The sequence below is a fragment of the Musca domestica genome, unplaced genomic scaffold, assembly GCF_030504385.1.
Source record: "Musca domestica strain aabys unplaced genomic scaffold, Musca_domestica.polishedcontigs.V.1.1 1, whole genome shotgun sequence".
NCBI lineage: Eukaryota > Metazoa > Arthropoda > Insecta > Diptera > Muscidae > Musca > Musca domestica.
Genome location: NW_026712114.1, coordinates 7,612,819 through 7,684,907, shown reverse-complemented (window position 1 = coordinate 7,684,907; position 72,089 = coordinate 7,612,819). Strand labels below are relative to the sequence as shown.

The window sequence follows — 72,089 nt, the reverse complement described above, 5'->3', positions numbered from 1 at the left end:
AAATATATAGTTGTATGGGGTCTATACGAAATCGTGCTCATCTACAGCATAAAAATAAAACAATGTCCTGATTTTTTATTTGAAAATTTGAATGTACAAGAATTTAGCCTTAGAATAGAATTTTTCACATTTAATCAATCTGTCCTGCCTTGTAATTAGCTATGCGATGTGGTCTGCGAATACGAGTGTTATGCAATGGAAAAACATTCAGACCTGCCAGAATGCCGCCCTGAGAACTGCAACATGACTCCTGGATGGTTTACATGAGAAGATGAAGGTTCTTCACTTACGTAAGCATAGGCATATGCTTTTGTTGCAGTGCCTGTTTGAGTGTTACCGTGGAAATCATCCTAACAATTATATGGTGAACAGAACATCCCCAGCCAGGAGTGTCAGGAAGGACCTGCATGATCTAAAGAGAGCTCCAACGATACAAGAGAGAGCATCTAAATCAGGAAGCCTATCAAGCGGATCTAAATCGCATTTATGCTGATGTAGTCGTAGATGCGTAGTCCAACGTCAAGGAAGTTGACGGAAGATAACAGCAACATCAGCCGAAATGGTTCGAAAAGTGGCCGAAAAATGGCTCGTGAGCTGAACATATCGCAATATTCCAAATATTGAAAAATTAGCTCAGGGTAAAGCCATTGAAATTCCAAAAAGTGCAAAAACTTACACCGCAACAAAAGAAAATGGACTCTAAAGAGCTAAAGAGTTGCTTCGCTTGGCCAAAAGTGGTGAACGTCCGAATTTGGGTTTCTCCGATGAGAAAACATTCGTTGTCCAGCAGTTTGTAAACAAACAAAATGATCGTGTTTACTTGACAAAGAGGTCAGCTGAAAATGTGCACCTTCAATTGGCCAGCGCTGACCATGGTGATGGTGTGGGCCGCCATAACAGCCGATGGTCGCTTTTCGCTCGCTATCGCTTAATCGACCGTGGCATCAGAATAAATGCCGAATATTATCGCAAAAATATTCTGGAGGGTGTATTAAAGGCTTGGGCACGCAACAATTTTGGCCGAAGACTTTGAAAACTCCGGATTCAGCACCATCGCACTTAGCACGCGCCACCCAAGAATGGTTACAAAATGGGGTTCCTCGATTCATTTCCAGCGCACAATGTCCATCAAAGTCTCCGGATACCAATACGTTAGACTATTGTGAAAAAATACCAAAGTGTCGATCACCTCAATCAAGCACTTCGCCGAGAATGGGCCAAAATACCGCAGAGCAACATTCGAGCATCGTGTGGGAGTTTGAAGGCCATAAGTCGTGTCAAAGGTGACCAATTCAAACAAATCTCAATTTATTCTCATTCGATTAAATTTAAAAAATAAATGTAACAAGATAAAAAGCAGTAAGTTCGACCGGGCCAAACTTTGAATACCCTCCACCATATGGAACGAATTTGGAAATTTTTGAAGAAAATACAATAAAATATTACAATATTCAAATGCGAAACTTGAAAAAACATTTGTTTATAATGTAGCAAGAATCAGCAAATCAGAGGTACCATGGGGGTTATAAAACGTGGACCTGCACAGATAATTTTCTGGAATAGGCTGCAGTATCCATTACGAACTTCAAATACAAAATGTGAAATAATTTCGGGTAAATAATGTCGCTAAAATCATCAAAATACCGAATATCGGGGATTCCGTTATACGGGGGCTATACAAAGACGTGGACCTGCACAGACAATTTTCTGTCATAGGCTGTAGTATTCATTACGAAATGCAAATACCAAATTTGAAATAGTTCCGGTAAAAAGTGTCGCTAAAATCATGGAAATACCGAATATCGGGAGGTACCGTTATATGTGAGCTATACGAAGACGTGAATCTACATGGCCCATTTTCTGTTTAATACTGTAGTATCTATTACGAACTTCAAATACCAAATTTGAAACAATTCCGGTAAATAGTGTCGGTAAAATCATCAAAATATCGCATATCAGGAGGTACCGTTATATGGGGGCTATACGAAGACGAGGACCTACATGGCCCATTTTCAATACCAAAAGTCCTGCAGACATAATACACATTTGAGTGAAATTTCATCATCCTACTTCATTTCTTTCGGAAGCTAGAGTGACGGATAGACGCACAGACGGACGGACATATCTAAATCGACATAGAACTTTATGTTGATCAAGAATATATATACTTTTTGGGGTCTAAAATGTATATTTCGGGGTGTTACAAACGGAATGACAAACTTAAAATACCCTCCATACTATGGTGGAGGGTATAAAAATCACCAGAAAAAGAGAACCGGTGTATTTCATTTTCACCAGAAAAAAAGGTTGGCTCGTATTCTCTGGGGAGTTAAACTAACTCGCGAGTGGAATTGTTCGAAGAGTGAGAGTTTTATATCGAGTTAACTCTTCTCTCTTTGTTTAATGTGTGAGCGCTCCATCAAGTCATCCTGTTTGAAAAGGTAGAGTGGGAGCCTTATCGATTAAAATAATGTTGCGTAGTACTGCGGGAGAAGGTGATCGTGTACAAAATCAAAGAGGAGAAAACAGTAGAAGCAATAGGCCTGAGGATTTTGTATGAAAAAGGCTTTGTTGGTACAGTTAAGCGACAATATTTTTAAAAGTTTTTGGTTTTGTTTCGTTTGCTGCAGTAGTTTGAGAAAATATACATACGGTATGACTAAAACTAAAAGACTGTTCGGCTAGTGTAGAATCTGCCTTTCTTGATGTTGCTGATCACGTATCTCAAATAAAATGAAAGAAGCAATCGATATAGTTCAAACCTGACACGTCGCAATATTTATATCATATCTACTTACGTCCGATACGAAATGGGCAATATTGGACCATTCCTTCGGAGCCTAATTCATAGAGGGTCAACAATTTGAATAATCATAAGAGAACTCGGCAAATTCGACTGATATGTTTTAACTTGTTTTAATTAATTTTTCTTCGGAAAGTGTTCGTGCTGGCTATAGTCGTGCGGGGCCGACCATGTGATACCCTACAAGACTACAATTGGATCGAAGTCCCCTTATATCCAAATCCATTTTGGAACATTTCGTTTTTGAATTAATGTCAAAGAGCCCCGCCCAGAGGTTACCCTTAGTTTTTTGACCCGAAGAATTTGGCCAATATTTACGCACACCGTAGTGTTGTTAAGTATTCAAAACAATTTCACACGAAAGTTGTGGTATATTTTACAGCTAAATGTAATCCAATGGTCATCCAAAATGCTAGACTTCCTCCCTATCCTTAACTCTCTTCTGATGCGAAATTCCGTGTCGATTAGTTTTCAATTGTGGCCTATAGAGCGACCACAAAATTAGAAAAAATTATTTTTTTTTAGTCCATTTGCACCTTTAAATGTACATCTTAAGAACAATAGGCTTTAATTCTGACCCTAACCCTACCCTCATGCAAAATTTCGTGAGAATCGGACGATAATTGCGTAGTGGTGAGGGTTTAAAAAATTAGAAAATTTACAATCAAAATTGTAAGTCAAATTGAAAAAATCGCAGGCAATAAAAAATATGACAAAATTGAAAAAAATCGACAAACGATATTCACTTTTTTATTGGTATATATTTCCGTGATATTCTTAGATTTTTTCGCTTTCTGGCAAGAGACCATTCCGAATTGACGCGTATAGTGAAAATCGGCCCAGCGGTCCTTGATTTATAAACAGAATAAATAAGATCAATTCTTTTACATATATATTGTACCTATTTGCTATATATCCGATTTCTTGGCTATTAGCATCACTGTAATGGACAGAAGTGATCTTTTAATGTATTTGTGATTTGGTTGGGATTGAAAATATTCGCGGTTTAGTGGATATTTCTTACATAAAATTTAGGGTCTACTTTACCCGCTAATTATCGTCCGTCCGAAACCATCTCCATATCGCAATCCCAGATACCAACAGAGACATCAATATCAAATTTGGGGATTAGTACCATTTAGTATTTTTGAAAAATAATAGTAAACATTTCCAAAACCTCCATAAATTCCGGCTACACCCTAAAACCAAATTTCAGATTTCCGGCACTATCTGCTCAACCAATACCAAATTGTATCAAATCTAGAACTCTTTAGAACTTTTCGTTCAATTGTAGTACACATTTCCAAAACTATATTTTTATCACACCCCTACTACCAACAGGTACAACCATACAAAATTCCAGAATTCCAGCTTATCCGTTTACCCTGAACCAAACTGTTCCAAATTTAGTACAGTTCACACACTTAGTACATGTTTCCAAAACCATCTCCATATATCCAACTTACTTTCCAACCTTGATTCTCATACAAAATTTCAAATGTTTAGCTCTATCCAACCAAATGGTTCCATATTAGAAATTTAGTACAATTTTTACAAATTTCTCGACTTAGCGATGTCTGTTCGTCTGTCTGCCGTCCGTCCGTCTGTGTAAATCACCATAGCTTCCCAACGAATTGAAGTAGGTTGATAAAATTTTACTCAGATGTGTGTTAGGTCTGCAGGACATTTGGTATGGCCATATAACTGTTCCGACAGATTTAAGGTTTTTGCTGCTTTAGCCACAATTTTAACCCAAATTTGCTATAAATTGGCCGCATGTGTTCCTTGCAATGTAGGTCAAAATTTTGATTCAGTTCCCATATAACATTACCTCCAAATATTCGGTATTTTGATGAATTGTGTCACACTTTTCACCGGAAATGTTTCAAATTTACAATTTGATGTTCCTAATGTTCTTCGTATAGCCCCCATATAACTGTACTTCCCGATATTCAGTATTTTGATGATTTTAGCGACATTATTCACCAGAATTATTTCAAATTTGGTATTTGAAGTTCCAAAGGGATACTACACCCTAAGACAGAAAATTGTCTGTGCAGTCCCACGTTTTCGTATAGCCCCCATGTAACTGTACCTTCCTATATTCAGTATTTTGATGATTTTAGTGACATTATTTACCGAAAATATTTCAAATTTGATATTTGAAGTTCCAAAGGGATACCATAGCCTAAGACAGAAAATTGACTGTGTTGGTCCACGTCTTCGTATAGCCCCCATATAACGGTACCTTTCGATATTTGGTATTTTGATGATTTTAGCGACATTATTTACCGGAACCGTTTCAAATTTGGTATTTGAAGTTCGTAACGGATACTACAGCCTATGACAGAAAATTGTCTGTGCAGGTCTTCATATAGCCAACAAATAACAGTACCTCTCGATATTCGGTATTTTGATTATTTTAGCGACATTATTTACCGGAATTGTTTCAAATTTGGTATTTGATGTTCGTAATGGATACCACAGCCTATGACAGAAAATTGTTTTTGCAGTACCACGTTTTCGTATAGCCCCCATTTAACGGTACCTCCCGATATTGTGTATTTGGATGATTTTAGCGACATTATAAACAGATTTTTTTCAAGTTTCGCATTTGAGTATTTTTATGGCTTTTGACAAAAGTGGCCTATGCAGATCCACGTCGTCGTATAGACCCTAAGATTTTAACAGAATTTTTAACGGATTTTATCTTTTTGAAAATTTCCAAATTCGTTATAAATGGTGGAGCGTATTCAAAGTTCAGCCCGGTCGAATTTACAGCTATCTTACTTTTTTGTATTGTAATGGGCTTAGCAACATTTCCGATTCAAATGTGCAACAAATTGAGATTTAGAAGATGGGATTTGTGCACCTCATAATTGAGGGCAGAATAATTTCAGAATGGTCAAATTTATATACCCTTCCATACCCATTACCATATAACCTCAAATTGTGCGTTAGACCCCCCATAAAGTCTATGTTTTTGATTATAGTAAAAATGACGATTAAGCAATGTCCGTCTTTTTGTCGATTATAATCACTATATATCGGTGGGTCTGTTATATTAAGACAATATGACAATATGTACGTATGTTGCAATTTTTCTCTATGATGGTTTTCTACTCCCAAAGTAGCCGCATTTTAGGCTAAATCGATTGGAAAATGTGGTCAGACACTTGAAATAGTTAACATCAGGAGGTTCCTATACGTACTACGACTTATTGACCAACATTGAAATTTTTCTGTGAAGAGATTTGCAACCCAATTGGAGCCAAGATGTCAAATAAGGACCAGATCAATTAAAAAAAGTGGCCATGAACCCGGAAATACCTCAAATCAGGCGACACGTTCATATGAGGATCATACCATATCGTGGTTTGACCTATAATCTTTTTAAAGGATGTTTTATTCTTTCTAAAAAATTTTCTGAAATTTATTTGAACAGTTCGGCCGGGCCGAACTTTGAATACCCTCCACCATTTTAAAGAAATTTGTAAATTTCAAAAAAAAATCTTAAAAAATCATAATAATACCGAATGCCTATACGAAGACGAGGACCTGAAAATGAAATTTCCTTCATAGGACATTACGATATTCAAATACGAAACTTAAAATAATATTGGTGAATAATGTAGCTAAAATTCTCATAATGCGGTAAATAGGGAGGTTACACTATGTGGGCACCATCCGAAGACCTGGGCCTGTATATGCAATTTTCTGTCATAGGCTGTAGTATCCATTACGAACATCAAATACCTAATTTGAAACAATTCCGGTGAGTAAATTTGTTAAAATCATCAAAATACCGAATATCGGGAGGTACCGTTATATGGGGGCTATAAGAAGACGTGGACCTGAACAAACAATATTCTGTCTTAGACTGTAGTATTCATTACGAACTTCAAGACTATATCAAAATGTGGACCTACATGACCCATTTTGAATAACAAAAGTCCTGCAGACATAATACACATTTAAGTAAAATTTTATCAACCTACTTCATTTCTTTTGGAAGCTAGAGTGATTTCCATAGACGGACGGACAGAACTAAATCGACATAGAATTTTCACCCTCCATACTATGGTGGAGGGTATAAAAATTAAGCTTAGTTCTTAAATGAGGCTACTATAAACATTTGCTATATAGATGTGCTAGATGTGCTATATCATTTAAATTTCTAACTCTTTAATTAAAACCTATGGGTAAAAAATGGGATCAGGTTCCTTAAAGTATTAGTCGAGTTATTATTTGAAAAAAAAAAAAATTGCGCCACTTATATTAGCCAGATCTGTAAATTATTATGCTTTAAAAAATATGTCTTAATGACTAAAACTACGGCCCGGTCAGCTAGTAATTCACACAATTTATTATTTTTTATGAATTTAATTTCTGTTCAACAAACAAATTTCAATGTTTTTCCCCGGACACATTTTCATCTTCAATGCACTTGGCTACATTAAACACCTTCGTTTCTTCGGGAGTAACATCCTTATTCTTCTTGACACACTCTTCGACAGCGTTGCGATTATGTAAAAGATCCATTTTCTCTAAGGCATATATCAATCTATTCGCATCGAATCCATTCTGCGTAGTATAGAAATTCATGGACTTGGCAGTGCAAAGGAAGAAAGCAATCAAATCAGGATGTGCATGGATAATACCTTTTTCCAGATCATTTCGACTTTCTTCCGTAAGTGGATTTTCTTCTCGGCATTTTTCATGCACTGCTACAGGATTTTTGGGATACCAATCATGTGGGTCATCGGCAAGGGCCTTTGACAAAGAGAGTTAAAATAATAATTTCTAAATAGATTAAGGCGAAAAGCAAAATAAATACCTGTGAGAGAATTACCTCTAAAATAATAACACCAAATATTTTGTTCATATTGAAAAAAAAATGTCTTGGTCCGAACAGATTTGTGTAGTTACAGATTGAAACTAGTCGTGGTCCAGTCTTTTGTAAGCATTTTATATAGCCTTTTTTACACAAATTGATTGAGATTATATGAAATTGCATTTTTTGTTTAGATTCCAGCAGATAAGAAAAATTAGCATTATAGTGATTAGCAAACAAGTAAAAATCTGCAAGTTCGGCAGGGGCGAACTTGGAATACTCTCCACCACTTGGAACGATTTTGGCAATTCTCAAAAATAATAAAATCTGTTAAAAATTCTGTTAAAATCTTAAAAATACCGAATGTAGCTGTTATATTAGAGTCTATACGACGACATAGACCTGCATAGGTAACTTTTGTCATAAGCCATTACAATATTCAAATTCGAAACTTAAAAAAATCGTACCGAATATGGGGAGGTACCGTTATATGGGGTCTATACGAAGACGTGGACTTGCACAGAAAATTTTCTGTCTTAGGCTGTAGCATTCGTTACGAACATCAAGAACCAAATTTGAAAGAATTCCGGTGAATAATGTCGCTAAAATCAACAAAGTACCGAATATCGGGAGGTACCGTTATATAGGGGGCTATACGAGGACGTGGAGCTGCACAGACAATTTTTTGTCTTAGGCTCTAGTATCCATTACGAACTTCAAATGCCAAATTAGAAACAATTCCATTGAATAATGTCGCTAAAATCATCAAAATATCGAATATCAGGAGGTACTGTTATAGGGGGCTATACGAAGACGTGGAGCTGGACAGACAATTTTCTCTCTTAGGCTGTAGTATCCATTACGAACTTCAAATGCCAAATTTGAAACAATTGCTGTGAATAATGTCGCTTAAATCATCAAAATACCGAATATCGGGAGGTACCATCATATGGGGGCTATACGAAGACATGGACCTGCACAGACAATCTCCTATCATAGGCTGTAGCGTCCATTACGAACATCAAGAACCAAATTTGAAAGAATTCCGGTGAATAATGTCGCTAAAATCAACAAAGTACCGAATATCGGGAGGTACCGTTACATATGGGGTTATACGAAGACGGACCTGCACATATAATTATAAAATCATCAAAATACCGAATATCGGGAGGTACCGTACATGGCCCATTTTAAATACCAAAAATCCTGCAGACATAATATACATTTGAGTAAAATTTTATCAATTCGTTCGGAAGCTAGAGTGATTCCACAGACGGATAAAGAGACGGACATCGCTAAATCAACATAAAATTTTATGCTGATCAATAATTAATGTACTTTGTTCGGTCTAAAATGTATATTTCGAGGTGTTACAAACGGAATGACAATCTTAATACACCCTCCATACTATGGTGGAGGGTTTAACAATATATATATATATAGGTAGTTCCATTCTTCAATATTTTCCATTGTAAAATAATCTCAACATTTCACTATCATCAGTTGTCATTGACGTCCGTTTGGCTAAGCACATTCCGTGTCATGAACAAAATAATCTATATTTTCATAGCTCTTATTTTAACAAAGGTATTTACAATTTTGAAATCTTTCAAAGTTTTCCCAAATAAACCATAACCATTTTGAAGGCCCTTGCCGATGATGACCATGATTGGTATCCCAAAGACCCAGCGGCTGCACAACACAAATGCAATGATGTCCTGAGTGCTGAAACTAAATTTAATTTAATGAAAGGTATAATTCAGAATAGTCCCGAAGTATCTGGTTTCTTTATGTGTACCGCCAAGGCTTTGAACATTTATACGTCCGAAAATGGATTCGATACGGCTAGACTGATATATGCCTTGGAGAAAATGAATCGTTTACACAATCGCAGTGCTGTCGAAGAGTGTGTACGCAGGAATCTAGATGTCAAACCCGAAGGAACTAAAGTCTTCAATGTGGCCAAGTGTGTTGAGGATGAAAATGTTTTGGTGGAGAAAGTGTAAGAAATATGGAGTGGAACGGAAAAATAACTGCAAAATTTGAAAATAAAATATGATTCATGACTGTTTTCAATTTTCTTAAAAATTAATATAAACCATCCTTTGATTTAATGTTTTGGAAATATATTTATTAATAATTAATTTTTCTTGAAAGTTATACCGATCTTTTTTAGAGAGAAGACATTCTGCGTGACCCCTGGACATAAAAGTCCTTCTATAAAATGAACAAATTCTATAGACATCTTCTGATTCCATGTGTTCCATTAAATTCGTCATTCCGTTTGTAACTCATCGAAATAATAATTTTAAACCTAACAAAGTATATATTCAAATCAGCGCAAAATTCTAATACGATTCAGCTCTGTCAGTCCGTCTGTCCATCTGTTGTAATCACGCTAGAGTCAAATAAGATAGAAAGATAAAATTTTGCGCAGACCAGTTTTTTGTGTGCAGGCAGGTCAAGTTCGAAGATGGGCTATATCGGTTCACGATATCGTATGGCCCCTATATAACGGTATCTCCCGATATTCGGTATTTTGATTATTTCAGACACATTTTCAATGGAATTGTCTGAAAATCCACACAAAGAGTTCCTTCTGAGTACTTTACCCTCTGAAAGAAATTTGTCTATATTGGTCCACGATATCGTATGGCCCCAATATAACTGCACCTCCCTCCCCCCTCCCCCGATATTCGGTATTTTGATGATTTTAGCCACATTTTTCAATGGAATTGTCTTAAATTCTACACAAAGAGTTCTTTGTACTTTGGTAATTCTCCGCCTGTAAGAGAATTGTCTATAATTGTCCCTATCGTACCTCCCCAAATTTTGATGATTGTAGCAAAATTTTTCAATGAAATTGTCTGAGAATCAACAACAGGAGTTTGTTTCGAGTACTTTAACCCATCGAAGAGAATTGTCTATATAGGCCCACAATATCGTATTTTCCCCTTATAACGGTACCTCTTGAGTTTAGTATTTTTCGATGGATTTCCTTCAAAATGGTAGAGGGTATTTAAATTTCGATCCGGACGATCTTGGCTGTTTTTTACTTGTAATTTGCAGTATAAAAGTGGTTCAACTTTTTTGAATTGAAAGTATCAACCGGGTTGCAGAAGCCTCAACCTACGACTGTCTAGACATTTAGTATAATACACCAACAGGAAAACAAATTTCCGGATCTGGCAGAGGTACCACAAAGAGTGTCTTATATTCATACCAGCTCTAATATTTCGCTATTTTAGGTGTTACACTTATATGGGTCTATACGAAGTCATGGACTTCTACAGCCAATTATCTGTCAGAGAAGGTGGGGTCTATTACGAACTCCAAACGCGAAGTTTAAGATAGTTCTGTTGAAATTGCAGCTAAAAAGTTAAAATGTATCAGTAGGTTTTGGACAAAGATGTTTACCGTCAGCCTTGCGTTATGATTGTTCAAACTTTTGACACTTTATGGCGAAGGTTCCGAAGGAGTGAGCCAATATTGTACCATTTCGTACAATGTGACAGATTTAAGCGAATAATGAAAATAATGAATATTTGTAGGGAAGTTACCAGCAGAAGTTGGCCCATAAATACCATATTCACATCGGATCTGTGGTTGAGAAGTATATTAAGACATACCAAGTTGATAGAAGATATAAGTATGGAAAATTGTGACCCTTTGTAGGGGAGCTACAAAAGGGGGTGGGCCGACACATATCATACCAGATGTTGTGTCAGTATACAAGGTAATATAAAAAACTGCAATAAAGTCAAACGCCATAATTTTTACATTTTTTTTAATTTTATTGAATAAAAGCAAAATATTTCGGAAATAGCATCAAATTTATGAATAAGTTTAGATTTCACGTTTGGCACGAATTATGGCCTTCAAACGGCCAGTGAAACTATTTCCGGGGAAGCGCTTGCTTGACGTGATCAACACTTTGGTATTTTTTTAATGTCAACCTTGCTTGTCAAAATACTCTAGACACAATAGTCTAACGGATTGGTATGCGAAGATTTTGGTGGTCATTGTGCGCTGGAAATGAAGCGAGGAACCTCATTTTGTAAGCATTCTTGGGTGGCGCGTGCTGAGTCCTGTGGAATGTCCAAGGTCTGCGGCCGAAATATTTGCGTGCCCAAGGCTTTAAAGTTGTTTTAAATTTCATATTTGAAGTTCGTAAGCTCGAGTACTACAACCTATAACGGGGAATTCACGTCTTCATATAGCCTCCATATATATCGCCAGGAGCACGTATAGCTTCCATATAACGATTTTCCTTTGAGTGGTATTTTTCGACGAAATTTCTTTGAAATTTTTCAAGTTCCTTCAAAATGGTGGAGGGTACTTAAATTTCGCCCGATCGAACTTAGTTACATTTTTACTTATTTATTTTTGGTTTTGTATTTTTTTAGGAATAAATAATCATTTTATTTTGCAAGTTCTAGGCAACTTGCAATTACGCTCTATTACGTTTCAGAGTTGATTTCGAAAAAACTCCCACTCTTCAATCAATGCTGTTCGCGAGCGAGTTTCGCTTTCTAGTGGAATATCTGTTATGCGATAAACTAAGATAATCCGAGGAATTTGTCGACGCACATATATATATCCTTTAATGAGAGTTATGGCACATAACAGTAGTTGATTGCATCATACTCCCGACTTCCAGGTAGTAGATGGCCAGTTGGGCTCCTCCATCAGACAAAACAAAATAACAAAAATTAAGTGTGGATAACTTTTACAATACTTGACAACTCTAGTATTTCGAATAGACTTGGTATTTGTTAATGACATCTACTGGGTTTTCCCAAAAAAATGCTTAAGTTGTCAGCTAGTGTCGATTAACTATAAGAACTGATAACAATTTCAGTTCGTGGAATAAACATATGTAAAGATTGCTTGAGATCAAAGGTCTCCCATATAAATATGGCTGTCAATAAAATCACATTATTATTTGCATTTTAGTCTTCCTGTAAAATACAAGCAATGTTTAAACTAATTCTGTTATCAGTTGTATGCATGCATCTTATGCAGGTATGTTCTTTGTAGTTTTTATAAATTTCCCAATAAAAGCTTTACGTTGTTCTTTCTTTTTTTACAAAACGAAAGGTCTATGCTGGTCAAAGCGACTGGTATCCCACAAATGCTTATAGTATCCTACAACAATGCAAGGAAGAACATAAGTTACCGGAAGCCGTAATCGATGACATAGATCATGGTCGCATCGAAGATAGTCCAACATTTCGGCAATTGGTTTTGTGTGCTTCGAAGGGATTTAATGTTTATACAAGTGAAAATGGTTATAATGCAGATCGTTTGGCATATGCTCTATATCGAATCGGTATGAATCGTACATGTCGTCGTCAACTGGTGGGACAATGTGTTACGAAGTATAAAGATATTAAGCCAGAGGATGAAATGGTATTCCATATTATCAAATGTATCCTTGAGAAGGAAGTAAGTCCGGAAGTGGTTGAAAAGGATGGCCCTCCATCCGAATGGAAGGGGTGTGATATAAATGCATAACCAGTTCTTGTGTGAAAAACTAAAATAAATTTATTTGAAAACTTTGCATAGTGTTGGTTAATGGAGTTGTACCAAGTCAAACACTCTACACACATACTCCTCATACAGTTAGGTCCGAGAATTCATCAAAAATCTAAATCTTACCGAAATGTCCGGATTTTAAACAAATTTTAGATTTAGCTGTACTTTGTGCAAGTTTATGCAAAATTCCCCTGCAAACCAATATTTTAGCAAATTTTACAAGGCCAAAGAGAAGAAATCTCAATATTCATTATATTATTGAAAAACTGTTTGCATCGATGTTAGCAATGTAGCCTGCCTAGACAATTTTCTGACATAGGATGAAGGAGCCATTACGAACTTTAAATACGAAATTTCAAAACAATTCCGGTGATTATTGCACCTAAAATCGTTAAAATACCGAATAAAGGGAGGTGTCCATATATGGGGGCTATACGAAGACCTGGACCTTCAGAGACAAGTTTTTGTCATAGACTGTAGTACCCATAACGAACTTTAAATACGACATTTGAGACGATTTCGGTAAAAACAATTCCGGAGGTACCGTTATATGGGGACTATACGAAGCCGTGGGCCTGCACACACAATTTTTTATACCCTCCACCATACTATAGAGGGTATATTAACTTTGTCATTCCGTTTGTAACTCCTCGAAATACTCATGTTAGACCCAACAAAGAATATAAATTCTAGATTCTAAGACCTAAGATAGATTCTAGATTCTAAGTCGACTTAGCGATTTCTGTCTGTCTGTTGTAATCACGATAATCTTTCGAACAAATCGAGATAGAAGGCTAAAATTTAGCACACATGTTTATTTTTCCAGTCGGCAGGTTAAGTTCGTACATGGGCCATGTAGATCCACGTTATCATATAGCTTCCATATAACGGTACCTCCCGATATTCGGTATTTTGATGACTTTAGCGACATTATTCACCGGAATTGTTTCAAATTTGGTATTTGAAATTCGTAACGGATACTACAGCCTATGACAGAAAATTGTCTGTGCAGGTCCAGGTCTTCGTATAGCTCCGATATAACGGTACCTCCCTAAATATTTGATGATTTTAGCTATATTATTCAACGTTTATTTCAAGTTTCGAATTTGAATATGGTAACGGCTTATGACAAACAATGCCTATGTAGGTCCAAGTCGTATAGACCCAATATAACGGCTATATTCGCTATTTTTAAGATTTTATTTTTTGAAAATTTCCAAATTCGTTCCAAATGATGGAGGGTATTTAAAGTTCGGCCCGGCCGAACTTACTGCTTTTTTACTTGTTTTAACTTTGTTTATCACAGCATTTTTTACAACCAGAGATCTTATTTGAATTATGAATTTATCGCCAACTCGGTCCAAAACATGTCACAAATTGGTAGGCATTGTTATTTAATTTATCAAGCTTTTTTTTCCAAACACATAATATTTTTTCAATGAATTAAATGATTTAACTTTACACATTCCACAGATAAATTGAGCAAAATCACTCTGTGTTCGTACATTTTCCGGGAGCTCCTTCGAATATGCATTCCAGCGTTAGATACATAAAATCTTCATGATTACCATTAACACTGTGCTCCTTATGATTCCCTAGGCAATCACGCACCAAATCCAACTCGCATTCTAAATGCAGACTTCTATAGAGACTATATGCCATACGTTCCGGTTCCAGATCCTCATCCGGCGAGTAAACATTTTGTCCATTGGCAATACAAAGCAAAAGGGATTTCATGTTGGGTGTATCGGTGAGCTTAAAATTGCGAATATCAGCTTTGGCTTCAGCACTGATGGGATATTGTTGCATACAATCCTTCTCGATGTCCGTGGGATTTTCTGGATACCAATCGGGCCGATTGGCAAGAACCTAGAATAATAGAATTTATTTGAGCATCAGTTTGAAATCAACTAAAATTGTGGCCATACTAAAACCCCAGAGAAGAATAGAAACACGATTATAATTTTATGCATTGTTGCTTCCAATAGCCGTTGAACTTGAAGTCTGTGTTGGTTTGGAAATTTCACGGTTGTTTTATAGTCGTTGGTGTTTTAAAGATAAATTGATTTAAATGTGTTAATTGTAGGAATTATAATATTTAATTAAATATTTTTTGAAAAAATTAGTGTGGTTTGACATGAGTATGTCTAACTGTTACATAATTATTAATAAGCATCCGAAAAATTTGATATTGTTGCTATGTAATTAAAACTTGTTACGAAATATTTGAATTAATAGTGAAAATAATTCTGCCTAAAGAATGAATTTAATAACAAGTGGGAATCCCAATGCGATAAATTTGGCAAAAAAAAAACTTCTAATGCTATGAATATTATGCTCATGTCTCAGCTATTAAACCTTCTATGAAAACATAACAAGTTAAAAAGCAGTCGGTTGGGCCGGGCCGAACTTTGAATACCCTCCACCATTTACAACGAATTAGGAAATAAAATCCTTAAAAAATTCTGTTAAAATTTTAAAAATTCCGAATATAGCTGTTAAATTGGTTTCTATACGACGTGGACCTACATAGGCATCGTTTGTCATAAGTCATTACTATATTCAAATTTGAAATAAACGGTGAATAATGTAGATAAAATCATCAAAAAATCGTATATAAGGAGGTAGCGTTATATCGGAGCTGTGCGAAGATCTGAACCAGCATAGACAATTTTCTGCCATAGGTTGTAGCATCCATGACGAACTTCAAATACGCGTCTCAAACAATTACGGTGGGTATTGTACCTAAACTCGTCAAAATACAGAATATTGGGAGGTACTGGTATGTGGGGCCCATACGAAGACCTGGACCAGCATAGAAAATTTTCTGTCACAGACTTTAGTTCCTATTACGAGCTCTAAATACGCAATTTGAAACTATTCCGGTGAATAAAAACACTAAAATCATCAAAATACCGAATATACGTAGGTACCGTTATATGGGGGCCATATGAAAACGTGGTCTTAACCTGCCTACTGGAAAAATAAACACATGTGCAAAATTTTAGCCTTCTATCTCAATTCGTTAGAAAGATAGCGTGATTACAACGGACAGACGGACAGACAGACAGACAAACGGACATGGCTAAATCGACTTAGAATTTTACGCTGATCAAGAATATATATACTTTGTGGCCCGACATGAGTATTTCGAGGAGTTACAAACGGAATGACAAAGTTAATATACCCTCCATAGTATGGTGGAGGGTATGAAAATGTTATAAAGTCAGTCGGCTTGTCAAGGGACCGTTTATGTCAATACAACACCAAAAAAAGTAAAATTTCTATTGTATTTTTGTCGGAATTTAGATTAGTCAAATTTACTTATGACAAGTATCTGTTCTAAGAGAGATGGGTGTAAGGGAATATAAATGGCAAAAATGGCGTGTACTGGAAATTTTCTGATATGTTGTAATTTAAATACATACTTATAAATATCAATGGCAGGAAAAGAAATGATTAGAACCAAATTGCTGAAATAAAATATAATTCAAAAATATGAATTCAAGAGGCAAGTTCAAAGGAGAACGATAAAAATCGTAGCAAGAAAACTAGCCAAGTCTAAATCTGGACTTTGTATGAAATTTAAACATTTATTTAAATTTTACCATTCGGAAGGGTTAAACAAAAATACGAATTCGAACATAGTCTACGTTTTATTGGATGTGTTCTAAATCAAAATATTACGACTGCTCAAAATTATGACTCTTTTGGGGCAAAATGCAGGTTTTATTCGAAAACTCAGTTTGCCTTAGATGTGATTTAATATCTCAAATATTGTCAGACGTACTGGGGATCTACAAAGTTTTGTAAAAAATCGGACACTAAATTATGGTTTTTGTGGGAAAGGTGTTTCTTACCTAGTTAGCCGATGTCATGCATTTGATCACCTGACTAAATGGTGATTGAATTATTACTTTTTGCAATATCGGAAAACGTATGAATTGCATAAGTTTATTTTTTTAAATGTAACTTTTTGGTCCAGGATGGCGGAAATATTGACATATGCAAATTTTGAAGGATGTAGGTGTTTTATTTTCATTTTATGATTTATGATGATTTAAATTTTGACCCTGTGTGAGGAAGTGTACCTATCTAAGCCCGACATAGATATTACAAGACCCCAAGTTTTACCTTTGAAAAGGGCTCTTATACAGGGTACGCCTTATAACGTTTTCTTTTTAAACTGTGGCAACACTACGTTCATGTGTGATTTCGCAGTGACCGAAAAATGGTTCGTGCGCTGAAAATATCGCAATATTCCATACGGTAAATTTTAAAAATTAACTCGGGGTAAAGCCATTGAAATTCCAAAAAGTGCAAAAATTTACACCGCAACAAAAGGAAAATAGACTCAAAAGAGCTAAAGAGTTGCTTCGCTTGGCCGAAAGAGGTGAACTTCCGAATTTTGTTTTCTCGGATGAGAAAAAATTCGTTTTCTAGCAGTTTGTAAACAAACAAACTGTTCGTGTTTACTTGCCAAAGAGGTGAGCTAAAAATGTGCACCTTCGGTTGGCCACAAGAACTCAAGCCAGGGTGATGGTGTGGGCCGCCATAACAGCCGATGGTCGCTCTCCGCTCGTGTTAATCGACCGTGGCATCAGACTAAAAAAATTTAATAAAAATATTCTGGAGGGAATATTAAAACCTTGGGCAAGCAAACATTTTGGCCGCAGACCTTGGATATTCCAACAGGACTCAGCACCATCACCCTCAGCAAATGAGGTTCCTCGCATCATTTCCAGCGCACAATGGCCACCAAAATCTCCGGACACCATTCCGTTGGACTATTGTGTCTGAAATATTTTCGAAAGCAAGGTTGGCACTAAAGTGTCGATCAACTCAGAGCAACATTCGGGCAGCGTGTGACGGTTTCATTGGCCTTAATTCGTGCCTTATTTTAAAATTTGATGCTATTTCCGACATTTTTCGCGTTTATTCAATAAAATGTAAAAAAAAATAAAATTATGGCGTTTTTTTATTTAACCCTGTATTGCTGTGAGTACTTTAAGTTCCTCCAAAATCAAAAATATTGTAACTCCATGTAAAAATATTGTTGGAATAATAAAAATTGATATTCTAGGATAATATTTACAATTCTAATGCTAAAATTTCTTGTATCCAGGTTTTCGATTTTTTCATGGTTTGGGTCGAATAAATGAACTGTGAAAAATTTCATCTAAATACGACAATAAATGCGACCTGTATCTTGTATACAAAATTACATGGACAGGGGGACGGACATTTTTAAATCGATTCACAATGGGATTTAGTGGAGATCATCAAAAGGAATTATGGGATAATCTTGGTTCCTGCTGCATGTTACAACAAGTAAAAAAGGTGTAAGTTCGGCCGGGCCGAACTTTTAATAACCTCCACCATTTGGTACAAATTTGACAAATTTCCAAAAATAAAATAAAATAAAATCCGTTAAAAATTCTGTTAAAATCTTAAAATACCGAATGCCTATACGACGACGTGGACCTGCATAGGCTACTTTTGTCATAAGTTATTACAATATTTTAATTCGAAACTTGAAGAAAAATCCCTTTATAATGTAGCTAAAATCATCAAAACACCGAATATAGGGGGTACCGTTATATGGGGGCTATACGAAGACGTGGACCTGCACAGACAATTTTCTGGCATGAGCTAAAGTATCCATTACGAACTTCACATGCGAAATTTTAAACAATCTCGGTAAATAATGTCGCTAAAATCATCAAAATACCGAATATCGGGGGGTACCGTATATGGGGGCTATACGAAGACGTGGACCTCCATGGCCCATTTTCTGTTTTATACTACAGCATCTATTACGAACTTCAAATGCCAACTTTGAAACGATTCCGGTAAATTATGTCGGTAAAATCATCAAAATACCGAATATAGGGGGGTATGGTATATGGGGGCTATATGATAACTTAGACCTACATGGCCCATTTACGAACTTAACCTGCCTACTGGCAAAGTATGCATGTGTGCAAAATTTTAGCCTTCTATCTCAAGGATATATAAAAATCCTCCCAAAATTGACTATCATATAATGGCAGCACTCCAATTATGAGTATTGTGAAGCTCCTCTTTTGACCAAAATATTTCAATATTCCCATATGGCATATATCGCCAATGTAGGAAAAACATTGTGTGCTAAGGTCAAAAGTTCAGTTTTAATAAAATGCATAACAAATGATTATGAATTTGATTAATAGAAGATAAGGACTACGCGGCTCAATTTTATTTCAGTTACACCAGAACAGACACAAATGATAAGAGCTGGCTATAAATGAAAATGTAACGCATAAGAAACGTTAGTTTCCTTGCAATCTTGTCGATCGTTACAATAACAACGCGGAAAATATAATTAAAATGAATAAATTAAGTTTTTTTCTAATCATTTGCTGTTTCGCAATGGTAAGAAATCAAGGAAACAACACTGCAAATAATAAAAAACAATTCCCTTGCAGACTTTTGCCGAGCGCCCCGATTGGTATCCCAAAGATGAACTAGCAGTGGAAGCCAAATGTCGAGAGGAAAACTCCATTAGCCCAGAACTCATGACAAAAATATGGTCCAGTAAAATTGAAGATACTCCACAAGTTCGAAAATATGTAATGTGCCTAGGCCACAATAAGAATTTTTACAATTCCGAAATAGGCTTTAAAGCTGACCGTTTATTGGTGATAATGAAAGAAAGAGCAAATATGGATTGTAAGCCAGGATTTGTTGAAGGATGCGCAGAGGAGGGCAAAGATATAGAACCTGAAGATGCCATGCTCTTCAAAATAATAAGATGTGTTATTGTTGGTGGAGAAGAAAATTGTAAGAAGGCTGAATAATAACAATAAAAATATAATTAAATTGAAAATGGATTTTGTAGCTAAGAAAACAAAAATTCCTTCGACCATTATGGTCGAAGCCGCTACCGAAAATTAAATGGAATATTCAGCGAATTAAGTTTAATATGATTGCTTCGTCAGATCAGACACCCGAATAAACTGTTTAGAAAATAAAGAGCTTCCCACATGATTATACTCTACATCACACTGGAAACAGGATTACGTTATTGTACATTCAGAGTCGATTTATCGATGTCCGTCCGTCTGTCTGTCCATATATTTTTGTAAACAAAGTACAGGTTGCATTTATTGTCCGATCGAATTGAAAATTTTCAAAAACCATTTTTTTGGCCTAAGGTTTGCTTTTGAAATGACTTCAATCGGTCTATAATTTAGATATAACTCTCATATAAATGGATTTTGGGACATACACGGAATTCAGCATAGAAGAAGTGCATTAAATTTGATGAAAATCGTTACAGGTGTAACTATAGATTTCAAATAAAAGTTTCGAGCGATTTCGTGTTTATGCTCTCACATCCGTAATATGTACTTCACAATAATTATATTTGGTACCAGATATCAGATACAGCTTAGAAATCTCTTTGCTAAATGTGTTAAAGATCGGTTTGGATTTGGATATTGCGGGTGAGATAAAAAAAACTGCAACCAACTTCAAACTGATGTCATTCTTAAGCCACTCGTCTGACAACTATTAAAATTATTCCAGTGACAGCTTATTATATTGTTTACAAGCTTTCAAAAGCATTTTGGTGAGAATTTTCCAGAAAAAAAGGTATTCGTGTTAGAATTCAAGCGTGATAGTATGATTTCTTTATATTTGACTGGAAAACCACAAGTGGCTATCGTTAGAGCACGCGAGCATTTAAATGTGAATAATTTTTTTTTTTTTGTCTCGTACCATCGCCCGTTACCGTGAAACTGCTGGCATATCCCGACGGCAAGGAAGTGGACTGAAGAAAACAGCAACATCAGCAGAAATGGTTCGAAAAGTAAAGAAGCGACTTGATCGAAACCCGCATCACAGTGGCCGAAAAATGGCTCGTGAGCTGAACATATCGCAATTTTTCATTCGCCAAATATTGAAAAATGAGCTCGGGGTAAAGCCATTAAAATTCCAAAAAGTGCCAGAACTTACACCGCAACAGAAAGAAAATAAATCCAAAAGAGCTAAAGAGTAAGAGTAAGAGAAAACATTCGTTGTCCAGCAGTTTGTAAACAAACAGAGTGATCGTGTTTACTTGCACAAGAGGTCAGCTGAAAATGTGCACCTTCGTTTGGCCACCAGAACTCAAGCTTTGGCCATGGTGATGGTGTGGGTCGCCATAACAGCCGATGGTCGCTCTCCCTTCGCTATCGCTTAATCGTCTGTTGCACCAGAATAAATGCCGAATATTATTGAGAAAAATACTGAAGGGTGTATTAAAGCCTTGGGCACGCAAACATTTTGGCCGCAGACATTGATCATTCCAATAGGACTCAGCACCATTGCACTCAGCACGCGCCACCCAAGAATTGTCACAAAATTAGGTTTCTCGCTTTATTTCCAGCGCACAATGGCCACCAAAATCTCCGGATACCAATCTATTGGAATATTGTGTCTGAAGTATTTTGAAAAGCAAGATTGGCACTAGAAAATACAAAAGTGTCGATCACCTCAAGCAAGCGCTTCGCCGGGAATGGGCCAAAATACCGCAGAGCAACATTCGGCCAGCGTGTAACGGTTTCATTGGCCGTTTGAAGGCCATAATTCGTGCCAAAGGTTACCAATTCGAACTAATGTTAACTTATTCTAAAATTTGATGCTATTTCCGATATTTTTTGCTTTCAATCAATAAAATTTAAACAAGTAAAAAAGCAGTAAGTTCGACCGGGCCGAACTTTGAATACCCTCCACCATTTGGGACGAATTAGGAACAAGTAAAAAAGCAGTAAGTTCGGACGGGCCGTACTTTGAATACCCTCCGCCATTTGGGACGAATTAGGAAATTAAAAAAAATAAAATCCATTAAACATTCTCTTAAAATCTTAAAAATATCTAATATCGGAAGTTGTCGATATATGAGGGATATACAATATTGTGGACCTATATAGACTTTTCTTTTTCGGGGGGTAAAAATTCAAAATGTGGCTAAAATTAAAAAATTCACTGTCAGGTGGTAAAGTACTCATAAATTACCCCTTGTGTACAATTTCAGGCAATTCCATTGAAAAATGTGGCTAAAATCATCAAAATACCGAATATCGGGGGGTACAGTTATATGGGGTACAGCCCCCATATCGTGGACCGACATATCCCATTTTCGAACTTGACCTGCCTGCAGACAAAAGACATATCTGTGCAAAATTTTAGCTTCCTATCTTAATTCGTTTTGACTGTAGCGTGATTTCAACTGACGGACAGACGGATAGGGCTAAATTGGGTCTAAAATTATTATTTCTATGAGTTACAAACGGAGTGACGAACTTAATATACCCTCCATACTATGTATGGTGGAGGGTATAATAAAATGTAAAAATTATGGCGTTTGACATTGTTGCAGTTTTTATCTCACCCTGTAGTTCCTCACGCATACTTCTTCATGAAAGAAGAAATGGAATGGGAAGAAATGAGTCGATATAGGCCAAATCTGGTACGTTGTAATATTTATATCAGGTCAGATACGAAATGAACAATATTGGCACACTTCTTCGGCACTTCCACCAATAAAGTGTCAACAGTTGTTTTTGTACTAAAATAACTCTCAATAACTTCGTGGCATATGTTGTTTTATTTTGACGAAATACTGAGAGAGGTGGACGTGTGGTCCGTCCGCAGTCTTGGTTAATTATATCCTTTAGTCATTCTGAATTCATCTATGCCCCCGGCTATCGGAATACATCCAAGCCGATAGAAAAGCAAGAATTTCCTCCGAATAATTATTAGCCGACTTTACCCAAGCCAGGGTTTTATCATAGTTTATTTGCGTTACATTTTTTCTCGGGAAATTATTCAATTTTCTTACAATTTTCCTCAATGCCTGGGGCAACACATTATGAACTGATATATATATATATATATATATATATATATATATATATATATATATATATATATATATATATATATATATATATATATATATATATATATATATATATATATATATATATATATATATATATATATGTATATATATATATATATATATATATATATATATATATATATATATATATATATATATATATATATATATATATATATATATATATATATCAGTTCATAATGTGTTGCCCCAGGCATTGAGGAAAATTGTAAGAAAATTGAATAATTTCCCGAGAAAAAATATATATATATATCAGTTCATAATGTGTTGCCCCAGGCATTGTGGAAAATTGTAAGAAAATTGAATAATTTCCCGAGAAAACATATATATATATATATATATATATATATATATATATATATATATATATATATATATATATATATATATATATATATATGTATATATATATATTTATATATATATATATATATATATATTTATATTTATATATATATATATATATATATATATATATATATATATATATATATATATATATATATATATATATATATATATATATATATATATATATATATTCCTTCGACAATTTCGCTTGTCATAAATCCTTTTTGAGAAGTTTCTTACGACATTATGGGATTTTCTTTGCGTTTTTTAAGTACTGCCCAAAAAAAAATAAAAATGGCTGGAAGCAAATACAGTACCTGAATAAAACAGCAAATTATAAGTGACTATCAAAACAATATATCACAGAAAATGATTTCCGAGAAATATTTCATAAATATTTAAGTGATTTCATAATTATTTCTGTATACTAAGTCGGTTTTTTTAAACAGGATCAGTAGTAACAGTCTATAACGGATGTAGGCCATGAAAAACTTCAGCCCGTACTGATCCACAAATTGTGAGAGAAATAAAAAACAACCATTTAAGAGTTCAACTGGATTGGTGAGAGAGCAATCATTGGATATAAGCTCGAGATCAGTGCGTAGACGAGTAGTGGCAGCTGGTCTGCATGCCCGCAAGACATCAAAAAACATTTATATCTGAAAAAATCAAATAGGCTTTCGGAAACAATAATATTAAGTGGAATCAAGCTCAATGGAAAAAACATTATTTTTGGGATGAGTCTACGTCTAATATTAAAGGCTCAGATGTGAAAAATTTTATGGCGAGAAGACCAAAAATTGAAGGACTCAAGCCGCAGTGTTGCAAAGGTACAGTGAAGCATGAGGGTGGGTCAAAAATGGCGTGGCGCTGTTTTTCTTTCTATGGATTTGGGCCTATCCATAAAATAAATGAAGTTGTGGATCGGTTTGTTTACAAAGATGTGTTGGACATCACGTTGTTCCCTTACGCTGAGTAAAATATTCGGCTGATTTGGGTGTTTCAGCATGACAATGATCTCAAACTTGTATCAAAACTTGTCAAATATTGGTTGCGGGAGTCAAAAATTGATGTGTTGTTATGGCCGGCACAATCACCTGACCTAAACTCCATAGAAAACCTTTGGAGTATCGTAGATAAGAAGATCAAACGAGATTCGGAAATAAATAAGCACAACTTTTTCTAAAGAATTCGGGGTGCCTGGGAAAGCACACCCAAGGATCAAATTGAGCGTGTTATAGATTCAATGCCTCGTAGGTATGCAACTGCTATCAAAAATAATGGTTATGCTATCGACTACTAGCCAAAATTGAATTATTTTAAAATAAAAAATCAAAAGTTGCTTTAGTTTTGACCAAGCAAAAATTGGGTCACTTTAGTTTTCCACATATTATTTTTCGTTTAAAATTATTTATGTATATTTATTTTTAGTTTCTTAAAAGTGAATTAAACCACTCATTTAAAACTGGAAAAATAATTACGATTTGTTTATTTTTGTAAAAGTTAAAGGACATTTATTGTCTTTGCGATTTAAGTTGCTAATAGTTTTCTTTCGATACTGAAACGACAAGAACAATGAATAACTTAAGTTGTGTCCTGCTGATTTGCGGTTTTGCAATGGTATGAACTGAAAAAAAATTAACAAAAAAAAAAAAAAAAAAAAAAAAAAATATATATATATATATATATATATATATATATATATATATATATATATATATATATATATATATATATATATATATATATATATATATATATAAATATATATATATTTTTTTTTTTTGTTAATTTTTTTTTATATTTTTTTTTTTTGTTTTGTTTTTTTTTATTCTTTTTTTCAGTTCATACCATTGCAAAACCACAAATCAGCAGGACACAACTTAAGTTATTCATTGTTCTTGTCGTTTCAGTATCGAAAGAAAACTATTACTTCTTGCAAATTACATTTCCCTATTTATAGGCAACTCTTATCAGGATTAATTACAAGAAATGAGTTCTGAAACAGGGCAACCCCAGGTTAATTAAGGCACTTAGTCCATTGTCTTGTGCTAAATTTGGGACAGATTGGATTTGGGTGAACCAATAGAGCTTGTATCCTGAAATTTGGAAACATGATTAATGTCGGAGTGTAGAATTGGGATATGAAGATAGTTTTGCCAATTTGTACTTATATGTACTATTCTACTATATGTACTATTCTATGTACTATGTACAATTCGAATTTGGAGGACGGAATTTTCAAAGTCCTGAGATTTGAAATTAACATTACTGGTAGAGAGTACGATTGGGATATGGAGGAAGTTATCGAAATTTATACTTACTTACGTACACGAAAAGTACTACATGGAGCTAAATTTGGTACAATTTCGATTTAAGTGAACCGTTAGAGCTGGAATGCTGAAATTTAGTAATAAGATTACTATTACATTGGACTGAGGTAGGTAGGTTTGGAAATTCGTACTTATGTGTACTAAATGGTACTACATTTTGTTCAGTTTAGATTTAGTTGAACCAATTGAGCTGGTACCATGAAATATGAAAATAGAATTGGGATTCGGAGGTCTTTTTGGTTATTTGTACTAAATTTGGGGCAATTCGAATTTGGAGGAATGGATGGAGCTATAATCCTAAAATTTGAAACTAACATTACCATTAGAGTGTATGATTAGGATATGGAGGATTTCGAAATTTGTGCTTACATGCACGAAAAGTTCTAAATGGTACTAAATTTGGCACAATTCCGATTTGGGTGAACCGATACAGCTGGAATGCTAAAATTTGGAAAAAAGATTATTATTGCATTATATGACTGAGGTTTGTAGGTAGGTTTGTACTTATGTGTACCAAACGGTACTAAATTTGTTACACTTTAAATTTTAGGAGATCCAGTGTAGTTGGAATCCTGAAATTTGGAAATAAAATTTCTTTTGGATTTTATGAAGTAGGTAGCTATGGTAATTTGTATTCATGTGTACTACATTTGGTACAGTTAGGTTTTGAGTGAACCAATAGAGTTGGCATCCTGAAATTTGGAAATAAGATTAATGTCAGGGTATAAAATTTGGAAATTTTTTACTTGTATGTACTAAATTTGGATTTGGGTGGATCGATGGGACTGGAATCCCAAAATGTGTGATTGTGGTATGTAGGAAATTTTTGAAATTCGTACTTATGAGTTCTAAAATTGGTATACTTGGGATGTGTGTGAACCGATAGAGCTGGAATTCCAAAATTTGCCACTGTTGCTGTCTGTGGTTAAGATATGGAGATGATTTTGGAAATGCGTCCTATATTTGTACGAAAACTACTATAGGACTGAAATCTTCAATTATTCTTATATTTGCTCGTTACCGTGATACTGGTAGCCTAGTCCGACATCAAGGAAGTGAACGCAAGAAAACAGCAACATCAGCAGAAATGTTTCGAAAAGAAACGACCAGCGTCTCAGTGGCCGAAAAATCGCTCGTGAGCTGAACATGTCGCAATATTTCATTCGGCAAATATTGAAAAATGACCTCGGGGTAAAGCCATTGAAATTCCAAAAAGTGCAAGAGCTTACACCGCAACAGAAAGAAAATAGCCTCAAAAGAGCTAGAGAGTTGCTTCGCTTGGCCGAAAGTGGTTAACTGCCGAATTTGGTTTTCTCCGATGAGAAAACATTCTTTGTCCAGCAGTTTATAAACAAACAAAATGATCGTGTTTACTTGCCAAAGAGGTCAGCTGAAAATGTGCACTTTCGGTTAGCCTACAGAACGCAAGCGCCGGCCATGGTAATGGTGTGGGCTGCCTTAACAGCCGATGGTTGTTCTCCGCTCGTATTAATCGACCGTGCCATCAGAATAAATGCCGAACATTATCGCGAAAATATACTGGAGGGTGTATTAAAGCCTTGGGCACGCAAACATTTTGGCCGCAGTCCTTGGACATTCCAATAGGACCCAGCACCATCGCACTCAGCACGCGCCCCCCAAGAATGATTACAAAATGAGGTTCCTCTCTTCATTTCCAGCGCACAATGGCCACCAAAATCTCCGGATACCAATCCGTTAAACTATTATGTCTGGATAGTACTCCAGAAAGCAAGTTTGGCGCTAAAAAATACCGAATTGTCGATCACCTCAAGCAAGCGCTTCGCCGGGAATGGGCCAAAATACCGCAGAGCAACATTTAGGCAGATCTACACTTATTCTTAATTTTGATGCTATTTCTGACATTTTTTGCTTTCATTCAATAAAATTTAAAATTGTTTTTGACTTTGTTACAGTTTTTTATATCACCCTTTATTGTCGGGTTCTTTAGCCAAACTTTTAAATGACTTTATATAGCCTTGGCCATACACAAAGATACTCCAACATTTTCAGAAATGTTTTGCAACATTTAGCTTTTGACTATTTAAAGCATCATTAAAGAAATGGACCATGGTATGATCCCCAAGGAGAGACCCTATAGTGCAAGGATTGCAAGGACTCTTATTCTGATGATTTCAAAAAATTTAGAAAAGCTAGAATTTGCCCTCTCTTTTTAGTTACTTTGCTATGTAAACTTTCATAATGTCGATACACATGTCTTTCACTTTTGGCTCTAGTTTCTACTGATTTTCTGTAACTATTAAAAAGAAAGAAAATTTGTTCCACAAATAGTTCCTCGATACTAATGTCAATATCAGAAGCATTGAAAACAAGTATGCAAAGGCTATAGTAGTGCAGGGCCGACCATGTGATACCCTACAACATTACATTATGGTAGAAGTCCCCTTATGTCCAAATCCATTTTGGAAGATTTCGCTTTTGAAATTATGCCAAGGAGCACTGCCCAGATATTGCCCTTAGTATTTTGACCAGGAACATTTGCCCAATGTTTACGCACTCCGTCGTGTTGTTAGTTGCAGCTAAATATAATCCAATGGTCATCCAAAATGCTAGACTTCTTCCCTGGTCTTAACTTCCTTCTCATGCAAAATTCCGTGTCGATTGAATTCAATTGTGTGATCCGGAAAATGTTTCAGTTTTTGGTTCCTTTGATCCCCTAAATATTTTGCAATCATCCCCAAATGCAAAAGGCCACTACAAAAATAGTGGTCCATAAAGTGGTCCTAAACTCTAACTTCATGCCAGATTTCAGGTCATTTGTTTCCCATTTGTGACCTTTATAACAGCTGCAAAACCTGGGATATTTTTTTAAATAAATTGCGGACATTTTTACTATAGGCTAGCCCTTCTGGCCCTACCCTTGTGAAAATTTTCGTAAGGATCGAACGATAATTGAAATCTGTATATGCCTTATTATATAATTATTATGTATCATATAACCTGTGTTGTAAGGTGAAAAATATTACAAAATGTATACTTCAATATTATAAGCCAAATTGAAAAAAAAAAATGAAAAATTAAAAAAATGTCATTATTGCCATCTTTGTATGCGATTTTTTGACCTTATTATTTTACGCCAAGAGGGCATTCTGATTTGAAAAAAAGTCAAAATCGGTCCAGCCATTAATGAGATATAAGCATTCTAGCTAGCATCCCTTTCCTTTGTATATACACATTGTATATATTTCGCTATTTATATCCGATATTTTTACTATCGGCATCTAACTATCGGCGTAACTATCTATCGGCGTAACTGTTAGAATTGACCTGTTCTTCTATTTGTGATTTCGCTGGGACTAAAAATATTCGCGGTTTAATAGAAAATTTGACTTTTATTTAACACAAATGCTATGTTCTATTTCACACACTAAATATTACCCGATGACCATCAAAATTGTAAGTCTTCTGCCCAGCCCTAAGCTCTAGCCACATGCTAACTTCCACTTCGATTGGTCTATAATTGCGAGTTGTAGAGCAACTGCAAATTCAGGTAATTTTTAGTTTTTGGTCCATTGAAACGCCTAAATATTATGCGATCATCTTAAAAAGCAAAAGGCCTCTATTCTGGCCCTAGACCCACCTCCATTCTAAATTTCGTAAAGATCGGACCATAATTGCTACCTGTAGAGTGATTACAAATTAATATGGAAGGACGGACATACAGAGCTAGATCGACTCAGCTCGGGGAGGTAGGAAGATCCATATATACTCTCCTATGTGGGAACGAATATTTGAATATAAAATACTAAATAAAATAATAATAATAAATACTGGAAACCTGAATAAAATACTGGAAACCTGAATGTACCGTTATATTAAGGCTGTACATAAACATGAACTGACATTGGCTATACCAAATATTTGACCCACATCAAAGACTGAACAAAATTTCAAATATTACTTTCAATAGCGCGAGCTCTCGCTTTGGGTTCTCTATTCACTTAAACACAATGAAACCCAATACATTTCATATGAATACCACATTAAATTTTATTTGTATTACCATTTTCTTGGACATTATTCAATTTTCTTACAATTTTCTTTTATGCCACCAACAATACATTTCATGATGTTAAATATCATGGCATCGTCGGGTTTCATGTCTTTGGCTCCCATTTCACATTCTTCAATAAATTCCAGCTTACAATCCATCTTGGCTCTTTCTTTCATGATAATCTGTAAACGATCGGCTTTAAAGCCCATATCGGAATTAAAAACATTCTTATTTTCGGCTAGGCATAGTAAAAATTTGCGTATTTCTGGAGTATCGTCAATTTGATGGGACCATATTTTTGTCATGGTGTCCGAACTAATGGAGTTTTCATCACGGCATTTGGCTTCGATTGCTGGTTCATCCTGAGGATACCAATCGGGAAGTTCAGCGGAGACCTTAATGCGTAGTACATGAATTGATAGGTGCATTTTTTTGGATTATTTTCATTTTCTCCCCGTTCTTACCATTGCCAAACAGCAAATCAGCACCACACAACAAAATTTAGTCATTGTTCTTGTTGTTTTTCCCTCGTTACTAATGTAAATATTAGCAGGATCGAAAGAAAACTAATATTTCTTGTAAAATACATTTTCCCTATTTATAGGCAATTTTTATCAGCATTCATTTCAAGACATCAACTGACATCTGTTCTAACGTAACCCAACGTTAACTGAGCCATTTAGTCTTTTGTCTTGCAATCATAAATTTTGCTATCAGTTGTTCTGCATTTATTGAAATTAGCACTGCTAAACTTTTGACCTCTTTTCTATTACACTGTGCAACATTAAAATATTATTTAAAAACAAGTAAGCAAAGGCTATAGTCGTGCGGGGCCGACCATGTGATACCCTACAACACAACAATATATTAGAAGCCCCTTTAAGTCCAAATCCATTTTGAAAGATTTCGCTTTTTTTGTCCTGAAGCAATGCCCAAATATTACCATTAGCATTTTGAACAGGGACATTTACCCAATATTTACGCACTCCGTCGTGCTGTTAGTTGTTGTTGTCCATTTTATAGCTAAATATAATCCAGTGGTCATCCAAAATGCTACAATTCTTCCCTGTCCTTAACTCTCTTCTTAAGCGTGTCGATTGGCTTCAATTGTTTGATCAGGAAATTTTTTCTGTTTTTGTCCATTTAAACACCCAAATATATTGCGGACATCTTTAAAAACAATAGGCCTAGCCCTTCTGAGCATAATCCTACACTTGTGAAAATTTTCGTGAGGAACGATAATTGTAGTCTGTATATAATACCCCCAAACTGTGTTGTAAGGTGAGAAAATGTTACAAAATATACATTTCAATATTATAGGTCAAACTGAAAAAATCGCATGCGATAAAAAATATGAAAAAATAAAAAAATCTACATTAACATCATTATTGGAATCTTTTTAGACTTTATCCTTTTATGCCAACAGGGCATTCTGAATTGACAAAATTTGTCAAAATCGGTCTAGCCATTCTTGAGATATAAGCATTCTAGGGGATGTTAGCCTTCCTTTGTACATACACATTGTATATATTTCGCTATAAATATCCGATATATTTACTATCGGCATCTACGTTACGGTCAGAATTGACCTTTCCATCTATTGGCGATTTCGCCGGGACTAAAAATGTTCGCGGTCAATGGAATATTTGACTTTTATTTAACAGAAATTATATGGTCTATTTCACCCACTAAATATTACCCGATGACCATCAAAATTGGAAGACTTCTGACCAGCCCTTACCTCTAGCACCCTACTAAATTCGATTGGAATATAATTGAGACCTGTAAAGCAACTGCACAATCAAAAAATTTTTCAGTTTTTGGTCCATTTCAACCCCTTAATATTATGCGATCATCTCCAAAAACAATAGGGTTCTATTCTGGCCCTAACCCCACCTCTATTTTCAATTTCGTGAGGATTGGGCCATAGTTGCGACCTGTAGAGTGATTACAAATTAACATGGACAGACGGACGGACGGACATACATAGCTAGATCGACTCAGCTCGGCGAGATAGGAAGATCTATATATACTTTCCTATGTGGGAAATCGATATTTCGAGGTGTTACATCATTTTTGGCCCAAACAAACTTATAATACCCCAAAACATAGTGTTGTAGGGTATAATAATTTTATAGAGCGGACCGAATTTTTTATACCCTCCACCACTATGTTTATCGAAGCAAATTGAATTAAATGAAAAGATAAAAGAAGAATCTATTCTAATTAAAATATAAAATAATCCAAACCAAAATTGGGTTGGAAATTGTAGCAGAACCCTCAAAAATGACCATAATTGGAAGGTCCCTTTGTATGGGGGCTACACCAATTAGTGGAAGCTAATCGAACCATTTTCGCAAGAAGAAAACATTTCAGTAACCCCAAGTGTCAAGCTTCAACTGATTTGGTTGGGAATTGTAGCAGAAACCTTCAAAATACCAAAAACAGGGAGGTACCGTTATATGGGGGCAAGTAGTGGACCTGTAGCGAGCGAATATTTTTACAGGGAGAGAACAGACCTACCAAGACCTCAAAATGTAAAGTCTCAGTTGATTTGGTTGGAAATTGTGGAAGAAACCTTCAAAATACCGAAAATCTGGAATTACCATTATATGGGGGCTATATATCTAAATGTGGACAGATAGACAGACAGACGAACATCGGCAAACCCGCTTATTCTGATCAGGAATATATATATATATATTTTTGGGTCTCCGACGAATATTTTGATAAATCCTTTATTGTATTGCAGAGGGTATAAAAACATAGATGAGTAGTACTTCGCTAGTTCCAATTTTCAATGCCATTTCCTTAAGTCATTACAAGCTCAACTTGAAATAGAAAATTATCAAAAATCCAGCAACAAATGACCTTTGCCTTAGCAGAGCAAATATTTCAAATTCAGAAAAACTTAGTCGATTATGAAAATGGAGCTAAAAATGTATGACCCGTGTACTGGCGTTTTGAAAGTTTTCTTAACAATCTAACCTAAGTAAGAGGGGGGAGGATTAAGATCACTTTGGATCCTTCTTCACCAATATTAGTGTTAACAATACGAGGATTATTTTGCTCGAAAATATTAGCACTAGTCACATTAGGACTTTAGATCTATTTCGGAATATAGTTATAAACTATGTTTGTCATCCTTGCATATTAGGTACACATTTTCTTCTAGTATAACTAGTTCATAGTGGTAAGGGTCTATATGTCTTCCTGCATTTGTTTGTAACATGGAGAAGGAAGCGAGATAGACTTATAGTTACTTATGAAGATCTTCATAGAATAACTTTATGAATCGATTTGTGCATGTCAATCCGTCTGTCCGTCCGTCAATTCTAGTGAACAAAATGCAGGTCGCATTTATTGGTGATAATCGGATCGGATATTGAAATTGGTGATAATCGGATCAAATTTAGATATAGCTCCCATATATCTTCAACTGATTTCGGTTAATTGTGCACCAAATGGCCAATATCAGTCCAAAAGTCCTGAATTTTGGTACATCCGACCTAATTCAGTCTAGAAGCAAGTACATCGAATTCGGAAAAAATCGGTTAAGATATAGATATAGCTCCCATATATATGTTTTTCTACGATTTGATGTTTAAGTCCCCCATAGAATGACGTTTGGTATCAGATACAGCCCAGAAATACCTCTGAAAAATTGCATCAAGATCGCTTCAGACTTGGATATAGATCCCATATATATCCTTAATCCGATTTCACGTTTATTGTGCAAATAATGGCTAATATCAGCCCAAATGGAGTGAACTTCGGGACGTACGTTTCCATTTGGTGGAACTCGGATCCGATACATTATTTTTTTAATATTATCCTTCTCAAAGTGATATCCTGCTATAGAGTGCAATGTAATTTGGTATAAAGGATTAAAATGTCTCCGTCAAATTTAGTGAAAATCGATTAAGAATTGGAGATGCCTCCCCCATATTAGTTCCCTCTGAAACCAAACTATAACTGCTCTAAACCCAAATGTTGATAGGTTGTATGGTCTACTTCAAACAAATTATTTTGTTATGGGAGCTCTACTAAATATGCATATTGGTGTAGGGTATCGTATAAATATGTGAAATTTGGATACAATCGGACTCTTATTTCACCTTTTATCAGATTTAAAATTATTCCAAATTTTGAACCTTTGTGAGGAAGGTGCCAGAAGGAGTGGGTTCGTGTCTAACATGTACACAGCAGACCTTATGCTAATAGAAGTATTGAGATGTGCTGAGGTTGAAAGGAATCGAATGTTCATTTCGCGTTTTACGAGCTTTTTGGCTATTTAAAATGATGACCTGTTATGGGGGAGGTACCAGAAAGAGTGGACCGACCTTCACACCAGATCTTGTGCTGATATAAATATTGAGATGTGCGAAATTTGGAGACAACCGAACTCTAATTTCACATTTTATAAGAGATATAATTATTCCAAAGGTTGACCCTTGGTGGGGGAGATACTAGATGGAGTGGGCCGATATTGTTCATTTTCGCACTATGGTTAGCACTGATTAAAATGTTAGAATTGGCTAAGTATGCACAAAATTGGATGATCCCTTCTTCTTCTATAAGCCAATTTTTTTCTTTCAAAGGAAGGGACCGATTGCACATCTACGAACTCGATCTAATTTTGACAATAATATTGCGATGTGTCAATTTCGGGTCAAATCGGATACACCCTTCTAGAGTTATCGTGCGCACCAGCCGGACGGACGGACATCCCCCGATCGACTCCAAGTGTCCTGAAACGGATTTTTTCCAAAAAAGACCCAGGGTATAAAATCGTTACTGCGATGAGGCACGTTTTGGTCGTATCAAATGATATATACCCTCTGTAACCATATGGCTGAGAGTATAAAAAATTGTTGACTTTATATATATATATATATATATATATATATATATATATATATATATATATATATATATATATATATATATATATATATATATATATATATATATATATATATATATATATATATAAAGTCAACAATTTTTTATACTCTCAGCCATATGGTTACAGAGGGTATATATCATTTGATACGACCAAAACGTGCCTCATCGCAGTAACGATTTTATACCCTGGGTCTTTTTTGGAAAAAATCCGTTTCAGGACACTTGGAGTCGATCGGGGGATGTCCGTCCGTCCGGCTGGTGCGCACGATAACTCTAGAAGGGTGTATCCGATTTGACCCGAAATTGACACATCGCAATATTATTGTCAAAATTAGATCGAGTTCGTAGATGTGCAATCGGTCCCTTCCTTTGAAAGAAAAAAATTGGCTTATAGAAGAAGAAGGGATCATCCAATTTTGTGCATACTTAGCCAATTCTAACATTTTAATCAGTGCTAACCATAGTGCGAAAATGAACAATATCGGCCCACTCCATCTAGTATCTCCCCCACCAAGGGTCAACCTTTGGAATAATTATAACTCTTATAAAATGTGAAATTAGAGTTCGGTTGTCTCCAAATTTCGCACATCTCAATATTTATATCAGCACAAGATCTGGTGTGAAGGTCGGTCCACTCTTTCTGGTACCTCCCCCATAACAGGTCATCATTTTAAATAGCCAAAAAGCTCGTAAAACGCGAAATGAACATTCGATTCCTTTCAACCTCAGCACATCTCAATACTTCTATTAGCATAAGGTCTGCTGTGTACATGTTAGACACGAACCCACTCCTTCTGGCACCTTCCTCACAAAGGTTCAAAATTTGGAATAATTTTAAATCTGATAAAAGGTGAAATAAGAGTCCGATTGTATCCAAATTTCACATATTTATACGATACCCTACACCAATATGCATATTTAGTAGAGCTCCCATAACAAAATAATTTGTTTGAAGTAGACCATACAACCTATCAACATTTGGGTTTAGAGCAGTTATAGTTTGGTTTCAGTGGGAACTAATATGGGGGAGGCATCTCCAATTCTTAATCGATTTTCACTAAATTTGACGGAGACATTTTAATCCTTTATACCAAATTACATTGCACTCTATAGCAGGATATCACTTTGAGAAGGATAATATTAAAAAATAATGTATCGGATCCGAGTTCCACCAAATGGAAACGTACGTCCCGAAGTTCACTCCATTTGGGCTGATATTAGCCATTATTTGCACAATAAACGTGAAATCGGATTAAGGATATATATGGGATCTATATCCAAGTCTGAAGCGATCTTGATGCAATTTTTCAGAGGTATTTCTGGGCTGTATCTGATACCAAACGTCATTCTATGGGGGACTTAAACATCAAATCGTAGAAAAACATATATATGGGAGCTATATCTATATCTTAACCGATTTTTTCCGAATTCGATGTACTTGCTTCTAGACTGAATTAGGTCGGATGTACCAAAATTCAGGACTTTTGGACTGATATTGGCCATTTGGTGCACAATTAACCGAAATCAGTTGAAGATATATGGGAGCTATATCTAAATTTGATCCGATTATCACCAATTTCAATATCCGATCCGATTATCACCAATAAATGCGACCTGCATTTTGTTCACTAGAATTGACGGACGGACAGACGGATTGACATGCACAAATCGATTCATAAAGTTATTCTATGAAGATCTTCATAAGTAACTATAAGTCTATCTCGCTTCCTTCTCCATGTTACAAACAAATGCAGGAAGACATATAGACCCTTACCACTATGAACTAGTTATACTAGAAGAAAATGTGTACCTAATATGCAAGGATGACAAACATAGTTTATAACTATATTCCGAAATAGATCTAAAGTCCTAATGTGACTAGTGCTAATATTTTCGAGCAAAATAATCCTCGTATTGTTAACACTAATATTGGTGAAGAAGGATCCAAAGTGATCTTAATCCTCCCCCCTCTTACTTAGGTTAGATTGTTAAGAAAACTTTCAAAACGCCAGTACACGGGTCATACATTTTTAGCTCCATTTTCATAATCGACTAAGTTTTTCTGAATTTGAAATATTTGCTCTGCTAAGGCAAAGGTCATTTGTTGCTGGATTTTTGATAATTTTCTATTTCAAGTTGAGCTTGTAATGACTTAAGGAAATGGCATTGAAAATTGGAACTAGCGAAGTACTACTCATCTATGTTTTTATACCCTCTGCAATACAATAAAGGATTTATCAAAATATTCGTCGGAGACCCAAAAATATATATATATATATTCCTGATCAGAATAAGCGGGTTTGCCGATGTTCGTCTGTCTGTCTATCTGTCCACATTTAGATATATAGCCCCCATATAATGGTAATTCCAGATTTTCGGTATTTTGAAGGTTTCTTCCACAATTTCCAACCAAATCAACTGAGACTTTACATTTTGAGGTCTTGGTAGGTCTGTTCTCTCCCTGTAAAAAATATTCGCTCGCTACAGGTCCACTACTTGCCCCCATATAACGGTACCTCCCTGTTTTTGGTATTTTGAAGGTTTCTGCTACAATTCCCAACCAAATCAGTTGAAGCTTGACACTTGGGGTTACTGAAATGTTTTCTTCTTGCGAAAATGGTTCGATTAGCTTCCACTAATTGGTGTAGCCCCCATACAAAGGGACCTTCCAATTATGGTCATTTTTGAGGGTTCTGCTACAATTTCCAACCCAATTTTGGTTTGGATTATTTTATATTTTAATTAGAATGGATTCTTCTTTTATCTTTTCATTTAATTCAATTTGCTTCGATAAACATAGTGGTGGAGGGTATAAAAAATTCGGTCCGCTCTATAAAATTATTATACCCTACAACACTATGTTTTGGGGTATTATAAGTTTGTTTGGGCCAAAAATGATGTAACACCTCGAAATATCGATTTCCCACATAGGAAAGTATATATAGATCTTCCTATCTCGCCGAGCTGAGTCGATCTAGCTATGTATGTCCGTCCGTCCGTCTGTCCATGTTAATTTGTAATCACTCTACAGGTCGCAACTATGGCCCAATCCTCACGAAATTGAAAATAGAGGTGGGGTTAGGGCCAGAATAGAACCCTATTGTTTTTGGAGATGATCGCATAATATTAAGGGGTTGAAATGGACCAAAAACTGAAAAATTTTTTGATTGTGCAGTTGCTTTACAGGTCTCAATTATATTCCAATCGAATTTAGTAGGGTGCTAGAGGTAAGGGCTGGTCAGAAGTCTTCCAATTTTGATGGTCATCGGGTAATATTTAGTGGGTGAAATAGACCATATCATTTCTGTTAAATAAAAGTCAAATATTCCATTGACCGCGAACATTTTTAGTCCCGGCGAAATCGCCAATAGATGGAAAGGTCAATTCTGACCGTAACGTAGATGCCGATAGTAAATATATCGGATATTTATAGCGAAATATATACAATGTGTATGTACAAAGGAAGGCTAACATCCCCTAGAATGCTTATATCTCAAGAATGGCTAGACCGATTTTGACAAATTTTGTCAATTCAGAATGCCCTGTTGGCATAAAAGGATAAAGTCTAAAAAGATTCCAATAATGATGTTAATGTAGATTTTTTTATTTTTTCATATTTTTTATCGCATGCGATTTTTTCAGTTTGACCTATAATATTGAAATGTATATTTTGTAACATTTTCTCACCTTACAACACAGTTTGGGGGTATTATATACAGACTACAATTATCGTTCCTCACGAAAATTTTCACAAGTGTAGGATTATGCTCAGAAGGGCTAGGCCTATTGTTTTTAAAGATGTCCGCAATATATTTGGGTGTTTAAATGGACAAAAACAGAAAAAATTTCCTGATCAAACAATTGAAGCCAATCGACACGCTTAAGAAGAGAGTTAAGGACAGGGAAGAATTGTAGCATTTTGGATGACCACTGGATTATATTTAGCTATAAAATGGACAACAACAACTAACAGCACGACGGAGTGCGTAAATATTGGGTAAATGTCCCTGTTCAAAATGCTAATGGTAATATTTGGGCATTGCTTCAGGACAAAGAAAGCGAAATCTTTCAAAATGGATTTGGACTTAAAGGGGCTTCTAATATATTGTTGTGTTGTAGGGTATCACATGGTCGGCCCCGCACGACTATAGCCTTTGCTTACTTGTTTTTAAATAATATTTTAATGTTGCACAGTGTAATAGAAAAGAGGTCAAAAGTGTAGCAGTGCTAATTTCAATAAATGCAGAACAACTGATAGCAAAATTTATGATTGCAAGACAAAAGACTAAATGGCTCAGTTAACGTTGGGTTACGTTAGAACAGATGTCAGTTGATGTCTGAGAGTATAAAAAATTGTTGACTTTATATATATATATATATATATATATATATACACATATATATATATATATATATATATATATATATATATATATATATATATATATATATATATATATATATATATATATATATATATATATATATATATGGGCGGGGTAACACACATTTCTGCCACTTTAGGTAGAGCCGGATTTTAAAATTTCAAATACCGAATTTTAAGCAATTACGCTAGGAACTAATGCTAAAAATCATCAAAATATCGATTATGGAGAAGAACACATATATGGGTGTTATACGAAAACGTTGATCGAAATGGCTCATCACCGAACTTGAACTGCCTGCAGATAAAGGAAAGCTCTATGGAAAACATTAGCTTTCTTTGAACTCTAGCGTGACTACAACAGACCGATGTACATGGTTACATCGACTTAGAATTTTACGCTGATCAAAAAATAATTTATTTTTGGGGCTTAAAATGAATATTTCGAGGAGTTTCAAACGGAAATTCCTATTTGGAAAATTAAAGTTTTCTTGAAAAGATTCGTTTTAAATCATATTCACATCCTCTGTAAGAACAAGTAATATATATATATATATATATATATATATATATATATATATATATATATATATATATATATATATATATATATATATATATATATATATATATATATATTACTTGTTCTTACAGAGGATGTGAATATGATTTAAATATAATTTATTTTTGGGGCTTAAAATGAATATTTCGAGGAGTTTCAAACGGAAATTCCTATTTGGAAAATTAAAGTTTTCTTGAAAAGATTCGTTTTAAATCATATTCACATCCTCTGTAAGAACAAGTAATATATATATATATATATATATATATATATATATATATATATATATATATATATATATATATATATATATATATATATATATATATATATATATATTACTTGTTCTTACAGAGGATGTGAATATGATTTAAAACGAATCTTTTCAAGAAAACTTTAATTTTCCAAATAGGAATTTCCGTTTGAAACTCCTCGAAATATTCATTTTAAGCCCCAAAAATAAATTATATTTTTGATCAGCGTAAAATTCTAAGTCGATGTAACCATGTACATCGGTCTGTTGTAGTCACGCTAGAGTTCAAAGAAAGCTAATGTTTTGCATAGAGCTTTCCTTTATCTGCAGGCAGTTCAAGTTCGGTGATGAGCCATTTCGATCAACGTTTTCGTATAACACCCAAATATGTGTTCTTCTCCATAATCGATATTTTGATGATTTTTAGCATTAGTTCCTAGCGTAATTGCTTAAAATTCGGTATTTGAAATTTTAAAATCCGGCTCTACCTAAAGTGGCAGAAATGTGTGTTACCCCGCCCACAATAAATGAGTATGGCAAAACTTACCCCAAATAACCTGAAGCGGATTTCATTCTAACAAATATGAAAGGTCTAAAATCTTATTTTCAATTCGGCACATTTTCAATTCACTCAAATAACTAAAGTATCAAATGATAATTTGGCGATTTGAGGGATCAAATGAACAAACATTAGGGGTGACAAAAAAACATTTAACAAAAATTCAATGATAAGGTGTTCTATAAAAACCCGATGACACATTCTCCTGAGCGCAGTAATTGGTATTTGGAGTATAATTCAAGATGTTTAAAATAATAATTACAATTTGTTTGCTTTCTTTGGTAAGTTATTGGAAAACGACAAATTAAATATGGACCTAATTTTAAATTCTTTAAAACCAGGTCTTTGCCGAACGTCCCGATTGGTATCCGGAAAATCCCCAAGAAATTGAAGCGGAATGTATGAAAAAGTATAACGTTGATGCCGAAACGATTGCCAAAATTCGCGCCTTCCAACTTGAGGATACACCCACAGTTCGGTCCGTGTTGTTTTGCAGTGCTGTTGGTAAAAATGTCTATCGGCCCGAAAAAGGTTTTGAACCAGAACGTTTTGCTGTTGGTCTAAAGTATGGGCTGAATGTTGATTGTAATGTCGATTTCATTCGTAACTGTGCCAACAAGTACAACAATATTGAGTCTCAGGAGGGAAAATATTTCCATTTCTTTAAATGTGTTTTTGATGATATCAAGGAAAATTGTAAGAAAATTGAATGAAATTTTGGAAATTGTTAACTTTTTATTTTTGAAAGCAATAAAAATAATGAAATAAATTTAAAAATTCAAATAAAAAAAAATTGGAAATTGTCAAATTTTTTAGAGCCAAAAAAATATTCAAATAAATATTAAAACATATAAAATATAAACATCATCAAACCCAAAGCTTTGATACCGAATTTATTCAGGTATGTTTGGCCCTGGAGACTTCTATATAATTCGTGAAAGAAATAGTCTGGATTTTTATCACCTTCTTTGACTCATCGAATAAATTTGCTGATAACAAGTTAGCTGTGGTTGTTCCAAATAATAATGCCTCAGACACACCTAGTCTGCAGTTTAATGTGAAAAAGCACAGATTTCTGCCAGCCATGTTTAAAATTCTCAGCATCGCCTTGCTTAGTGTGACAGCGGTAAGCCCGAATCAGACCATCAATTTAAAAATCCTATGAAATCCTTAACAATTACAGATATTTGTTCAAGATTTACAGTGGTATCCAACGAATTCCAATGAAATCGAGGCAAAATGTCGTGAACAATATCCCCTCGCTGATGAAATGATTGCCAATGAAAACGGTCATTTGAAGGTGAAACATAATCCCACATTTCGCTCATACCTATTCTGCACTGCCATGGGTAAAAATCTTTACAGCCCAGAGGTGGGGTTTATCGCCGAACGTCTGGCTTATGAAATACAAAATACCTATAAATATAATTGTCCTCTGAACCTGATTCAAGATTGCATTGATAATAGCTATGAAGATTCATATTCGGAGGACATTATATATTTTAATATAATGAAATGTATATTGGAAAATGCCTTTGAAGAGTGTGAGAGTGTTTGAAGAAGAAAATAAAAATAAATAAATAAAATATTTCATAATGGTTTTATTTTCTTGGGGGTCTCATCAATGCCCAGCCAAAACGCCTAAAGCGACTTTAATTTGAAATCGGATGTAATTATTGGTATACTGGCAAAATCAAGCGGATTATGACAAAAAAGCTAAAATAGACATGCGTATCGTAACAACAAAAATATCTGCAATTTTTTATTGTATATCTTAAGTATACAAATTTATTTTATTCGGAGACCCACAATGAAATTTGATTTAGAACAATTCTTACTTTGATACTTCATCCAAAATATGAAGTATGAAGGAAGAATTTGCCACGGAAGCAAACATAAAATTTTCACTTTCAGTACATAAATTTTGAATATAATTTTCAAAAAAAAACTATTGTACCTAGGTTTATTCTGAGATCAATAATGAAATTTCGTGTAGAATATTTTTTCCTTTGACAATTTTCGCCCAAAACTAATTTTTTTGTTACTTTCAGGCGTCAACTCGAAAAGTCAGAGAAAAAATTGATTAAAAAATTTAAGAATATTATCGAGTTTCTTGGGACATTGATGCAAATACAAAACTGCAAACAACTTCAGACGGCTGTCATTTCTAAGCCAGTCGTTCGACAGCTGTTAAAATTATTCCAATTACAGTTCATTATATTGTTTACAAGCGTACAAAAACATTTTGGTGGGAATTTTCCAGAAAAACAGTTATTCGTGATGGAATTCAAGCGTGATAGTGTGATTTCTTTATATTTGGCTGGAAAACCACAAGTGGCTATCGTTAGAGCACTTCTGGATTTAAATGTGAATAAATCTTTTGTGTCTCGTAACATCGCTCGTTACCGTTATACTGGTAGCGTAGCCCGACGTCAAGGAAGTGGACGGAAGAAAACAGCAACATCAGCAGAAATGGTTCGAAAAGTAAAGAAGCGACTTGATCGAAACCCGCGTCGCTGTGGCCGAAAAATGGCTCGTGAGCTCAACATATCGCAATATTCCATTCGACAAATATTGAAAAATGAGCTCGGTGTAAAACCAATGAAATTCCAAAAAGTGCAAGAACTTACACCGCAACAGAAAGAAAATAGACTCAAAAGAGCTAAAGAGTTGCTTCGCTTCTCCGAAAGTGGTGAACTGCCGAATTTGGTTTTCTCCGATTAGAAAACATTCGTTGTCCAGCAGTTTATAAACAAACAAAATGATCGTTTTTACTTGCCAAAGAGGTCAGCTGAAAATGTGCACCCACCTTCGTTTGGCCACCAGAACTCAAGCGCCGGCCATGGTGATGGTGTGGGCCGCTACGCTAGTATTAATCGACCCAGGCATCAGAATAAATGCCGAAAATATTCTGAAGGGTGCATTAAAGCCTTTGGCACGCAAATGTTTTGGCACGCAAATGTTCATCCAATTTGGTGTTCGAGTCCCTCACATTCGTAATATGCAACCCACAAGAATGATGTTTGGTATAAGATATCAGATACGGCCCAGAAATACCTATTCCAAATTGTATCAAGATCGGTTCAGATTTGGATATAGCTCCCATATACATCTTCAACCGATTTCGGGTTAATTGTGCACCAAATGGCCAATATCATTTCAAATAACCTGAATTTTGGCTTATCCGACCGAATTTGGTCTAGAAGTAAGTCCATCAAATTTGAAAAAAACCGGTTCTGATATAGCTATAGCTCCCATATATAGGTTTCATCCGAATTTGTAATTAAGTCCCGAACATTCGTAATATGCATTCGACAGCAATGATATTTGGTACCCGATATCTTATAGAGCTCGGAAATACATTTGCCAAATTTTATCTAGAACGGCTAAGATTTGGATATAGCTCCCATATATATCCTTACTCCGATTTCAGGTTAAGTGAATTTCGGGACGTACGCTTCCATTTTGTGGAACTCGGCTCAGATATATATTTTGTAATATAATCCTTCTCGAAGTGATATAATGCACTCTATAGCAATGTTAAATTGGTATAAAAGGTTGATATGTCTCCGTCAAATTTAGTGAAAATCGATTCAGAATTTGAAATGCTTCCGCTATTAGTTCCATCTGAAACAAAATTACAACTGCTCTAAAGCCAAATGGTATGATCTACTTCAAATAAATTATTTTGTTACCAGAGCTCTACTAAATAAGCATAGTGGTGTATGGTATCATATAGTCGGCCCCGCCCGACTTTTGACTTTTCCTTACTGGTTTTAATATATACGAGTTCCTGATTTAGACTTTTGAAGTCTTCTAGGACATATAGTAGAATCTCAAGACAAATAGTTTCGCGAACATATTTAAAAAAGGACCAACACGGCCCCTTTGTTGACTCGCTTGAGGGTTAAAATCGTAGACCAAAATATTCCTCGTATTTTTATGTGAAATATTGCACGGAATCTTAGTACGAAAATGTGTAAAAGTATGGAAGAGGAGGAATTTGCCCCCACTCCTTAGGAGACACCAAAAGTATGTATATTCCCGATCAGAATAAAATTCAATTCAATTCCCGATCTAAAATATGTAGAGTCCACATTTTCCAACGGAATTGTCTGAAAATCCACACAAGGAGTTGTTTCTGAGTACTTGACCCCATAGAAGAGATTTGTTTATATAGGTCCACTATATCGTATGGCCCTCATATAATGGTACCTCCCTATATTCGGTATTTTGATGATTTTAGCCAACAGAATTGTCTGAAAATCCACACAAGGAATTTTTTCTGTGTAATTTACCCCCAAGAAGATTATCTCCCATTTTACGGTAGCTCCCGATATTCGGTATTTTGGTGATTTTAGCTACATTTTCCAAGTTCTTTCCAAGCACTTTATTCTACGATATCGTATAACCCACATACAACGGTACCCCCCGATATTCGTTATTTTGGCGACTTTAAGGACATTATTCACCGGAGTATTTAGAATTTGTAATGGGTACTACAGCCTATGACAAAAAATTGTGTATGCAGGCCCACGTCTTCTCATAACCTCCATATGACGGTACCTCCCAATATTCGGTATTTTGATGATTTTTTGATTCCGTATTTAGAGTTCGTAATGGGAACTGCAGCCTCTGACTAAAAATTGTCTATGCAGATCCAGGTCTTCATATAGGCCCCATATATCAGTACCTCCCTATATTTAGTATTTTGATGATTTTAGCTACATTATTTAACGGATTTTTTTTATTTTTTTAATTTTCGTATTTGAATATTGTAATGGCTTATGACAAAAGTGGCCTATGCAGGTCCACTTTTTCGTGTAGTCCCCAATATAATGGCTATATTCAGTATTTTTAAGATTTTAACAGAATTTTTAATGGATGTTATCTTTTTGAAATTTTCCAAACTCGCACCAAATAATATTCAAAGTTTCGCCCAGCCGAACTTACTGCTGTTTTACTTGTAACTTGTTTAGTTAGCCGTTTATGTTCTCTTTCTTTCTCACATTAAAATTTGGACTAGATGTTGCTGAGATATTTTTTTTCATGAAACAAGCTCAGCTTATTTGCGATCAGCAAACTAATTGCATGAATCAAAGAAGGTGATAAAAATCCGGACTATTTCCTTCACGAATTACATAGAAAACTCTATGGCAAAAATCTATATTTATTTTAAAATTTATTTGCACATTTTTATTGCCCCAATAAAATTTGACACCTTCCAAAAATTTATTGAACTTTTTCGCAATTTCCCTCAATACCACCAAAAACACATTTAAAGAAATCAAAAAATTTCCCTTCTTGAGACTCTACATCATTGTGGCTGTGAGCACAGTTACTGAGGAAATCCACATTGCAGTCAAGATTCAAACCATACTTAAGACCAAGTGCCAAACGTTCTGGATCGTATCCACTTTCAGGCCGATAGACATTTTTCCCCACAGCAATGCAGAACACCAGCGAACGCACTATGGGTGTATCCTCAAGTTGAAAGGAGCGATTTTTGGCAATCGTTTCGGCATTAACGTTATACTTTTTCATACATTCAGCTTCAATTTCTAGGGGATTTTCCGGATACCAATCGGGACGTTTGGCAAAAACCTGGATTTTAATAACTTGGTATTATGAGCAAAATATTTAATTTATCGTTTTCAAGCTTACCAATGAAATGAAGAAAATTGAAATAATTATTTTAAACATTTTGAACAATACTTCCAATGTCAATCACTGCACTCAAGAGAATATCTCATTGTGTTTTTATAGAAATTCTTATCATTTTTATTTTCATTTTCTTATTTTGTTTTGTCATCCAACATTTTTGTCTACTTGACCCCTCGAATCGCCACACTATAAATATTTATTTATTTTTAGTGGATCAAAAATTAAAATAAGGTTCTTAGACGTCCCATATATGGTACGATGAAATCAGTTTCAGGTAAATTGGAGTCTATGTAACCATGACCATCTATAAAACACGTGTCTCTGATTTAGATTAAATTATGCACCTCATAATATTCTACCAAAAATTAAAATGCCTACCAATAGTCCTTATTCGGCAATTTTTTACTCCTGCAATTTTAATTCTTTTCCACTTTTAATACCCAAGACTCAAACACGACTCTATTACACACATCATCGAAAGAGAGAGAAAGAGAGTATTACCTTAAAATTCGTCAGGTTTCTGTGAGAAATTGATTGCATTTCCATACGTGGCCGATCTCTGACTATAATGCACTCCACCTGAAAAATAACAAGTAAAAAAGCAGTAAGTTCGGCCGGGCTGAACTTTGAATACCCTCCACCATTTGGAACGAATTAGAAATTTTTCAAAAAAATTAAATTCAATAAAAATTCTTTTAAAATCTTTAAAATAGCTTATATAGGAAGGTGCCGATATATGGGGGGATATACGATATTGTGGACCTATAAAGACAAATCTATGTCTGCGTGTAAAGTACTCACAAGGAACTCCTTGTATGGATTTTCAGATAATTCCATTGGAAAAAGTGGCTAAAATCATAAAAATACCGAATATAGGGGAGTACCGTTATATGGGGTCTATACGATATTGTGGAGCTATATAGATGATTCTCTGCCGAGGTATAAAGTACCCACAAGGAACTCCTTGTGTGGATTGTTAGACAATTCCGTTGAAAAATACCGAATATCGGGGGGTACCGTTATATGGGGAATATACGATATCGTGGACCTATATAGACAATTCTTTTTGAGGAGGTAAACTGCCCACAAGGGACTCCTTTTGTGGAATTTCAGACAATTCCATTGAAAAATGTGGCAAAAATCATCAAAATACCGAATGCCGTGGGGGTACCGTTACATGGGGGCTATACGATATCGTGGACCTGTATGGACAATTCTCTGCCGAGGTATAAAGTACCCACAAGGAACTCCTTGTGTGGATTTTCAGACAATTCCGTTGAAAAATGTGGGTAAAATCATCAAAATACCGAATATCGGGGGTACCGTTACATGGGGGCTATACGATATTGTGGACCTATATAGATAATTCTCTGCCTAGGTATAAAGTACCCACAAGGAACTCCTTGTGTGGATTTTCAGACAATTCCGTTGAAAAATGTGGGTAAAATCATCAAAATACAGAATATCGGGGGGTACCGTTATATGGGGGCTATACGATATTGTGAACCTATAAAAATAATTCTCTGCCGAGGTATAAAGTACCCACAAGGAACTACTTATGTGGATTTTCAGACAATTCCGTTGAAAAATGTGGGTAAAATCATCAAAATACCGAATATCGGGGGGTACCGTTATATGGGGGCTGTACGATATTGTGGACCTATATAGATAATTCTCTGCCTAGGTATAAAATACCCACAAGGTACTCCTTGTGTGGATTTTCAGACAATTCCGTGTGGATTTTTAGACAAAATGTGGGTAAAATCATCAAAATACCGAATATCGGTATTTCTCTCTCAGGGGGTAAATTACTCGCAAGGAACTACTTGTGTGGATTTTAAGACAATTCCATTAAAAAATATGGCTAAAATCATCAAAATGCCGAATACCGGGGGGTACCGTTATATGGAGGCTATACGATATTGTGGACCTATATAGATAATTCTCTGCCGAGGTATAAAGTACCCACAAGAAACTACTTGTGTGGATTTTCAGACAATTCCATTGAAAAATGTGGCTAACATCATCAAAATACCGAATATCGGGGGTACCGTTATATGGGGGCTATACGATATCGTGGACCGATATAGCCCATCTTCGAACTTGACCTGCCTGCAGACAAAAGAGAGATCTGTGCAAAGTTTTAGCTTCCTATCTTAATTCGTTTAGACTGTAGCGTGATTACAACAGACGGACAGACGGACGGACAGGGCTAAATCGTCTTAGAATTTTGCGCTGATCAAGAATATATATACTTTGTTGGGTCTAAAATGATTATTTCGATGAGTTACAAACGGAATGACGAACTTAATATACCCTCCATACCTTTTTTGGTGGAGGGTATAAAAATGCCTACCAAAAGTCCTAATTCTGCAATTTTTTATTCGTACAATTTTAATTATTTTCCACTTTTAATATCCAAGGCTCAAATACGACTCTTTTACACACATCATCGAAAGAGAGAGTATTACGCTAAAGTTTGTCAGGTTTCTGTGAGAAATTAATTGCATTTCCATGCGCTGCCGATCCCAGACTACCATGCACTTCATATGATGCTTCGACATATAAATGAAAGTTAATTAAACTTACGCCTAAAAGTATGCTTTAAATATTCAAATAAAACTTAATTATAAAACTACCACTAATAAATAAATTCGACCTCCAATATGTTCAGTATCTGTCCATTTCTTTGCATAACAAACCAGTTTGGCTATAACATTAGGCTTCGTATGGTGGGAGGCTTAAAATAATTTAACTTGGCCTGACTTATTATTTTTTATATATCAACATAGCAAATAAGTCTAGCAGTGCTATTGTGTATATTGTCATAGAAAGATTGGGAACCCCTGGCTGTTTTATGAAACCCGCAGTAGTAGTTGAATTTCAAGTTTTGCCTTAGAGTTTTTTTCTTTTTTTTTTTCTTTCGAAAACAAAACAATAGCTGCAGACATGTGAATGGCTTAAAATACCATAACTGTTTCGCCTTGTCTTTAGTCTACATTTGTATGCCGCAGAGATCAAACTTCAAAGCTCGTTCAAAATGAAAAACTGTGCTGTTCTATTAGTATTCTGTTTTGGTATGATCGCAATATGCCAGGTGTATGCAGAAATTTTAGATTTGGGTAAAACGCCCAAATGGTACCCCCGCGATGGCCCCGAAATTGAGGCCGAGTGCATGGAAGATCATTCAACAAGTGCAGCTACCATTGCTGAAATTAAAAAGTTCGAAATAAAAAATACTCCCGAAGTGCGTGCATATCTTTTGTGTTTCCTTACGGAGACCAATGTCTATCGCCCAGCCAAGGGACCAGAAATCAAACGCATTGCATGGTCCCTGAAGGAAAGTTTCAATTTGAATAAATGTGATTTGGATATGATACGCGACTGTGTGGAAGAACACCAGTCGGATGAGCTAAAAGATTATGCCTATTTCAAGATCATCAAGTGTGCCTATGAGAAGGCCCCCGCAAGATGTTTGCAGAAAATTGAAAAATAGTTAGGTTGTTAAGATAATTACGATTTATATATTTTTGTACATACATATATTTATATATGATGGCTGCATCAGCCATGCTAAAAAATTGAATAAATATTTAGAGATAGGAATATGTTCATCATCTCATAATACAATTTTTATTGCATTTCATTTATTTTCAAAGGTCGAGAACGTCGTTTGTAAGAAACGAAATATTAAAAGTTGGTCAGGTAACATCCACCACCGCTCTGAATATTTGGCGCAGGTATTTCCGGTACCAAATTTATGTAACGATACTAAGTGTCAGAAATGTGTTGTATACCAAGGCCGCACTATGTATACTCTCCGCACTGGAATAAAGAAAATCTTTTAAAATAAAAATATAGGAATTTTAAATACTAGTGAGATGCATTCTTGCATGTGCAATCCGTTGATGACGCAGATAAAGTCTTTCAAAATTCCATAAATTTCGCAGAACCGTTATATAGGGTCTTAACTCAATACCCAAGGAGGTATTCAAAATTCGAGCTGATACCAGTTTAAAGTAATTTAATTTGAAATGGTAATGGCGTTAAATAGGGATTATACCTATACTTCTAGGATATTGCCAATATAGTAAGAATCTGAAGCGTTAAATTACAGACATTTCGGCCATAGATTTGGTTGAAACATTTAACACACAAAAACGTGGATGCGAATTTGAAAACCAAAGTCGAATTTTAGACTTTTCATTTTTTGATTTTAAAACAAATCAAAGACATTATATTTAGCCGGGCCGAACTTTAAATACCCTCCACTATTGGGTAAAGAAAACATTTTTATATAAAAGTATTTAAATTTAAACGCGTCCCACTTTAAACTACAAATACCAATAAGACCGATAATGCCGTTGAACTTTTCAAAAAAAAAAAAAAAACAAAGTGGGTGAGGGCATACCAAAACCGAAACCTCCAAAGACAATTTAATACTTCAATGATCATTATCTACCAAATCTTCTTAAATACCAAATTTAAAACAATTTTGTGGGTAAATGTGACTAGGATTACTTAATATCGATGGATGCTGTTATATGTGCCCTACGGGAAAACGTGGACCTAGATATTCAATGTTCTGCCACCATTATGAACTACAAATACGAATTTTTTAGACAAATCCGTGGAAAATGTGGCGAAAATCATCAAAATACGAAATATCGCGAGGTACCGTAATATAGGGGATATACGAAAACGTGGACCAATTATTTTCAATACCAACCATCCTAGACACAAAATCGTGATTTCAAAAAACGGGCAGACATCTTTAAATCGACTTAGAATTTTGTACTGATTATGGGTATATGTTACGGGGCCTACGACGAATATTTAGGGTTGTTACAAACGAAATGACAAAGTTAGTATACCCTTCTTTTCAAAGTGGAGATTATAAAAATGACCAACTATTTGTGGGAAAATATAAACAATAAAAAAACAGCTAAGTTCGGCCGGGACGAACTTGTTATACCTTCCACCAATCGGAAGGAACTTTAAATATTTCAAAAAATAAAAAATTCGCTGAAAAATACAGCTCATACGTTTATATGCAAGCTATGCAAAAACGTGCTGCATAAGTAATTTTTTGTGATAGGCTGTATTATTTTTTCCAAACTTTACGTAATTTGAAAAAGTTCCGGTGAATAATTTCGCTTATATCATCAAAATACCGAATATGGGGAGATTTAGAAAGACGTGGACCTGCACAGACCATTTTCTCTCTTAGGCTGTAGTATCCATTACGCACTTCAAATAGCAAATTTAAAACAATTCTGGTGAATAAAATAAATTCGCTAAAATCATCAAAATACGGAATATCGGGAGGTGTCGTTATTTGGAGGCTATGCGAAGACGTGGATATGCACTGACAATTTTATGTCACAGGCTTTTAGTATTCATTACGAACTTCAAATACCAAATTTAAAACATTTCCGGTGAATAATGTTGCTTAAACGACCAAATCACGAAAACAGGGAGGTATCATTATATGGGGGCTATACCAAAACGTGGACCAACATGACCCATTTTAAGTACCAAAATTCCTGCCTATGAACCTACTTCATTTCGTGCGGAAGCTAGGTTGATTTCCACAGACGGGCGGACATCGTTAAATCGACATAGAATTTTAAGCTGATCAAGAATATATACAGCTGCGGTCAAAATAATAGTAGTAGGTATTGCAACAATGTTAAATAAGTAAAAAGGGCTTCAAATATTTATGAATGTTTTGAAATTTTATTTTTTTAACATCGTTAGTTTTATAACTTAAAGTTAAAATACAAGAAAAACATAAATTTAATTCAAGTTCACTATATAAACTTAAAAATATTTAATTTAATTCAAATATAGTCGGTCAAAATAATAGTAGTGTTATTGATTTAATGGATATTAATAACTAAAATATATAATAGGTGGGCTATTTCATTTCAAAAGTTAGGCAATTAAGTCAGTATTTAGTGGCAAACCCTTTATTCGCAATTACAGCGGCACAGCGTCGAGGCATAGAGTTCACCAAATTTTGGCACCTTTCAACAGGAATTGACTCCCATGCATCCTTAACAACATCCCACAATGTGCTGTTACTTGTAGGTTTTCTTTGCGCAACCACGGCCTTTACATCACACCATAAATTCTCAATGGGATTGAGCTCGGGAGACTGTGCTGGCCATTCCATTACCCTTATGTTGTTTTCTGCAAACCACTGTTTTGCAAGAAGGCTGGTGTGCTTTGGATCCTTGTCCTGTTGGAATGTCCAAATCAAAGGCATTTCATCCTCAGCATATGGAAGCATTACTTCCTGTAATATTTTGACGTACAGGTGGCGATCCATGATATCATTTATCCAGTATATTGGTCCAACTCCGTAGAAAGAAAAACATCCCCATATCATTATACTGGATCCTCCATGTTTTACAGTTTTTAACGTAAATTTTGGATTATATTCTGAATTAGGAGGCCGTCTTACGTAAGCTCGTGAGCCTTTCCCGCCATATAGAACAATTTTTGACTCATCAGTCCACAAATGGGCCAATCCAAATGCTCCTTAGCAAATTTTAGTCGCTTATCTACATGCATTTTCTTCAACAACGGCACTTTTCGTGGGCTTCGCGCCGCCAAATTTGCATCTCGAAGACGTCTGCGAATAGTTTCAACGCTAGCTTCCACAGCAAGTTTGTCTTTTATTTCGGTAGCAGCAGCAAAGGGGTTTTGTTTTGAATACCTTACTATTCGTGCAACACCTTTTTTTGATAATACTGGAGGACGGCCACGTGTTTCACTAGTGGGAGTGTATTTTATAGCATTGCGTACCATTGTCGGTGAGCAACCTATAATATTTTGCACTTCTTTATACGATTTACCCTCCGAAATCAGCTTTCTTATCAACAATCGTTTTTCTACAGTACAATGCACGCCACGCACCATTTAAAAAAAAAAAATCTAAATAAAATATTTTTGAAAAATATACCTATTGTAATTAAAATAAATTATTTTTACCTGTAAACACTGAAAACTAGTAAAAAATTGTGTATGATAGAAAAAATCTGTGACTTCTGACAGCACTACTATTATATTGACTGCCAAAATCGTTGTTCTTTTTCATATTTTCATTATAACAACAACAATGGTATGCAAAAATAACGGTACATTTTATGTTGTTGTTACACGAGGCTATGAAGTGGAAAAAAGAAAAGAGGATCAGAGAAGCAAACACAGAATCTACAAAACAAAATAATATTCTTATAAAGCCACTACTATTATTTTGACCGCAACTGTATACTTTGTGGGGTCTTAAATGTGTATGTCGAAGTATTAAACAATTAAAAAAGCTGTAAGTTCGGCCGGGCCGAACTTTTAATACCCTCCACCATTTGGTACAAATTTGGCAATTTCCAAAAAAAATAAAATAAATAAATTAATTAAATTAAAAAAAATCCTTTAAAAATTCTGTTAAAATCTTAAAAATACCGAATGTCTATACGACGACGTATAGATGCATAGGCAACTTTTGTCATAAATTATTACAACATTTAAATGCGAAACATGAAGAAAAATTTGTTTATAAAGTAGCTAAAATCATCAAAATACCGAATATAGGGGGTACCGTTATATGGGGGCTATACTAAGACGTGGACCTGCACAGACAATTTTCTGGCATGGGCTGAAATATCCATTACGAACTTCAAATGCGAAATTTAAAACAATCCCGGTAAATAATGTCGCTAAAATCATCAAAATACCGAATATCGGGGGGTACGGTATATGGGGCCAATACGAAGACGTGGACCTACATGGTCCATTTTCTGTTTTCTGCTGCAGTATCTATTACGAACTTCAAATACCAAATTTGAAACGGTTCCGTTAAATAATGTCGCTAAAATCATCAAAATACCGAATATCGGGGGGTACGGTATATGGGGGCTATACGAAGACGTGGACCTACATGGCCCATTTTCTGTTTTCAAAATACCGAATATCGGGGGGTACGGTATATGGGGCCAATACGAAGACGTGGACCTACATGGTCCATTTTCTGTTTTCTGCTGCAGTATCTATTACGAACTTCAAATACCAAATTTGGAACGGTTCCGTTAAATAATGTCGCTAAAATCATCAAAATACCGAATATCGGGGGGTACCGTTATATGGGGGCTATACGAAGACGTGGACCTGCACAGATAATTTTCTGTCTTAGGCTGTAGTATCCATTACGAACTTCAAGTGCCAAATTTGAAACAATTCCGGTGAATAATGTCGCTAAAATCATCAAAATACCGAATATCGAGAGGTACCGTTATATGGGGGCTATATGAAAACTTGGACCTACATGACCCATTTACGAACTTAACCTGCCTACTGGAAAAATATACATGTGTGCAAAATTTTAGCCTTCTATCTCAATTTGTTCGAAAGATAGCGTGATTACAACAGACAGACAGACAGACAGACAGACAGACAGACGGACATGGCTAAATCGTCTTAGAATTTTACGCTGATCAAGAATATATATACTTTGTTGGGTCTGACGTAAGTATTTCGAGGAGTTACAAACGGAATGACAAAATTAATATACCCTCCATAGTATGGTGGAGGGTATAAAAAGGTATGACAAGCCTTATATACCCACTATACTATGGTGGAGTGTATACAAATACAAGGGTGGTGAGATTCTTTAATATGATGCAGTGCCATCTTTATGTAGAATATTTAAATTCTGGTTGTGGCGTTATTTTGTTGCCATGTCAAAAATAACAGCTTGTTAGCTTACGGTTTGTGTATAAGATGGCATAGAAATAGTGTATGGTTCGCATTGCCAATCAAATTAATACTACAGTATTATTCTACAAATTATGGAAAGGTTACAAAAAAATTCTCAAAATTAAAACATCGAACTAAAACAATGTTATGGGATTGGTCAGTTATGTATTATTTAATATTTGCAATAAAATATATGTTATATTAAATAATCGAAAATTCTGAGAGTTAAATTCATTTCGATGAGGACCACGCAGTACAATCTTCCTGGCTCAACCCTACACAAATGGTTATTTTTACAAACCATTTAACATACAAAAAAAATGGTTACAGTTATAAACCATACCCTATTAATAAGCCATGGAGGGTAAGTGAAATCATTGCATTTCTATCTGAATTTTTACACCTAAATGTGTATCTGGATCAGCATAAAATTTAATTTAGGCCATAATTTTTCAACGGAATTGTTTCAAATTTTTATATTTGAATTTTTGTAATGGGTACCACCTCCGATGATAGAAAACGACGTACCTAGAGGATGCTCGGGGACCGCGGCCTCCTCCCATAAACAATATTTAGATATTTTCTGAACGGTTTACTTAAGAAACCTCATTTTTTGAATGGATCACAACCACTTTTTTCGATGGAATTATTTCAAGTTTAGTAATTGAAACTCACATTTAGTATAGCACCCATATTACGGTACCGCCTCCTTTATGGTGTCTTCAAGACTTTAAATTCATTCTCCAACAGATTTCACTGGCCTTTGCTGCTAAAATGACACCTGTTTTTATACCCTCCACCATATATAGCATGGATGGTATATTAAGTTCGTCATTTTATTGTAACTTATCGAAATAATAACTTCAGACATAACAAAGTATATATGTTCTTGATCAGCGTAAAATTCTAAGACGATTTAGCCCCGTCCGTCCGATGTAATCACGCTAGAATGAATGAATGAATTAAGATAGGCAGCTAAAATTTTGCACAAATTAGTCTTTTGTGTGCAGGCAGGTCAAGTTCGAAAATGGTCTACGTCTGTCCTCAATAACGTATATCCCTCAAATAACGGTGCTCCCAGTATTCGATATTTTTATGATTATAGCCACATTTTTCAATGGAATTGTCTGAAATTCTACACAAGGAGTTCCTTCTGAGTAGTTTGTCCACGACATCGTATATCCCCCATACAACAGTACCTCTATATATTCCGTGTATTGACGATTATAGAAAATTTTTTCAATAGAATTGTCTGAAAAATTACACCAGGAGTTTCTGCAGAGCACTTGACTCCCTGTAATATAATTATCTGTATGGTCCACGATATTGTATATTCCCCGCATAACAGTACCTCCCGATATTTGGTATTTTGAAGATTGTAGCAAAATTTTTCAATAGAATTTTCTGAAAAATCACACAATATAGTTCTATAGTCTATACAGGTCCACCATATCGTACGTCCCCCATATAACGGTACCCCTTGATATTCTGTATTTTGGCGATTTTAGCAACATTTTTTAACGGAATTTTTTCAAACTTCGTATGAAAATTTTGAAGCTCGTAATGAGTACTACAACCTATGACGGAAAATTGTCTATGCAGGTCCACGTCATTATATAGCCCACATATAACGCGGTTCCTCCCTTTATTGGGTATTTTGATGGTATTAGCGACATTATTCCACCGGATTGTTTCAAATTTCGCATTTGAAGTTGGGAAACAGCCTTCGTCTTCGTATAGACCCATATAACGGTTTTCATTTAATTAGAATTTTCGACGGATTTTTTTTTTAATTTTTCAAAATCCTTCAAGATGATGGAAAGTATAAAAAGTTCGGCCTGGCTGAACTTAGCTGCATTTTTAATTATCGTTTATAAATCTCTTGTTTTCATCATGCTGGAGGACAATAAAATGTCAGCCCGGCTGAATTATATATATGTACCCTCAGCCATATGACTACAGAGGGTGTATATCTAAATGAGGCCATAATGTACCTCCTGTAAATAATTGTTTTCGACCATAGATCTCTTTGGACGAAATCCATTTCACAATATTTGAAGTCGATTTTTTGCAGTGTCCATCCGTCCATTTGTGCGGCTGAAACGTTCTCAATATGTTCTATGTCTCTTCATTAAAGACAAAATCCTTGAAAAATAAAACAACGGGCCAGTGATATGGACTAGGTCAGCGATCCCAGGTCCCATTTACATATTCTTAAATAGATGACAATTTTTTTAAAATTTTGTCGATCCTCTAAAGAGATTTTGTGCCAATGATAAATGTAGCTTCACATTCAACACTCTTCGTATGCTACTCTGAATATAGACTTTATTTTAAGCGATTTTACTATAAATTATTAAATTATAGGTTTTTCGCCAAAACAAAAAAACGTTGACGGGAATAAAGACTAAAATGGGACTTTATTAAAGAGGCCTTTACTTTCTTTGTCAATTTTACTGATATTGTTTTAAAGCACTTGCTAAGGGGCTGTTTTTGATTTATTAGGGGATTATCTCAACTTTCATTTCACTTTTTCTTTGTCGTCCTACACATTCAAATACCTTTACTGAAATCAGATACTCAAATAAAGTATTGAGAATAACATTCCTCTTTAATCTAAATCTAAGTAGATCGATTAGTAACACCTGTAAATTAATAAAATCTGGAGAAAACAGTATCGATTATTGATATCCGTATCAATAGGAATAAAAGTGCGTAAAAAAGGAAGGCACTAAAGAAACCTACTACCCCCCGAATGAAAAGGAAATTCCAATGACAAACTCATATTACAAAGGACATGTGCCCTTTTTATCCTTACAACGAAATATAACTTTTTGTCATATAAATGTTGTCATTTAAATCTCCGAAAATATGCTAAGGTATTTCATAACATACGAATAAGTAGGGCAATATCTTCCTCTTGACAGAAATATGAAACTCAACAAATGGCCAAATATGAATAGAAAAAAAAATTGAAATCTGTAACAAAAGTATAATAACAATACAAAGTATAATAACATAACAAGGGTAATTAAGAGGCACTGCAATGTGAGCGAGTAATAATAATCTTAACACTCTTTAAAAAAGAAATCGAAATAAAAACAAAAACAACATCGTGACGAATTATGTCACTTCATCAGTTCAAACGAAAAAAAAGCAACAAAACAACCTTTTCTGTCTAGAGGGTGGTTTGCTACAAAATTTCCTGCCATCCAGCCAACGAGAAATTTGACTACAAAATTGCCAAATAACAGTTTCCGATTACCGGCAACGCCAATTGCTAAACGTCCACAACTCCTGTTGCAATTGAGATGCTAATCAGTGACGAACAGCCATTGTTCGGCCGAAGTGTAAACATTGTTTCCGATACCATCGGCCGGCAAGCAAGGCAAACGGATACATGGCTGAAGTATCGCTTTGGTAAAAACAATGTAAACATTTCGGTCATGAACCCTCGACATTTCACACCAATATATTGACACAATGAAGTTTCCTTTTTTTCTGGTTTGTTTGTTTGTGAGTGTGTTACGATAAATATGAGTAAAGGGAAAAAAACGAGAAACCTGGAGAAGGGTTCTCCATTATGGTTATTGTTATGAAATATAATTAAATTATTAATAATGGGGTACAATTACAACAATTATCAATTAGGGCAGAACAACTGACAGAAAAGAGGCAAGTTGCCGGAAAGGTGGCATATGTAACACAGTGTTTCAATTCGATTAGTTAAAATTTGGAATTTTGTCAATTTGTTATATTGCACGTAGATATCGGGATGAGATGAAAAAACTGCAACCAACTTCAGAATGCTGTCACTCCGAATTTGGTTTTCTCCGATGAGAAAACATTCGTTGTCCAGCAGTTTGAAACAAACAAAATTATCGAGTTTACTTGCCAAAGAGGTTAGCTGAAAATGTGCACCTTCGGTTGGCCACCAGAATTGAAACGCCAGCCATGGTGATGGTGTGGGCTGCCATAACAGCCGATGGTCGCTCTCCGCTCGTATCAATCGACCGTAGCATCAAAATAAATACCGAATATTATCGTGAAAATATTCTGGAGGGTGTATTAAAGCCTTGGGCACGCAAACATTTTGGCCGCAGACCTTGCAAATTCCAACAGGACTCAGCACAATCGCACTCAGCACGCGCCACCCAAGAATAATTACAAAATGAGATTCCTCGCTTCACTTCCAGCGTCAAAGGCCACCAGAATCTCCGGATACCAACCCATTGGACTATTGTATCTGGAGTATTTTGGAAAGCAAAGTGGGCACTAAAAAATACCAAAGAGTCGATCACCTCAAGCAAGCGCTTCGCCGATAATGGGACAAAATACAGCAGAACAACATTTGGGCAGTGTGTGATGGTTTTATTGGCCGTTTGAAGGCCACAATTCGTGCCAAAGGTGGCCAACAAACTTAAACTTATTCTAAAATGTGATGCTATTTCCGACATTTTTTTTCTTTCATTCAATAATATTTAAAAAAGATGTGGAAATTATTATAAATTATTGACTTTGTTGTAGTTTTTTATCTCACCCTGTATATATTCAACCGATTTCGGGTTAATTGTGCACCAAATGCCACATCCGATCGAATTCAGTTTAGAAGTAAGCACATCAAATTTTGGGGAAAATCGGTTCAGATATAGCTCCAATAAATAGGTTTTATCCGATTTGGTAAGCCCCTCACATTCGTAATATGCACCCACATAGAATGATATTTGGTACCGGATATCAGACATAGCCCAGAAATACCGCGACCAAATTGTATCAAGATCGGTACAGATTTGGATATACATAGCTCCCATATATATCTTCAACCGATTTCGGGTTAACTTTGCACAAAATGGCCAATGTAAGTCCAAATTACCTGAATTTTGGTACATCCGACCAAATTCGGTCTAAAAGAAAATACATCGAATTTGGAGAAAATCAGTTCAGATACAGCTATAGCTCCCGAATATATACGTTTTATCCGATTTGGTATTTAAGTCCCTCATATTCGTAATATGCACCCAAAATGAATAATATTTAGTACCGGATATCAGATACAGCAAAGAAATACCGCAACCAAATTGTATCAAGATCGGTTCAGATTTGGATATAGCACCCTTCAACCGATTTCGGATTAAGTGGGCAATATCTGTCCAAATGTCCTGAATTTTGGCACATCCGAGCGAATTCAGTCAAATTTAGCTGTAGCTCCTATATACATATATGTTTCATCCGATTTAGTCTTTATGTCCCACGAATTCGTAATATACGTTTGAAAATGATATTTAATACCAAATATCTTATAGAGCTCATAAATACCTTTGCCAAATTTTATCGAGATCGGCAAAGACTTGGATATAGATCCCATATATACCCTTAACCATCAAACCCTTACCCTTAATCCGATTTAATATTTATTGTACAAATAATGGCAAATATCAGCCCAAATGGAGAAAATTTCTGGACGTACGTTTCCATTTGGTGGAACTCGGCTTCGATACATATTTTTTTTTAAATTTAATCCTTCTTGAAGTGATATCATGCACTCTACAGCCATTTGGCTGGCAGTTATTTGGTAAGAAATATAAAAATATCTCCGTCAAATTTAGTGAAAATCGATTAAGAATTGGATAACCTTCCCATATATATTAGTTCGCTCTGAAGCGAAATTTTAACTACTCTAAAGCCAAATGTTGATAGGTGGTATGATCTACTTCAAATTAAGTATTTTGCTACAGAAGCTCTAGTAAATGTTCAAAGTGGTGTAGGTATCATATTGTCGGCCCCGCCCGACTTTTGACTTTTTCTTTTTTTTTTTTTCAAGTAGTGTTTTGTTTTTCGTAATATTGCAGAATGTGTGCCAAAATTGAGCAAAATGGTCGCATTTGGGGTACAAAACCGATGCACCCAAACCGAAAATGAGCAAGGAGTGACCGTTACGTCATCAGACCCTGTTGCACAGCTCAGGCGAACTAAGCTCGAATTTCTAAACAAAAACAGAATATTATTTGGTGGAACCTTCAGATTATCTCTTTCTTTAGATCAAACACTGAAGCCAGTGCAATTCTCAACACAATGTCGTATTATGCGAATCTTTTTTTTTTTTTTTTTTTTTTTTTAAATTCACGACTCCAAATTCTTCGTAATCTCTTTCAAACATAATCCCACCATACTTGACTGTTCCGTAGTATTAGAATTATAATATTATATACCATGAATCTCTTTTATGCGCTTATTGTATACCAGTACTTAATAAGCAGTTATCACCCGTTATTACTTCCATATGTCAAAAGTGGCATTCAACGTAGAATCATTTACGTACTCATATTTCATACTTGCGTACACATGTATAATTTGCTGTCACCGTAATGACACAAACCTGACCTTTAAATGCCTAGAGGGATATACTCATGAAATGGCAACAACAACAAATGACAACAACTGTTGTAATTATATTAGCGAAAAGCAACAAACAAAAAAGGAGGAATCCTTTGGAAACCATTTTACAGCTGTGAATTTTATTTGATTTTTATTAGATTCTCTGTTGCAAATCTAAGGGTTGCCATTACCAACGGTGGTTGAAGCGGTGGGAAGGGGGGTTGGTTTGGTTTGTTACAATGATGAGTGTTTAGAAAATGAATATTAAAAATAAAAATTTCATAAAATCTTTTTTTAATTAAATGAAGCCTTGGCACTTTTTTGTTTTGTGGGAATTATTCTATTTCGGTGATAAAGGAATCGAAAATTAATAACTTTTCGTAAAATAATTTTTTTTGAGTTGAAAATGAAAAATTCTCCAGAAAATGTGACCGCCTCTATAAAACGGAAGGACATTATAAATTGCTCATTCCGTTTGCAAAATCTCACAATACAGGGTGAGATGAAAAAACTGCAACCAACTTCAGACTGCTGTCATTTTTAATCCACTCGTCCGACAGCTGTTAAAATTATTCCAGTGACAGCTCATTATATTGTTTTCAAGTGTACAAAAGCATTTTGGTGAGAATTTTCCAGGTAAAAAAGTTATTCGTGATGGAATTCAAGCGTGATAGTGTGATTTCTTTATATTTGGCTGGAAAACCACAAGTGGCTATCGCTACAACACTCCAGCATTTAAATGTGAATAAATCTTTTGTGTCTCGTACCATCGCTCGTTACCGTGCTACTAGTAGCGTAGCACGACATCGAGGAAGTGAACGGAAGAAAACAGCAACATCAGCAGAAAAGCTTCGAAAAGTAAAGAAGCGACTTGATCGAAACCCGCGTCACAGTGGCCGAAAAATTACTCGCAAGCTGAACATATCGCAATAATCCATTCGGCAAATATTGAAAAATGAGCTCGGGGTAAAGCCATTGAAATTTCAAAAAGTGCAAGAACTTACACTTCAACAAAAAGAAAATAGACTCAAAAGAGTTAGAGTTGCTTCGCTAGGCCGAAAGTGGTGAACTGCCGAATTTGGTTTTCTCCGATGAGAAAACCTTGGTTGTGAAGCAGTTTGTAAACAAACAAAATGATCGTGTTTACTTGCCAAAGAGGTCAGCTGAAAATGTGCACCTTCGGTTGGCCACCAGTACTCAAGCGCCGGCCATGGTGATGGTGTGGGCCGCCATAACAGCCGATAGTCGCTCTCCGCTCGTATTAATCGTAGCATCACAATAAATGCCGAATATTATCGCGACCTTCGACATTCTGAGCGCCATAGCACTCAGCACTCGCCACCCAGGAATGGCGAGGTTTCTCGCATCATTTCCAGCGCAAAATGACCACCAAAATCAGTGGATACCAATCCGTGGGACTACTGTGTCTGAAGTATTTTGGAAAGCAAGGTTGGCACTAAAAAATACCAAAGTGTCGATCACCTCAAGCAAGCGCTTCGCCGGGTATGGGCCAAAAAACCGCAGAGCAACATTCGACCAGCGTGTGACGGTTTCATTGGCCATTTGAAGGCCATAATTCTTTCCAAAGGTGACCAATTCGAAAAAATCTAAACTTATTCTAAAATTTGATACTATTTCCGACATTTTTTGTTTTCATTCAATAAAATTCAAAAAAAAAAAAATTAAAAATTATGGCGCTTGACTTTGTTGCAGTTTTTTATCTCACCCTGTAATTGTTATTATGTATTTATAAGATCCACAGAAGATATTCTATTGATAGTATCCCTTCACTGATTTTCAATCTAGATAAGACATGAAGATTTGATCTTTTATTTTTGATGGGTTGGGGTTGTAAGTTATGTGTTTGTTTCCAACTTATAAGCAGATGTGTATATTAGGGCCTCCAGTAGAATAATCCATAAAAAATTATACAATATTTTCAAAAAAAAATAAAAAGCTGCGAAGTTCGGTTGAGCCCCCACCATTTGGAAGGAACTCGTAAAATGTTAAGAAAATATTGTCGAAAATGCTGTTTAAATTAGCGTTATTTGGAGGCTATACAAAGTCGAGGAACTGCATATGCACACATAGGCTGCAGTACCCATTAGGACCTTTAAATACGAAATTAAAACAATTCCTTTGAATAATGTCGCTAGTATGACAAAAATGACGAAAAAAAGGAGATGCTCTCATATGTGAGATATACGAATACGTGGACCTGCATATACAATATTCTGTCATTGAAATTTAAAACAGTTCCCATAAAATCATCAAAATCCCGAATATCGGGAGGTATCGTTATACGGCGAAGGTATGGAGTTTGATACGCAAATTTTCGTCATAGTCTGTAGTATACATTACCAACTTTAAATACGAAATTTCAGTAAATTGAATCCAATATCATGAAAATACCGGCTATTGGAAGGTACCGTTATATAGGGGCTTTACGAACTGAACCTGCCTACAGACAAAAAATGATAATTTTAGCGACATTATTCACCGGAATTGTTTCAAATTTGGTATTTGAAGTTCGAAATGGATACTCCAGCCTAAGACAAGAAATTGTCTTTGCAGGTCCACGTCCACGTCTTCGTATAGGCCCCTATAACGGTACCTCCCAATGTTCGGTATTTTGATGATTTTAGCGACATTATTTACCGGAACTATTTCAAATTTCAATGACAGTAAATTGTATATGCAGGTTCACGTATTCGTATACCTCACATATGAGAGCATTCGTATAGCCCCCATATAACGGTACCTCCCGATATGCGGTATTTTGATGATTTTAGAGGCATTATTTACCGGAATTGTTTCAAAATTGGTATTTGAAGTTCGTAACGGATACTACAGCCTATGCCAGAAAATCGTCTGTGCAGGCTTATGACAAAAGCTGCAGATCCACGTCGTTGTATAGGCCCTAATATACGGCTACATTCGGTATTTTTAAGATTTTAACAGAATTTTTATTGGATTTTGCCAAATTTGTACTAAATGGTGGAGGTAATTCAAAGTTCGGCCCGGCCGAACTTACAGATCTTTTACTTGTTTTTCTTTCGAAAAATTAACAGATGTGCTGTGTTGTGCTTGATTTGTGCTACTTGTGCCGTTTATTTTTATCAATATCTTTAACCATTTTCGAGATATGAGAATTTCGAAAAATCCAATATTTTTAGAAAAATCGCTCTAAGTTTTGTAAAAAAATTTCTGTCCATGTTATTTCTTGTCCATGCATAACGAATTTCCATCTTTGCTCGTTACTCGCTAAAAATTGAAAAACTTGTCCTTTTTCTGGAATCTGTCCCCCTCCATTACAACTCAATCGAGAGTCGATTGATACTCTTTATATTATGTGAAGAATTGAAAGCGTAATTGGGGTTAAAGACGACATTAATAGGATATCTCAATTTGAGCCTTGAACAAATAAATAAAGTCAAATCACAAATCATTCCCACGGTTGTTGAAATACAAAAACCGAAAAACAAAAATCTCCATAGCTGTGAAAACAACAACTGCAACTAATAAAACAACAATATTAATTTAAAGATTCCATAGCGCACAAAGAAATGGCAACACAAAATAGCAAATATAGCCCAGAAAAGCAAACAAACAAACATAAGCAAGGATGTTAATGTTGTTATCCTTATTCTCATGGTTAAAGAACGAAATCAACATTCAAAGCATCACTTTTCGAAATCCTCGGCAAATAAGCAGGTGTAACAATGGTGGTGGTAGCTGGTGGCCTGACTGACTGACAGACGAACTGGTTGTTGAATACCACAAAGAAACCTACCTTTACGCGAATTGAAAAAAAAATAACGAACGAAAATCTATGCCCATTTCAGGTTGTTAATTTTGAACATGCCCCAAGTGGAATGAGTTCAGAGTTCATTTGATATTTATCTTTGAACCGCAGAAAAACAAACATTTCATTTTAGCCAAAAGAATAAAATATAGACACAAAAGAAACAAACAGCGGAGATGCCAAAGGAGCCACCGAAAATGGCGTGGTTGATGGACGGATGGATGGACGGATGTATTCGTAACAGACTCAAACAACGCCTGCCTAGCAATCAAAACCATACCGCAAATACTTTGTATTTGGCTTGCCAGTCTATTTGTCTGTTTGAAATAACTATTCTACATTTATTTTTTCCCCCTAACGAGGATGCCAATTTTTCCAACAAATGATGAGCCACTCTCACTCAGTCGCGGCGCATTGCAAAGTCTAAAGAAATCGTTTCAACCTGCTTGTGTGTCAGTCAAAAAGTGTTTTCTTTGTAGAATTTACACAAAATAGAATTCACAAAAGGATTCAATTCCATTAACTAAACAGAAGAAGAAAATCACAATGAAAACGCCAAGTGTGGAAAAGTATCAATTACCCTTTGCCATGAATGCCATTCAAGGAGATTTAATTTCTCTCCATTGAGTCGCATGAGAATTTTCGCAAGACAATGCAAGTGGAAATGTTGCAATATCTGGAGTTATGACGCAATAACATCATTATACAATACTAAGCTGATAGTCAAGTGTTCTCACAATCATTATTATTTGGTTTTTGGGAACAGGCTTGTCATGTTTCAAATGTCAGGTGTAAAGGGTAATGGATATCCATCACAGATCGTAAGAATGATGAGAACAATAAAATGTAATGGAATAAAGCCGCAATCATTTTACCTATTTTGCGCATCAATATTACAGAAATGAATGTTAAATGGTAATAACGGCGGCTCCTTTATGAATATTGAAACGGGTATATATCTGTAAATTCAAGAGCAGGCAGATATAGAAAACAAATAAGCAAAGGCTATAGTCGTGCGGGGCTCACCATGTGATACCCTACAACACTACAGTATGTTAGAAGTCCCCTTATGTCCAGATCCATTTTAGAAGATTTCGCTTTTGAAATTATGTCACAGAGCACTTCCCAGATACTACCCTTAGCTTTTTAGACCAGGGGCATTTGCCCAATATTTACGCACTCCGTGGTGTTTTTAGTTGTTGTGGTCCATTTTAAGTCTTCTACGCTGTCCTTAACTCTCTTTTTAGGCGAAATTCCGTGTCGATTGGTTTCAATTGTGTGATCAAGAAATTGTTTTTGTTTTTGGTTCATTTGAACCCCTAAATATTTTGCAAGAAGCCCCACGGTATCTCCAAATTTAGACTCATCTATATGATTTGCTTGTCTACGATTTTTTACTTTATTCGTCAACGAAATCAGCATAAAAAAGCCAGAAAGTCGCCTTTTCTGTATTTTGGATTTCGCCTGTAAGTTAATTAAAGCGTTTCGGTAGAATGGAAATGTTGGTATTTTTTCACACGAAAGTAGTGGTCCATTTTACCCGTTGTCCTAAACTCTAATTTCGTGCGAGATTTCGTGTTCTTTGGTTTCTATTTACGACCTTTATAACGGCTGCAAAATCAGGAACATTTTCAGTTTTTGGGCCATTTTAAACCCCTTAATATTTTGCGATTATCTCCGCTAAGGTCTTCTATTCTGACCATAACACCACCTCCATTTTCAATTTCGTGAAGATCGGGCCATAATTGCGACCTGTAGAGTGATTACAAATTAACAAATTACATAGCTAGATCGACTCAGCTCGGCGGGATGGGAAGATCCATATATACTTTCATATGTGGAAAACAAATATTTCGAGGTATTACATAATTTTTGGGCCAATACCCAAACATATAATACCGCCAACACATAGTGTTGTAGGGCATAAAAAGCTGTAAAACCTGGAGGTACGGATCAGACGGTTTTATTATTTTGACTTTTGTTATGATTATTTAAATTGTTGAACCTCTATGGAGTAGGTTCCGAAGGAATGGACCAATATTGTCATTTTCGTATCAGACCTAAATAAATATGATATAAATATTGCGATGTGCTAGGTGTTTCTTTGTGGGTGAGGTACCTGAAGGGGTTCGCAGTAACATATCACCCTTTGTGGGGGAGTTACAGGAAGCTGTTGACCGGTATACAGGGACCGAAACTGCAACAAAGTCAAACGCCATAATTTTTGAATTTTTCTTTAAATTTTACTGAATGAAAGCAAAAAATGTCGGAAATAGCATCACATTTTAGAATGAGTTTAAATTTGTTCGAATTGGTCACCTTTGGCACGAATTATGGCCTTCAAACGGCCAATGAAACCGTCACACGCTGCCCGAATGTTGCTCTGCGGTATTTTGGTCCATTCCCGGCGAAGCGCTCGCTTGAGGTGATCGACACTTTGGTATTTTTTAGTGCCAAGCTTACTTTCCAAAATACTCCAGACACAATAGTCCAACGGATTGGTATCCGTAGATTTTGGTGGCCATTGTGCGCTGGAAATAAAGCGCGGAACCTCATTTTGTAACTATTCTTGGGTGGCGCGTGCTGAGTGCGATGGTGCTGAGTCCTGTTGGAATGTCCAAGGTCTGCGGCCAAAATGTTTGCGTGCCCCAGGCTTTAATACAACCTCCAGAATATTTCCGCGATAATATGCGACATTTATTCTGATGTCACGGTCGATTAATACGAGCGGAGAGCAGCCCACACCATCACCATGGCCGTCGCTTGAATTCTGGTGGTCAACCGATGGTGTACGTTTTCAGCTGACCTCTTTGGCAAGTAAACACGATTATTTTGTTTGTTTGTAAACTGGTAGACAACGAATGTTTTATCATCGGAGCTAACCAAATTCGGCAGTTCACCACTTTCGGCCAAGCGAAGCAACTTTTTAGCTGTTTTGAGTTTATTTTCTTTCTGTTGCGGTATAAGTTCTTGCACTTTTTGGAATTTCAATGACTTTAGCCCGAGCGCATTTCTCAATATTTGCCGTTTCCGGGTACTGTGACACGGGTTTCAATCAAGTCGCTTCTTTATTTTTCGAACCATTTCTGCTGGTGTTGCTGTTTTCTTCCGTCCACTTTTTTGACGTCGGGCTACGCTACCAGTATCACGGTAACAAGCGATGGTACGAGACACATAAGATTTATTCACATTTAAATGGTGGAGTGCTCTAACGATATCCACTTCTGGTTTTCCAGCCAAATATAAAGAAATCACACTATCACGCTTGAATTCCATCACGAATATCTGTTTTTTTTTTTTTTTTTTTTTTTTTTTGGAAAATACTCACCAAAATGCTTTTGTACCCTTATAAACAATATAATGAGCTGTCACTGGAATAATTTTAACAGCTGTCGGACGAGTGGCTTAAAAATGACAGCAGTCTGAAGTTGGTTGCAGTTTTTCCATCTCACCCTGTATACCCTCAGCCAATGTTCGACTATTTAAAGAGATTACTTCTATTATGATTATTCGAATTGTTGACCATTTATGAAATAGGTTCCAAAGGAATGGACCAATATTATCCATTTCGTATCGGACATAAATAAACATGATATATATATTGCGACGTGCCAGGTTTAAAATCTTGAACACTATGTGGGGCTGGTACCAAAAGAATTGGTCCGGTCTCTACCATCTTTATAATGGATTTTGTGTTGATGGAAATATTGAGATGTACCAAGTCTGGAATGGATTTAAAATTTTGACCCTCTGTAGGGAAGGTTCCAGAAGGAATTGACCGATATACAGGGTTGCCCATATTCGACGGACCTTTGGGCCCTTGGGGCCCATTCCAATCGACGAGGCTTGTCCGCTGGCAACATTCTTTGCGTCAATTGAATTTTGTACGGGAACAAATGCAAATCAATGCGAATAATCCGTTGTAAAGTGGACCGAGCCACGCCCAACTGCTGAGAACGCCGTTTTTGGGATGTTCTTGGGGACCTCTCAACACTGGCTCGTACGGCAGCGATATTCTCGGCCGATCGCCTTGGTCGACTTTTATATGGCCTCTTCGGATTAGAAAGAGTTTTACCAGTCGAAAATTTTTCGTATAAACGCTTAATGGTGTTCTTAGAAGGCGCACTTCTCACATTTTTTAATGTTTTGTGAGTTTTCACAATTGACTTCTTCTGTTGAATGTAAATTTCAACTATTTCAGAGCGCTCGCGTGGCGTGTATTGGTTCATGGTAAAAATCTGCTTGGACTGACGCTTCAAACGTTATGATTATTCCAATAGTTGACCCTCTTGAAATAGGTTCCGAAGGCATGGACCAATATTTTCCACTTCTTATCGGACATAATTAAATATGATATAAATGTTGCGACGCGCCAGGTTCAAAATCTTGAACCCTATTGTGGGGCAGGTACCAGAAGAAATGGTCCGGTAGTTATGTGGGCAATTTGAAGAAAATCGGTCTCTTACGAGAGCATCGCATTTTAAAAGAGTTATAATCTTGTGGGGGAGGTACCAGAAGCAGTGGTATTGTGTTGGTAGAAATAATGGGATGTGTGAAATAAGAAGAAAACTTTAAGCTTAATTTTGATTTTATAATCGTTTTGGTTATTCAAAACTTTGACCCTTTGTGGGGCAGGTACGAGAAGAAGTGGTCCGATTTCTACCATTATTATAACAGATCTTGCGTTGATAGAAATATTGAGATGTACCAAGCCTTAATAGAATCGGATGTTAATTTCGAGTTTTATCATTTTCATGGATATTCAAAATTTTGACCCTTTGAGGAGAAGGTACCAGAAGGAGTTGACCAATATGGAATATATTGGGTTAAAAAAATATTGTGATGTGTGTAATTTGAAGACAATCGGGCTTTTACATCGCAATTTTATAAGAGTTATAATTATTCAAAATTTCGACCGTTTGTGGGGGAGGTATTTAATGAAGTGGAGCGATAAACTAAAACTCCTGAAAATAATTGGATGTTCAAAGTTGAAGCAAAATGGGATTATTCTTTCTCTTTCAGTACAGTAGAATGTGTTTATGAAAATTTCTAGGGGAGGAAACGGAAACAGTGGATCGATATTGCGCATCTCTGAACTTGATATAAATTTGATAATAATGTTACGATATACCAAGTTTAGACCAAATCGGATACTCCTTTCGAGAGTCATCGTGCACACTAGCCAGATAGACGGACGGACGAACATCGCTAGATCGACTCCAAATTTCCTGAAACGGATTTGGTCCAAAGAAACCTAGGGTATATTTCGATGAGGCATGCTTTGTAGGTATCAAACGATATATACCCTCTCCAGTGGCTGAGGGTAAAAAAACGACGATTTAAAACACCCTAGAAATGTGAAAAACTCAGTAATAAAGGAGATATGGCCAAATAATGCGCCTAAATGCGAAAAACTCAATAATAAAGGAGCTATTGCCAAAATAAGAAAATGAAATATGAAAAACTAAATAATAAAGGAGTTATGGCCACAATATTACCCTAAATGCGAAAAACTCAATAATAAAGGAGTTATGGCAAAACTAAGAAAAAGAACGATTTAAAACACTCTAAAAATGCGAAAAACACAATAATGAAGGAGTTATGGCCAAAATAAGAAAATGTAATGTTCAATGTTTATAAACAACCATTTAAAACAATTAAAATGCGAAAAACTCAAGAATAAAGGAGTTATGTCCAAAATAAAAAAATTGAATTAAAAATCTATATGGAAGTACTGTATTTCAAGTCTTACGCCCACCTTGCCTACACAATGTCCGATATATTTGCTACAAAGAATAATAAAAATCATAAGTTTAATTTGTTAAAATCTGAACATGTTCCAAATGTGGGATATGGGGTACATTTCCTCATTTCAAATATTTTTCCAAATCAAAATTGACATATTCATCTTTGTTTACACAAATGCCCGGCCGTCAAACACTTTTTCCGGCCACACATCTGTGTCAAAGACACGTTGGTTAGGGGGGGGCACAGACAGTTCGGTTTCCTTTACTTTGTAATTAATTGGCATTCCGCCTTTCCATGTCATCTTCGTCATCTCCAACGACGATGGTGGTCGTCGTCGGGCTCATCATTATAAGAATAACATCAAATTTGAGTGACAAACAATCCACAGCGAACCACTTAAGATATGAAAAGAAAACACCAAAAAAAAAAAACACTTCGGCGGCGTGCATTGAAAACCCGACTGAATAACTACTTTGAAAACTGAAATCTCAATATTGAAAGTATTGGTAGTAAGTAGCTGGTGTTGTTGTTCCTCGCTTGCTGCAACATGGTAGCATTTTATGCAAATTAGTTGAAGTGACAATTATGAGTTTATGTGTTTTCGTTTTGTGGTTTCCTTCACTCAATGCAGTGAGTGTGGATTTCAAGTGCAGTGGGTGTTCGAATTGTCAAATATAACCCAAGATGGCACTTCATTGATGGTAAAACCCCTAAGAAATGTATTTTGTTTAGACGCAGCGACCACCTAATAAATATGGTTATGGGAAATGAAAATGTTGTACTAAATGCAAATTTAGTAATTAATTTGCTGTCTTTAGTGAAATAGACAATACCACATTCCCACTGGATCAATTAACAAAGAGCTAGCTTTGTCATTCACACCCTTCCGATTATATATACAAGGAAATGGTTAAAAAGAAAATATTCAGAAATACTGTATAAAAAACAACGAAAGTAAACATTATTTTAAATTTTATTTAAGTTTTAACTTCTACTGATTTATATTGCCAAATAAAGTCTGAGTCAGTAAGGCATACACTTCCCCATTCAGAAAAGACACTCATTTAAGAGATGCTACTGAATGCCAAGATCATGAGACACAAACTGTTAACAAACAAGTGACATTGTCATATGCATCGAAAATCATGTTCCTACAGGTATGCCTGATGGATGTGGTAAGATTTAAAATTTGTGGTTCGTAAATGAACACCTTTAACAAGTGTCAAACTT

General features: G+C 35.5%; 9 protein-coding genes across 10 annotated transcripts; 6 read left to right on the top strand and 3 right to left on the bottom strand.

Annotated features, from left to right (window-relative positions):
- Positions 1-7,146: 7,146 nt before the first annotated feature.
- Positions 7,147-7,750, bottom strand: LOC131802028 (uncharacterized). Of its 2 annotated transcripts, none has more exons than XM_059121386.1 (2): positions 7,641-7,750; positions 7,147-7,576 (listed from the first exon to the last, which is right to left on the bottom strand). In XM_059121386.1, exons 1-2 carry the CDS (start codon positions 7,686-7,688, stop codon positions 7,211-7,213), a joined length of 414 nt encoding a protein of 137 aa, XP_058977369.1. In that variant the 5' UTR covers positions 7,689-7,750; the 3' UTR covers positions 7,147-7,210. The 2 variants fall into 2 exon arrangements, with proteins under 2 accessions (XP_058977369.1, XP_058977387.1); XM_059121404.1 differs by having other exon boundaries at positions 7,656-7,750.
- A 1,375-nt stretch (positions 7,751-9,125) lies between these two features.
- Positions 9,126-9,782, top strand: LOC131802000 (uncharacterized). The gene is made up of 2 exons (XM_059121318.1): positions 9,126-9,224; positions 9,284-9,782. Exons 1-2 carry the CDS (start codon positions 9,180-9,182, stop codon positions 9,641-9,643), a joined length of 405 nt encoding a protein of 134 aa, XP_058977301.1. The 5' UTR covers positions 9,126-9,179; the 3' UTR covers positions 9,644-9,782.
- A 2,764-nt stretch (positions 9,783-12,546) lies between these two features.
- Positions 12,547-13,198, top strand: LOC101896730 (uncharacterized). Its single transcript, XM_005192033.3, has 2 exons — positions 12,547-12,662; positions 12,738-13,198. Exons 1-2 carry the CDS (start codon positions 12,615-12,617, stop codon positions 13,152-13,154), a joined length of 465 nt encoding a protein of 154 aa, XP_005192090.2. The 5' UTR covers positions 12,547-12,614; the 3' UTR covers positions 13,155-13,198.
- A 6,280-nt stretch (positions 13,199-19,478) lies between these two features.
- Positions 19,479-20,214, top strand: LOC131801978 (uncharacterized). The gene is made up of 2 exons (XM_059121194.1): positions 19,479-19,589; positions 19,643-20,214. The coding sequence occupies exons 1-2, from the start codon at positions 19,545-19,547 to the stop codon at positions 20,012-20,014; spliced, it is 417 nt and encodes a 138-aa protein (XP_058977177.1). The 5' UTR covers positions 19,479-19,544; the 3' UTR covers positions 20,015-20,214.
- A 9,598-nt stretch (positions 20,215-29,812) lies between these two features.
- On the bottom strand, positions 29,813-30,460 carry LOC101897433 (uncharacterized). Its single transcript, XM_005192037.4, has 2 exons — positions 30,306-30,460; positions 29,813-30,236 (listed from the first exon to the last, which is right to left on the bottom strand). The coding sequence occupies exons 1-2, from the start codon at positions 30,348-30,350 to the stop codon at positions 29,865-29,867; spliced, it is 417 nt and encodes a 138-aa protein (XP_005192094.1). The 5' UTR covers positions 30,351-30,460; the 3' UTR covers positions 29,813-29,864.
- A 10,192-nt stretch (positions 30,461-40,652) lies between these two features.
- On the top strand, positions 40,653-42,073 carry LOC131801936 (uncharacterized). Its single transcript, XM_059121081.1, has 3 exons — positions 40,653-40,788; positions 40,849-41,633; positions 41,691-42,073. The coding sequence occupies exons 2-3, from the start codon at positions 41,592-41,594 to the stop codon at positions 42,063-42,065; spliced, it is 417 nt and encodes a 138-aa protein (XP_058977064.1). The 5' UTR covers positions 40,653-40,788; positions 40,849-41,591; the 3' UTR covers positions 42,066-42,073.
- LOC105262425 (uncharacterized) lies at positions 40,750-41,220 on the top strand. Its single transcript, XM_011297426.3, has 2 exons — positions 40,750-40,788; positions 40,849-41,220. Exons 1-2 carry the CDS (start codon positions 40,750-40,752, stop codon positions 41,218-41,220), a joined length of 411 nt encoding a protein of 136 aa, XP_011295728.2.
- Positions 42,074-45,672: 3,599 nt separating the features above from the next.
- On the bottom strand, positions 45,673-46,247 carry LOC131801912 (uncharacterized). The gene is made up of 2 exons (XM_059121027.1): positions 46,172-46,247; positions 45,673-46,111 (listed from the first exon to the last, which is right to left on the bottom strand). Exons 1-2 carry the CDS (start codon positions 46,208-46,210, stop codon positions 45,740-45,742), a joined length of 411 nt encoding a protein of 136 aa, XP_058977010.1. The 5' UTR covers positions 46,211-46,247; the 3' UTR covers positions 45,673-45,739.
- Positions 46,248-49,211: 2,964 nt separating this feature from the next.
- On the top strand, positions 49,212-49,667 carry LOC101890459 (uncharacterized). The gene has a single exon (XM_005174978.2). It carries the CDS (start codon positions 49,212-49,214, stop codon positions 49,665-49,667), a length of 456 nt encoding a protein of 151 aa, XP_005175035.1.
- Positions 49,668-72,089: the final 22,422 nt, after the last annotated feature.

Bases quoted from the DNA above. Each gene is read 5' to 3' on its own strand.
- LOC131802028 (XM_059121386.1), bottom strand. From the start codon at position 7,688: ATGAACAAAATATTTGGTGTTATTATTTTAGAGGTAATTCTCTCACAG. The intron at 7,577-7,640 runs GTATTTATTTTG...TCTTTGTCAAAG, and splicing joins TAGAGGTAATTCTCTCACAG to GCCCTTGCCGATGACCCACA.
- LOC131802000 (XM_059121318.1), top strand. From the start codon at position 9,180: ATGAACAAAATAATCTATATTTTCATAGCTCTTATTTTAACAAAG. The intron at 9,225-9,283 runs GTATTTACAATT...ACCATTTTGAAG, and splicing joins TAGCTCTTATTTTAACAAAG to GCCCTTGCCGATGATGACCA.
- LOC101896730 (XM_005192033.3), top strand. From the start codon at position 12,615: ATGTTTAAACTAATTCTGTTATCAGTTGTATGCATGCATCTTATGCAG. The intron at 12,663-12,737 runs GTATGTTCTTTG...ACAAAACGAAAG, and splicing joins TATGCATGCATCTTATGCAG to GTCTATGCTGGTCAAAGCGA.
- LOC131801978 (XM_059121194.1), top strand. From the start codon at position 19,545: ATGAATAAATTAAGTTTTTTTCTAATCATTTGCTGTTTCGCAATG. The intron at 19,590-19,642 runs GTAAGAAATCAA...ATTCCCTTGCAG, and splicing joins TCATTTGCTGTTTCGCAATG to ACTTTTGCCGAGCGCCCCGA.
- LOC101897433 (XM_005192037.4), bottom strand. From the start codon at position 30,350: ATGACTAAATTTTGTTGTGTGGTGCTGATTTGCTGTTTGGCAATG. The intron at 30,237-30,305 runs GTAAGAACGGGG...CTACGCATTAAG, and splicing joins TGATTTGCTGTTTGGCAATG to GTCTCCGCTGAACTTCCCGA.
- LOC105262425 (XM_011297426.3), top strand. From the start codon at position 40,750: ATGTTTAAAATAATAATTACAATTTGTTTGCTTTCTTTG. The intron at 40,789-40,848 runs GTAAGTTATTGG...CTTTAAAACCAG, and splicing joins CAATTTGTTTGCTTTCTTTG to GTCTTTGCCGAACGTCCCGA.
- LOC131801936 (XM_059121081.1), top strand. From the start codon at position 41,592: ATGTTTAAAATTCTCAGCATCGCCTTGCTTAGTGTGACAGCG. The intron at 41,634-41,690 runs GTAAGCCCGAAT...TAACAATTACAG, and splicing joins CCTTGCTTAGTGTGACAGCG to ATATTTGTTCAAGATTTACA.
- LOC131801912 (XM_059121027.1), bottom strand. From the start codon at position 46,210: ATGTTTAAAATAATTATTTCAATTTTCTTCATTTCATTG. The intron at 46,112-46,171 runs GTAAGCTTGAAA...ATTAAAATCCAG, and splicing joins CAATTTTCTTCATTTCATTG to GTTTTTGCCAAACGTCCCGA.
- LOC101890459 (XM_005174978.2), top strand. From the start codon at position 49,212: ATGAAAAACTGTGCTGTTCTATTAGTATTCTGTTTTGGTATGATCGCA.